Genomic DNA, 62773 nt, shown 5'->3' with positions numbered 1-62773 from the left:
GTGTCCAGGTCAGTAAGTATATTCTAGGTATAGAGAACACTTTAGTAGTGCAGTTATTAAACAGTTGTCAGTCATTTTAATGTATCTTCCCTCACCTACAGATTTTCTGTTTGTGTGACAGAATGAAGTGAAAAATAGACAATGTCTGCCACAAAAGACCATGCACTTTAAAATGTTTTTTCATATCCGGTACAGTTACTTTTATTCATGTAAACTGTCTACATTTTAAAAGGGAATTTATTTTGATTTAAATAGTGCCTGATGTGCTTTCTTTCATACAAGTATGGACTAATGAAGGGAGTCTCTTCAAAAGGTTTATAGACCTCACCCACAGAAAGCAGAAAGCCATTGCCAAAAGGGACTTGTGACTTGACTTAGACTTAGCCCTAAAAGACTTGAGACTTGACTTGGACTCTACCCCAAAGACTTGTGAGCATCTCTGGCAATAACCGATAGACATGTTAAACCAAGTATATATGTTAACCGCTGCTTAACTTGTTAAGAGAAAGAGCAGCCTGATCTTTCATCTTAGTAGTTTAAGTAGTATGACATGATGCATGGAGGAGAGCTGAACCTCCAGAAGGCAGCTGCTCCTTCCTTTCACATCGTGTTGTCTGGCCCACTAATGACTGCCACAGCAGAGGAGAAATCAGACCCAGCAGCGGCTCACAGAGGAACTCAACTGTCAGACACCATCACTTCACCCATTTAGCACTGTGTTGTAATTCATCCTTCCCAACAATCCGGCGACTCAGTTTGGATTTGTTTGGTCTGCCTGGTCAGGTCCTGTCTGAACAATACAAGTGGGATACGTTCCGTTTTGTTACGTTTGTGTTTGTTAAGGTCTTTCTCTCTCTCTACTCGTGTGTGTGTGTTTGTGTTTCATAAGCGAGATAAAGAGATGTCGTAATGTTTAGGACTTTTCTGAGAAATCCATTCCACTCACTCATTCATCAATACGCTGTCCTCTAGATGAGGGGATGGGATATTTCTGTCTAAAGATTTGTCTAAGGATTCTTGTTCACCTCGCTCTTGTCTCCATAAACCCCAGAGCAGCTGGCCAGTTGGGACTTCTCTGTCCAGGCATCGTACTGTTTCTGGCAGGTGCCAGGTTCTGGGACAGCACAGATAGAAGAGCTAGCTTCCTGTGCAGACTGCTTTTACAGAAACAGAGTTTTATAAGGCATCAAAGCCAGTACATGGAGGTCTGTAAAGAACATTGAGAATGTGATACTGGAGGATATCTGTGGCTATATTGGAGTGTAATTTAGGTGTTCAAGCTTGTAGTTTGTTTACTGTATAAGTAAACAGTGATTACTCTTACAGCTGGAATCCTTAATGGTGAAACAGCCAGCTCCGTGTGCGATATTACAACAACAAACACAGTTTTTTCCCCTCAGACATTGCAGGTGCAAAAGAAGAGCACAATATGTACTGTAATTTAAAAAAATTTACCATGATGCACCTCAGCTGGGCATCTAAAACAATAATGGTGATGGGGCGGCCAGTGGCTCTGTTTCCCCCGTACTGTGGATTCCATCTTTAAGGTTCAGTGAATTTACTTTCTACCAGTCGTGACACAAGACTGTGGTAGCCTGCTAAGCTAAAGCCTAGACATCAGCTCAGGGAGCTACCACAAGTCTTCAGGTCTCAGGCAAGATCACGCGATAGTCAAAAGCTCACCAAACTGCCTCCGCTACACGGACTCATCATTACTCATCAGAATAACCCTACATTTTTCAGAAGTGGATAAATTCCATAGATAGATATATATATGTATATTTTGTGATCAGCTGCTCCTCATTCTGTGTCACTGGTTTTGGTCAGCACAGCAGTTGATGTTGAAGCTGTGCCTCAGGCCACAGTACATGTGTTAGCAACAACTGCCTGTGTGCAAACAGCAAGGCTGATGTGTCAGAGCAGTCACCCCATGTCAACTCCAACACATGGGAGAGATCACTATAAAACCCTGTTGGAGGAGAGAAGTGTTTATGTCTGGAGAATTGCTGCAAAACCAAAAAGGTAACAGTGACATGTTCTGTCAACATATTTTTCTTCCGTTGTTGAATCACTGCCATATTATCTTTTATGCAAAGTTACCAAATGTTGTTTGTAATGGGCCAAGTTGGCAGTTGATGATTGGGTGAAGTTGAAATGTAGAACATATTTTGTGTAGAATGGTCATGTAATCCAAACAGTTTTGTAACACTGTAAGACATTCTGCCTTCAAACAATGTATTGTCTTTCCTTACAATTGTGAATTTGGATGTATACACAGCCTTTTATTGAATTACTTCTAATTACTACAACAAACAAGGCTTTTTGAGAGACCTTTATTTAATCAGATTGATCAGATCAGATTGGAGCCAAACATCTTATTTCCATTCACCCACAACTCAACTGTACTACCAGCAGTAAGACCAGGCACAGCTGCTGTCAGAATCCCATTTACTTCAAGATCACTTGGAGTGACAAATTGGTGGTAAATATCCACAGATGTACTGACATCTCTGTCATGATTACAAGTGTGAGAGGGGCTCTCTGCGGTCTGGTAGAGTCGGTGGAGCTTGAGGGAGACGACACGCGAGTGAGAGGCAGGGAGATTTACAGGCCCTGCAGGGTAGAGCTGAGCCAACTCTACCTGGAGGAAGCCTCTGGCACTGACAGGCTCCTGGCTGGGACCCCTGGCTGGGGCTCCTGGAGGCTAACCAAGTCACTAGAACACAGAGAAGACAACATGGAGAACACTCAGTATGATTTAAACAATTTGCTTGTGAGTGGTAAGATAAGAAGTCTGAAAACAGTGGTGTGTTGTTGAATGTGTAATATGGATGTCAGTTGACCTCCGGTAGGTAACACCTCTGGTCTGTTTCTACTTAGGTCTTAGAAGCAGTGGTCATATTTGTAACAGAAATTGTTATACAAAGTATTCACTGTGGTAATTTTTCTGATTCACCACATCAATTTAAATATTTTTGCAAAACAGGAAATATTTTCAGACCGGCTAGAGAACATTTGTGGGTTTCGCAATACGAGAAAGTGATATTTTCCTCACCAAAGTGTTTCCAGCACATATTTAGGTGGGTATAAATCATCTGCTGTTTCTCTGTATCTTTCCCTTACCAGAACACACAGTCCCTCTCTGGCTTACCATCTGAACATAAATGCTCAGTGACCTCAATGTTTTTACTGGGATTGTTTTACTGTTCATGGTGTGTTTTCTCTAAACCTACCTGCTGGGTTCGTCTCAGTGCTGACATCATCTCCGATTTCTGTGGGGATAGAAAGCAATCATTCAGATATTTTTCAATAATATAGGTTCAATAGTTAAAGAATTCTGCTGTGGAACTTCTTTTTTGTAAAGCCATAGTTTGGAATCACGGTAGAATAGAAGCCAGACGAACCTCTACTGTTGGCTTCATCAGTACCATTGGGTCTACCATTGACATTCTCCACACTGTCCAAGTCCTGCTGTTCTCCGGCTGTGTACAACACTCCATTCACTACACCCCTACGACTATCCCTACGTAGGGCCTGATCCGTGGCTGTGCCTGTGACCTCTTGGCTTTGGATATCTCTATCTCTACTGTCTAGACTGGTGTTCTCATCATTTTCACCTCCATTGACTCTAGTCCCCTGCTCTCCGGGCACACAGGCAGTACCCTGGCAGCCCACCATCACCCTCTCTTCACTGTTGAGATCAATGAGCACTCTGCTGGTTCTCTCCCTCTGAGTCTCTCTATCCAGCTCCTCGCTCCCATTGGTTGGATCCTGCCTGGAGGTTGTCTGCATGCTGTCCACATGGTCTGGGTTTATGGTTTTCCTTCCTGGAGGTTGTTTGTTATTTCCCTACATCACTTGGAGGAGGACTGTCAGTCTCGTCGCTGCTACTGTCATCTGTCACTGTATTGGGGATTAAGAGCCAGTTAGAACTATCAACTGATTTCCACATTTTGAATTTACTCTTTGTATGAAAATCTATGGATATGAATAAGTGCTATTGGTTTAATAGGTTTTTATTCTAAGTATGTTAATTCTATGTTTGTTTAAATACACTGTTGGCCAAGGACTTCATCAAGTAGATTCTGACATATCTTGAATCTCAATAGAGGGTTTAAAGGCTGCTACATAATTTATTTCGTCACTGTTGCTGCCTACAACAAGACAAGCCCAGGTGTGTCATTTTAAGTGTCTTACATAGTGTTAGTTACATGCCTATGGGATGCAATTATACTAGGGTGGAATTCTTACCAGCAGAATTATAGTCCTGTGCTACCTTACGCATTTCTGTTTGTGACGCTACATCAATTATCTAGCTACAATTTCTTTACATTACATTGATGTAAAACATGACATATCAGTTTGTGTAACCTTTGTCTTTGATCCCGGATAGTCATCATCCTCTGAAGAGAGATGAGAGAGAGAGAGAGAGAGAGAGAGAGAGAGAGAGAGAGAGAGAGAGAGAGAGAGAGAGAGAGAGAGAGCGAGAGAGATACAGACAGAGAGAGAGAGGTACAGACAGAGAGAGAGAGAGAGAGAGAGAGAGAGAGAGAGAGAGAGAGAGAGAGAGAGAGAGAGTCTATGACATCCACATTACCAGATTAATTTCCCCCTACGGATATTTCAGTCATAGATTATTTAGATATTTTGCTATACCTCTGCTTTCTGCTGAGTTACTTTCAGATCGTCCTGCATCTGTGGGACATTGAATAAAACAACTCTGAAAATGATATCGAAACTTCCTATACAACATTATTTTCAAACCATATTCCACACACCTGTAAGATCATCGGAGTTGCAATTCTCTTTGGATCTGGCATCTGAGTCTACAATATCGTATACATGATCAGATAATGATCAATAACACAAAAAGACATGATCAACCACATATCAATAACACTAACTACTGACTATTGATAACTTCCCAGCTCAACCTTCCCCACACTAACCTGTTAAATCAGCCGAGTTTGCAGCCTGCGTAACATTTGAGATTTCTGGAAGACAAATGATTGCGGAGTAATGATACACGTAATGTAACACATTGATTTCATTATAACAAAGTTTGACCGTTTGATTACAAACTAAACGTAATCAAAAACCTACCTGCAGAGTTCTCTGTTGGTCTTAAAGGACTTGGGCGTGCTGTTGAACACAATATTAAATTAGGTCAACATGGCAATAACAGATGCTAATTCGAAACATTTCCCTATTTTCACTAACCTGGGGTTGTAGCTGGTTTACCAAAGGTATTCTCAGGACCTGGGGGAAGTAGAAAAGGAAAATGGCAGATTGAGTTAATGAGTTTAAAAGCAACAAAATGAGGACAGATACAAAAATATATAAAGTGTGAAATATATATAAAGAACAGACCTTTGATTTCTCCCGAGGTGCTTTGAGTTTGGGGAGCGACGTCAAGGGCACCTGTAACAACATCTGAAAATGAGGTACCTTACAAACATCTTATTAGAATCTCACCACCTGTGATCATTCTTTGAAAACATGATTTCTCCATCAAGACTAACAACTGTTTGGGTCTCATCAGCACAATTCAATAAACACGTGCATTAGGATTTAGCCAACCTTCTCACCATTCAAAAAGCTTAACACATCCTCACTTCTGTCTGAAAAGGAAACAGTACCATTATTAATTTATTGAATCTCCATAACCTCAATAATATAATGTCATATACTGTATCAGACGTTTTCACCTCAGCAATAAAAGCAAGGTCATTGTTTTTGGCCAGTGTATGACACACTGAACAATTAACTGGAAAAGCTTACTCGAGCAAATTGCTACAGTATATGCTGATATATGATCCTTGTTTAGTGTAAATGAGGCTTACCTTTCATTGGTACCATGAACACAACAGCAACTAGTGCCAGAACTGACAGAGAACACAGGGAGCTACGAGAACAATAAAGAACATTTTCAGTTGAATGCATTCAGTTGTACAATTGACTAGTTCTCCCCCTTTACCTTCCCTTTTATTACGAAGATAGTTGTACGGTGTTAAATCTAATGCTTTGCAAGACTAATTCAAGACAATGCACAAAAATGTGAATTAAATGTAACATTATCTAAATGTTACGTTTTTATGAAGAATATATCAATCAAAGACGCCATGATGTAATAAAAAAAGTGACTTACAGCTTCATTGTGGGTCGAAGTCATCACATGAGTTCTCTATCTCTTTGCTAAAAGACCCATCAGAGGATTTATACCTGTCCTTCTAGCTGATTGGCCGGAACCACAGAGACAATAGACACAGACCCACTTCTATGAGATAGAATGGGGGCTGTGTCAGGTGTCTCTGCAGGAAACAGTGCATGACTGCGGGAACGTTTTTAAGATTGAGGAATCAGATGAGCATTTAAACAAAAAGGTTTACAGTTTACAAAGGACTAATTATAGTATCAGTCGACAAACAACTGACTGACTTAGAAGACAAAGACACCCAAGATGTGACTGTTCATTCAAGAGATGTACTAAACAAAGACCTTCTCTTTCTAGTCTATGTTGATTATAGGTGACTGGTTCCTGTGGTCAGTGATGCAAACAAAACATGCCTCTGGCATTTCCTTGTCATTGTTACAGCAATTTAGAAGAGGGTATGCCTACGCAATGAGTGGATTGATTGATACCGCACTCTGAAAGTGTAGCATAAGCATATACACTGTGTGTACAAACCTTGAGACAATTGAGAAATGGATTTGTGTATGTGTGCCATTCAGATGGTGAATGGTCAAGACAAAATATTGAACTGGGTATGGTAGTAGGTGTTAGGTGCACCGGTTTGAGTGTGTCAAGAACTGCACCGCTGCTGGGTTTTTTCACACTCAACAGTTTCCCTTGTGTATCAAGAACGGTCCACCACCCAAAGGACATCCAGACAACTAGACACAACTGTGGGAAGCATTGGAGTCAACATTGGCCAGCATCCCTGTTGAACACTTTCGACACCTTGTAGAGTCCATTCCCCTGACGAATTGAGGCTGTTCTGAGGGCATAAGTGGGTGCAACTCAATATTAGGAAGGTGTTCCTAATGTTTTGTACACTCAGTGTATGTTGTCCCTTAGCCATACTGACGAAAGATAATGTGTTTTCATTCTGTATTCAATATTTCTCTCTTTTCAAAGGCATTCTTCTTTGGTCGTTCAGAACAGCACCGTTTAATTGAAGGTTGAAAAACCCTCTGATACTGCCAATTACTTTAATGACTTTTTCATTGGCAAGATTAGAAAACGTAGGCATGACACGCCAACAACAAACTCTGAACCTTCATATCCATGCATATCTGCATTTGAATTCTGTAAAGTGAGTGTGGAAGAGGTGAAAAAAGTATTGCTGGGAAGCAAAAGTCATTCTGATACCCAAGAATAGCAAAGCACCCTTTACTGGTTCAAACAGCCGACCAATCAGCCTGCTACCCTTAGTAAACTTTTGAATAAAAAAAAATGTTTTTGACCAGGTACAATGCTATTTCACAGTAAACAAATTAACAACAGACTTTCAGCACACTTATAGGGAAGGACACTCAACATGTACGGCCCTGACACAAATGACTGATGATTGGCTGAAAGAAACTGATAATAAGAAGATTGTGGGAGCTGTTTTGTTAGACTTCCGTGCAGCTTTTGACATTATTGATCATAATATACTGCTGAAAAACATACGTGTTATGGCTTTACATCCCCTGCTATATCGTGGATTGAGAGCTACCTATCGAACAGAACACAGAGGGTTTTCTTTAATGGAAGCCTCTGTAGCATAAACAGGTAGAGTGTGGTATACCTCAAGGCAGCTGTCTTGGTCCTTTACTGTTTTTGATTTTTACTAACGATCTACCACTAGCCTTGAGTAAAGCCTGTGTGTCTATGTATGATGATGACTCAATGTTATACATGTCAGCTACCACAGCAAGTGAAATCACCGCAACACTTAACAAAGAGCTGCAGTCAGTTTTAAAATGGGTGGCTAGTAATAAGATAGTCCTAAATATATCAAAAACTAAAAGCATTGTATTTGGGACAAATAATTTACTAAACCCTAAACCGCAACTAAGTCTTGTAATTAATAATATGGCAATTGAGCAAGTTGAGGAGACTAAACTGCTTGTTGTAACCCTAGATTGTAAACTGACATGGTCAAAACATATTGATGCAACAGTTTCTAAGATGGGGAGAGGTACTGTATGTCCGTGATACAGTGTTGCTATGCTTTCTTGACATCACAATCAACCAAACAAGTCCGACAGGCCCTACAGATGTAGGGTCTTAATTTGATCACCTTGTTGCAGGATAACTTTTCTGCAATGCAGGACATTTAAATATTGTAGTGTATTTGAGGTTTAAAAGGCTTCTGTAGTTTGTAATTTCCACTTTGAAATTCCAAACTTGATTTTCCCTTAAGAAAAATGTATCAACCCCTACAAAAATGTCCATCAATTATTATTATAATAATAATTTACATTTTCTGTTGCTGCAGGATTACTTTTCTGCTGTAGCAAACAGGCTCAAATTAAGATCCTACATCTGTGGTTTTATCACACTTGGACTGCTGCCCAGTTACAGTATATGGTCAAGTGCTGCAAAGACGGACATAGGCAAAGTTTTTAAACTTTGTTTCCATTGAACATGCCATACAAATAAAGGCATTTAAATTAATTATATCAAGAGTGCCTTGGTCCTCCTTTCTCCTTAAATGGCTGAGGGCTAATATCAAGAACATGCATGCCAATTTCTCCTGACTCAAAGTAGAGGAGAGATTGACTGCATCACTACTTGTTTAGTGAGAGGTATTGAAGTGCTGAAAGCACTAAACTGTCTGTTCAAACAGCTAACACAGCTCAGACACCCATATATACCCCACAAGAAATGCCACCAGTGGTCTCTTCACAGTCCCTAAGTCCAGAACAGAGGCTGGGAAACACACAGTACTACGTAGAGCCATGACTACATGGAACTCTATTCCACATCAGGTAATTCAAGCTAGCAGTAAAATCAGATTTTTAAAAACCTGATAAAACAACACCTCATGACACAATGCGGACTGTGAAGAGACACACACTCACACACACACACACACACACACACACACACACATACATACACACTCTACACACACCCACACATTGTAATATTGTATTGTTGTAATATTGTACATTTTATATTATACATTTGTAAAGGTGGAGCAGTGCAAATGTGTACAGTGTACAATGTATTGGGTGATGTGTTGTTTTATTTATGATGAGACTATTGTTTTGTTGTGATGTGTTGTTTTGTTACTGTTTGGACCCCAGGAAGAGTAGCGGCTGCCTTGGCAGCAGCTAATGGGGATCCTAATCAAATACTAAATACTCATATTTTGGAGTTATGCATCATAGTTAGATGTCCATGGGTCCGGAACATCATACATACCTGGGGTGCATTCAGTTCCATTCAACCGTTGCTAGGTAGCGTGTCTGTTTGTACTGAACAAACCGTTTCCTCAAAACATTCTTCAACATTCTTGAACAGACTTTGAGGTACGCTTGCTCCGTTTGGAGGGTGTGGTGGGGTGTGGCTTGAAGCAATGAGGGACGAAAGGGCAGTGGAGCGTTCCCCAACCCACAACCCAACCCCTCCCTGTTTTTCAATTGGTCGTTCAGAGCAGCACCGTTTCCGTTGTGTGTTGTCCCTGTCTGGAACATCATTGGTCTTGTCCCAGTGAGAACACAGATTTATATTGGGTAAAAGAACTAAGGAGGAAGTACGACCATAGTCAATCAATCAACAATAATAATTTTAGTACAAATGTTTTTCTTTAACTTACAATCTGTAGAGAGCGATTAGATAGGTTCAGAATTTATGTGAAACATCACAGCACAGTTGAAAAATATATGGTACATGGAAATCATAAGAGGGCGGTTTATGGAGATAGGTGTGATGGACTGAGAGTAGCTGAGCGGTGGGTTTAAAAGCTCATGTTCTATAATAGTTATGACTGAAAACACGATTTATAACGTATAAGTACTATCTATATAGATGTAATGTATATCAAAATATCAAATGCCATGTAAAATGTGTGTAGGATGTACATGTAACAACAAAAGAAAAAGATGTAAAAACAAAGTTTGTTTGTCTTCCGAAGAGGGTGTGGAGGGGGTGGATGGGCCCAAAAAATGAAATAAAAAAGTAAGATGTGAAAGTGTAAGTATATACACCACCCCCTATCTAGTGTCAAAACTTCTGGCATGAGGTGCACAGTGAAAAAAATATATTAAATATGTTTAATATAATTAGGATTTGACAGAATTTGTCCAAGTGCATAGCGCCGCAAATCTGTCAGAGGAGGGGCAGATGGGGAGAGAGAACACGAGAAAGGAGCATTCTAGAGTGCTGGGTTAACTTCACCTGGGAAAGATGAGGTGTGCTATGTTATGTTGTCCCATCTTAGTGATGAGGCACTGGATAAGGTATTGGTGTTGTACAACAGAGTGTGGGAGGAGGGGAAACTACCATGCAGTTGGAAGGAGGCAGTAGTGGTACCAATCCGGAAGCCTGGGAAGGATCCAACGAAGCCAACAAGCTATCAGCCAATAGCTTTAACATCACATGTATGTAAGGTTATGGAACGTATTATTACGGAGAGGCTAACTTACTTCCTGGAGAGCAGAGGGCTAGTAACGCCACATCAGAGTGGGTTCAGGAAGGGTAGGGAAACTATGGATCCAGTGCTCTGCTTAGAAGCAGAGGTCAGGAAGGCTCAGGTGAACAAGGAGACTGTTGTAGCTGTCTTTATTGATGCGGAGAAGGCATATGATATGATGTGCATCAAGCTTGATATTATGGGGGTAGGAGGAAGAACGTACAACTGGATAAAGGATTTCCTGTTTGAAGGTCTATCCAGGTGAGGGTGGGGAAGTCTTTATCAGGCAGTTACTTGGTGGATAACGGTACACCACAGGGGAGCGGGATTAGTCCTCTGTTGTTCTCAATCATGATCAATTATATTTACTCTCAGGTACAGACGGATATAGGGAGGTCGTTATTTGCAGATGATGGGGCCCTATGGAAGAGGGGAAGAAATGTGCCATACATAGTCAGGAAGGTACAGGAAGCAATTGATGAGGTAGAGCGGTGGGCATTAATGTGGGGATTCAGGTTCTCTGTAGAGAAAACTCAAACAGTGTTCTTTACCAGGAGGAAGGTGGGAGATTAGGTATACTTGAGATTATCGGGGAGAAACTTGGAGAGGGTGGGGGCCTTCAGGTTCCTTGGGGTATACATTGACACTAGACTGACCTGGGCATAACACATTGAGAGAGTGGTGGGAAAGTGTAAGAAGGTGCTAAATGTGATGCGCTGTCTGACAGGGAAGGAGTGGGGGGCTGGGCGTTCCTCATTGAAGATCATGTACGTTGCATTGATCCGATCTGTAATAGACTATGGCAGTATAGCATATGGTTCGGCAGCCCGGACCTCACTGGAAAGGCTAGATGTCATACAGGGGCAAGGACTCAGAATATGTAGTGGGGCTGTTTCGGACGTCCCCAGTGGCTGCATTACAGGTGGAGATGGGGGATATGCCATTGCAGATTAGGAGACAGCAGCTGGCAATGAATTATTGGGTCATCCTACAAGGACATGGGGTGTCTCATCCTGCGAAAGGGATTTTACAGGCATGCTGGGAACATGAGCGAAGACAGAACACGAGCTTTGGGTGGGTGGGTAATACCCAGGCGAAGGAGATGGGACTGTATGGAAGGGAGTTTAGTCCAACGGTAGTTATTCCTGTAAATCAACAATGGCTACTCCCACCTCCAGTAGTCGATCTAGAAGTGTTGGAGAGACTACAAAAAGATAGGGAGGGTGTTGATCCATCTGATTTCTTTAAGAGACGTCTGGAAACTGTGTATCAGGATTTTGTGGCCATTTACACAGATGGTTCAAAAGATCCAAGGACAGGACGTACTGGGTCAGCATTTGTAGTGCAGGAATGTGGGGTAGAAGTCAGGAAACGTATTACAGATAATCTAGCTGTATATACGGCGGAGCTGATGGCCATACTGTTGGCCTTGCAGTGGGTGGAGGAAGTCAAACAAGACAGAGTAGTTATTTGCTCTGATTCATGTGCAGTGTTAATGAGTATGCTTTATGAGGTGCTACAAACCCATGGCAGGATTAAACAGATGGGTATTCAGATAAGATTTACTTGGGTCCCAGCCAATGTGGGGATGGAGGGGAACGAGGCACTAGATGAACAGGCTAAACAAGCACTTAATAGTGGGGATGTTGATGTTGAAGTTTCAATGAGCAACGCAGAGGCAAAAAGACTGATATATACAGTGATGGTGCAGAGATGGCAGGAGCAGTGGAATAGAGATAATAAGGGAAGGCATTTATTTCAAGTACAGAGGAAAGTCGGGGAGCGGAGGACGGCAGGAAGGGACAGAAGAGAAGAGGCTATTTTTACTAGATTAAGGGCGGGACACAGCCAGTTGAATAAGATATTAAATGTGATAGGAAAGCATCCAACAGGAAAGTGTGATTATTTTCAGGAAACAGAGACCATGGAGCATGTATTGCTACAGTGTGGGCAGTATCAGAGGGAAAGAGAGAGGATGAGATCTAGTATGAGGGAGAAGGGGATACAGGAAATTAGTTTAAAGAGTATATTGAGTAGAACGTCATTAGATATAGTCTCAAATATTTTGTTATCTTTTTTAAGAGCAACGGGGCTGGCAGGTAGGATTTAGTTTCTCCCTGTCTCTGGCCCATACTCCAGTACAGTAGGTGGCGGTAATGCACCATAACGTTGGATGCCAACCGCCAATAAACCCCACTGAAGAAGAAGAAGAAGAAGAAGAAGAAGAAGAAGAAGAAGAAGAAGAAGAAGAAGAAGAAGAAGAAGAAGAAGAAGAAGAAGAAGAAGAAGAAGAAGAAGAAGAAGAAGAAGAAGAAGAAGAAGAAGAAGAAGAAGAGACACAGAGTTTCTCACATTTAACCACTAGGTGTCAGTAAAGGTTTTCAGAGAAGTACAGCCTCATGTTTTCGCTCTCCCATTTTCCACACAAAGAAAGCACAGCGCCCCTCACAGGAATGGAGGTGCACATTGTCGCTAAACCAAGCATCGCCATATTGATATCCCAACAACGTTGAGAGGTAATTCACATTAGCTTATTTAGCTACGTAAAAGGGGCATTGTTTTGAGTCAACTTTGTATGTTATTGCATATAAGACTAATACTCTTAAAGCATACATAAGTCTGTTTAGCTTTACTACCATTAGCTAACAAGGTAGCCCACAGAATGTTAGCTAAGGCGTTGTCAGCCAGTTGCCTCGCTAACTCTATGCAATCCCATGTCACTTTTTTTGCTTCTGAAAACAAATACTATTTTGTAGCTTGCGGTAGCTAGCAATCTTCAACATATGTACGTCAGCTAATACTATTTACTGATTTACTAACATTTATAGATGAATACCTGCCCAGCAATGAATGTTTCGTGTATATAACTATAGCTAACATTTGCTTGTTAGTTAGCTAGCCGAGTAGTCCATCCGGTTTTGATGTGGTGGAGTTAAACATGGAAGCAGCTAGCGCGAGCTAGTTGGCTACCTGTGCAGGCCATGGCTCGTGCGTGTGTGACTGTCGCAAGGGAGTTTCACCAAAGATAATAAAACCGCGTTGGTCCCAGCCGGACAGTGTTTATCATAATGTAACTGCTTTGTGCACCGCAGATGTTGACACTTGACAGACCGCTACATAATACCATAGAAATAAAGAAAGATCGTAAGTAGCGACAGGTTTTTGAGTCAAGGCAGAGAGGTTGAGTTGAGACTCTTTGGCCAGGTATTGTACTAAATGAATCACATGTATGTCTTCCAACAGGGCATATGACAGTGGGAATCCTAGTGATGACTCTACTGTGCCCAGTGCCCCCTGATTAGACTGGTTGGATGTCCTCCTTAACAACTACAACAATTAGGTTTGTTGATTTTAGCTAGCTATTGTCTTAGAACACTTGAACCAGTAAAACTTTGACCAGTATAGCTCCGGTTTCCCGAACACAGATTAATTCAGTGGATAATTTCCATAGAGCATGCTTTTTAGTCCAGGACTGGTCTTAATCTGTGTCTGGGAAACCTGTCCATATCGTGATGGCTACCTGACCAAAATATGTAGCTATCCAACTAACATCTTCTTGTGTGTTTTATCCTGCAGCCTCTCTACCAAACCAACGTAGCATCAGCTCTGCAGCGACCCCACCTGTCACCTGCAGCTTGGAGGAAACCTCCAAGGTACCATTCACACGGTGATCAATCATTCACACGGTGATCAATCACACTGTCATATAGGCTTTCTGTACCAAGTCAAGCGAGACAGCAGTCAAATACCTGATGCCAAACAGAATGATTCATTAGTCTACATTACTTTGAATCAGTCACATAATTCTCCATCTATGGTTATAGATATTTCTTATATATGGATCTGCCTTGATATCATGTTTATGTTTTTATTATAATAGATGTATCTATTTTCTATGTCCCAGGTGATCCAGAGAACATCCTGTGTATAATATGTCCGGCTCTGTCCCAAGCCGCTCTCGAGTTTACCCTGATGTAAACACACAGAGGCCTCGGGAGTACTGGGACTACGAGTCCCATGTGGTGGAATGGGGGTACGTAGTGTGTGTGTGTGGTTCAAAAGCTGAACACATTATTTTCTGTTGCATGTTCTGGTATGTGTATTAGATTGTAGTTGGTGTTACCTAGCTGAAATTGTCAAGCCATCACATTGCTTGCCACTTCTCTGACTATGTAGGAACCAAGATGACTACCAGCTGGTGCGCAAACTAGGACGAGGCAAATACAGTGAGGTGTTTGAAGCCATAAATATCACCAACAATGAGAAGGTTGTTGTCAAAATACTCAAGGTTGGTACCATATTCATTGAATTGAATTTAGTATTGGCATTTTGTCCCCTAACTCAAATTTCTCTCATCTACAAAGAGACGTGCTGTATGAAGTCCTGATGGTATTTTGTTATGTTTGTCCATAGCCTGTCAAAAAGAAGAAAATCAAGAGAGAAATCAAGATTCTGGAGAACTTGCGAGGCGGTCCCAACATCATCTCACTGTTAGACATTGTCAAGGATCCTGTGGTGAGTAGAGCTCATGATCCTCTTTTCTGTAAGTCTGTCATTGATCACATCCTAGTGAAGTGTAAATCATGACACAACCACATGCCCATTTTTTTTGGTGCCTTTTTTACAATGGCTGTTGCTCAATCACTAAGCAGAAACAATGTGGTTCATATTCAGCTACCCCATCCAGAGTTTCCCCTAGGATTTTATCCAGCAGCGGTGGCAAAGTTAGCAGGGGTGAGGGGGCGTGGCCAATGGCGCTGTTTTAGAAGCCCTCCTCTTGGCCGCTTAGACAAAATGTTGCTGTTTTAAAGCTAATTTCCTGCAATTCTACATATATTTCTATGGGGCATAGAGAACATTTTACAGTTTTAAAGCTAGTTTCCTGAAATGATACACATTTTGTCATTGGGCTGAGAGAACAATTGCAGTTTCAATGCTAATTTCCTGCAATTCTACACATTTTGCTTATTCCTTGTTCTTATGCTAAATGAGTTGACTCAAACATTATAACAAAATCAATGCCATGACATTTTTTTAATTTTTTATTGTCCCTGACTGTCTAGTTTTTATTTTGGTGATTGTTAGTTCTCAAAGATGATCTTATTTAAAAAATATATTGCTCCATTATCTTTTCTACTTTACATCTGGTTTTAGTCATTTGAGTTTACACTGAAAACGTTTTACTATCCCACATTTTTATTTTTTTGTGGCCGGCCACGATTTAGCAGTGGCGGTGCACCTCTGCCAAATGCATATAGGGGAAACACTGCCATCCTTGTGTGTACTCTGGTTGAGGGTGAGTTATTGTAGTTCTGCCTTTTTATGTCTTCTCAGTCTCGAACTCCCGCGCTGGTTTTTGAGCATGTAAACAACACCGATTTCAAGGTGAGGAGAGAAACAAGGTTCATCTGTCTGTACAGAATTGTAATTAACGTTACATTCTGAACCAATGTCCAGCCATCTCATTTTGATATATTTTTTTTCTCTGTATTTCAGCAACTGTATCAAACTTTATCGGACTTCGACATACGGTTCTACATGTTTGAAATCTTGAAGGTAAGGGATGGTTTCAAAAAACGAATAAAGCAACACATCACAACGCCTCTCCCCGATGTGACCTACTTGTTGTGTGTATGTACTGACATGTATGTGTAACTAATAGATGCACACACATTACATGTTAATGTTTTTAAATGTATGTAAAGTATTTTGTCTGTAATGCCTTTTTCATTATGTGTTAGACCCCAGTAAGACTAGCTGTCGCCATTGGCTTCGGCTAATGGGGGTCTTAATAAATCAAATCAAATCTCAGATGCCAATGATACATCTCGCATTTAGACTACTGTTAGTTTAAACCATTACCTAATTGTTTATTCTCAGGCCCTTGACTACTGTCACAGTATGGGGATCATGCACAGAGATGTCAAGCCACACAATGTGATGATTGATCATGAACACAGAAAGGTATGGATTCCCTCTCCCACTTTCATTCATTGTTACTATAGATGCTATCACTACCATAACTCTGGCACCCCAATGGTGGAACAAGCTCCCTCACGACGCCAGAACAGCGGAGTCACTCACCACCTTCCGGAGACACTTGAAACCCCACCTCTTTAAGGAATACCTGGGATAGGATAAAGTAATCCTTCTACCCCACCTTACCCCACCCCAAAGAAAAAAAAAAGAAGAAAAAAAACATATTGTAAAGTGGTTATCCCACTGGCTATAAGGTGAATGCACCAATTTGTAAGTCACTCTGGATAAGAGCGTCTGCTAAATGACATAAATGTATAACTAACCAGCTGACTTTGTTAGCTGTTTTTGTTTCCTTATGGTTGCTTATTGTAAAGCGTCTTTGGGATTTAGAAAAGCCCTATATAAGACCTGTGTATTAATATTGTTATCATCATAGAATTAGGAATTAGAACTCAGAATTAGGAATTAGAACTTATTATGAACTCCAAACACAAGCAATAATGGGTGTTCTCTTGTAGCTCCGCCTGATCGACTGGGGCTTGGCAGAGTTCTACCACCCTAACCAGGAATACAATGTGAGAGTGGCCTCGCGCTACTTCAAAGGACCTGAGCTGCTGGTAGACTACCAGGTGAGACCACTCAATACAGTCTGAGAAGACTAGTTATAAACATGAAACTAACTAGGCTAGGTCTAGTTGGCCACAAATCTATAGTAGCATGTTGTTAATGCAGTTATAATAATGTAGTTATAAGCTGGTATAGTAATGTAGTCATTGTTGTTTTAAGCACGACTCTCTCTCTCTCTCCCTCTCTCTCTCTTCCTCTCTCTCCTTCCCTCTCTCTTTATTTCAGATGTATGATTACAGTTTAGACATGTGGAGTTTGGGCTGTATGTTGGCCAGCATGATCTTCAGGAAGGAGCCTTTCTTCCACGGACACGACAACTACGACCAGGTAGAATTGTCTCTCATGGTGCTAATCACAACGTCTTGATATTGAATCCCGATGCTACAGCCTCTACTACAACAGCACTGATTGTAACTATCAAGTGGATGTCTTGTTGCTCTCTTAGTTGCAACTTTCTGTAGGATTACAAGGAAGTCTTTTGGTTTGTCTCCAATCAGGAGAGAATAATTGAGTCTCTCGTAGTGTTGATGAACAACCATCAAACAATGTCTTGATCATGATGATGCTACGGTCTTTACAACAAGGCTGATGTTTGCTGTTTAGTGCATATCTCTAGCTCTCTTACTTGACTGCCAGTTGAATTCCAGATTTCTGTATATGCTTACAAGTAGGCCCTAGGCTTTTGTTTAGTTTGTCTTCTCTCTAAAATGTTATATTTCTGTTTTACAGCTCGTACGGATTGCTAAAGTCCTTGGCACAGAGGACTTGTATGACTACATCGACAAGTACAACATTGAACTAGACCCACGGTTTAATGACATTCTGGGCAGGTGAGAATAACCAACATTTCATTGTCAGATTACTTCAACAGAACTGGACTGCAGAATGTATTACTGAATGGTCCAAATACACAATGTGAATGTCAATTTATACCTGACCCCTGCCTTGAGTAATTCAGGTTATTAATGCCCAGATTATTGACCCATAGAAACAGAAAGAGTTGAACGGCAAAAGCCCCTCAGACCATGATAATTTGACAGTGCACTCATGGGTACAGTCAGTATGGCTACCAGTCCACACACAATGGAACGTTGACTTGAAGGAGCTTGTCTCTTTCTATCTATTGATTTGACTTTTTCCTTGTTTTGTCTCCTTTTCCTCCATACTTCTTTGTAAAGTGTCTTGAGAGAACTTTGTGAATCTACACTCTGAATAAATGTTGACTTGATTTTATGTATTGACATCTCTCTCCTGGTCCATTCTCCAGACACTCCCGTAAGAGGTGGGAGAGGTTTGTGCACAGTGAGAACCAGCACCTGGTGAGCACCGAGGCACTGGACTTCCTGGACAAGCTGCTGCGTTACGACCACAACGCCCGCCTCACCGCCCGGGAGGCCATGGAACACCCATACTTCTGTGAGTTTCCCCTCAACCTCCACTCAGATTTCTAGATATAAGCCTGCTGCATAAGACACCAAACTGAATGTTTAAGTGCTATAACCCTCAGATTGATCTTAATATTATTATGGTGCTCAATACAATAAACTGTTCGGAAATCACTTCTGTAGTTAGAAACCGATATTAGCATTCCTGCAACATTATTTTGTTGAAATTTGGTTTCTCGGTTGTGTCTCAGTTGAGTGAGTCGCCTTGAAGCTTGACTGGTTAGGGTCAAGAAGATCATTCTGAGAGAGATAACGAGAGAGTTGATCAGAGACGGCATGCTCAAGTGTTCTGGAAAGGAAAGAAAAGAAAGAAGGGATCTGGTCTGTTGTTCTTGACGTCAGAGAGGTTAAGTGTTATCATAGATGTCTGTGGATTGTGTTAATGAGTGTTGATTTAGAAGACGTCTGATTGTCTGTCTCGCTCTCGCTCTTTTCTCTCCTCTCTCTCTCTTTTCTCTCCTCTCACTCTCTCTGGTGCCAGACCCCATTGTTAAAGATCAGGGAAGGGGCAGCACTCCTGGCGGAATGGTTGCCAGCTCCACTCCAGTCAGCTCTTCCAGCATGATGGCAGGTAAGTCATCCAGCACTGCATTCTGAGGCCCGTAGGGCTATGGTCAAAAGTAGTGCACTATTTAGAGTATAGGGTGCCATTCAGGACGTAACCTCTGTGTCTCAACTCCCGGGAAAGATGTGCTGTTATTGTTACTCTTTGAACATTTTACATTGATTGAATGGTTTCCCAACACCACAGTTTTATTTGTGGAAATGACAATTTCTTACATTTCTCTCTCCCTCAGTACTCCTCCTGACCATAGATCACACTGCCCTCTTCTTTGACTTCCTGTCAGTAAGTGTTCTGACTGTAGGAGTCACTGGTGAGAATGTGTCCATTATCTCTTCTAGGCATCACCTCCACAAAGCCACTGGCTAACATCGCTGGATCACCGGTTATCTCTGCCCCCAACACTCTGGCCCCACAAGTCCCAGCAGCCGCCGGGGTACAGCCCTGAAACAACCACCTCCTCCCAGCGGCCGCCGGGGCACAGCCCTGAAACAACCACCTCCTCCCAGCGGCCGCCGGGGCACATCCCCCCTGAAACAACCACCTCCTCCCAGCGGCCGCCGGGGCACATCCCCCCCTGAAACCACCTACTCCCAGCGGGCGCCGGGGCACATCCCCCCCGAAACCACCACCACCTCCTCCCAGCAGCCGCCAGGGCACAGCCCTGAAACCACCTCCTCCTCCTCCCAGCAGCCGCTGGGGCACGGCCCTGAAACCACTTCCTCCTCCTCCCAGCTGCTGCCAGGGCAGAGCCCTGAAACCACCACCACCTCCTCCCAGCGGCTGCCGGGGCACAGCCCTGAAACCACCACCTCCTCCCAGCGGCCGCCAGGGCACAGCCCTGAAACAACCACCTCCTCATGGGACCTCCTCACCTGTGTTTGTTTGGTCCCGTGGTTCGGTTCAGCCCACCCCACCCTCTACTATGTGTTGGCCTGGCCCATGGGTTTCCTTTTTATTACATTGAGAAGAATGACAGAGAAAATATGTTGAAATTGCTTTTCCCTGTTCAGTTATATTTTGAGATCTGGACTTATTGTCGCACATGTCTGGATGATTGAAAGTAGTAAATAACTTTCATGGGGTTGGGTTATTTCACAAAATGCCAGTGGTCTAGGAATTCTAACACAATGTAGACATGATGAAGAACAGAATGGATAATAACATTAATTTTTTATGTCCCAAATATACAGTCTAGCTTGAAACAGTTTGTTTGGGGATTCCTGCTGTTGCAATACACTGAACCTGTAGACAACTTCCCAAAACGAGACAGGATTCTCTGATGTAGCCCCCACTTGGCAGTGCTGGATAGTTGCGCACACACTACTGTTAAGTGCAGAAGCTACCGGTGTTTTTGAAGTTGTTAGAAGCTATCATACTTGTATCTGTAGATTCTCTACAGTGACTTGTCAGGTTGCACGCACCAAATGCTGACTATCACAGGGTCAATAGTTTGCCAATTTGGTGTTACTTTTACTTCTGAATACATGTTTTGTTTTTTAATGCAGTCTCTTACGCATGATTTTGATTACATAGACAATTTTGTAACTTTTTGTTTTTATGTTGGGAGGAGTCTTATCACTTGCAAAAAAAATAATCTACTTCATAAATAAACAATTTTAAACAGGCAGATATGAATATTCCTTTAGCATTGTATGTTGTCCATTCTTTCTGTGAAGTGTACAGACAAATTGATGCTGTAGAAAACCCTGGCAAATATATGTACAGTTAGATTGGTGTAAAATGCATTTCTATAGCTTCCTAAATATATTTTACGTTGAAGGAGTACCAAGATGGCTGCGCGGTGGCTTCAATACAGCGCCCCGTTAGTCATCCAGAGTTTATACACATCATTGGTATGCACATTGCACACATTCAGTGGCAACATTTTACGTCAGCTAGTGCTCATGTTAACATTTTACATCAACTACAGTTACATTGTTGCCACTCAGTGAGGATGTCTGTGCGAGATGGGGTCGCCTCCCGGGGCGGGGCGTCACTGGCTGAGACTTGCAGATCTTCAACAGAAAATGTGAAGTTATCTCGAAAGTTGCTCAATTTACTACTCTCTAATTATTTCACAATGGGGAAGCTGGTTTTCGTATCACTTTTTGTTGCTGCTTTATCAGCATTTCTTGGAGAGAGAGTTATTAACTTGAGGTAGGCTGTGTTTAGGTATTTGCATCTATTTTTTAGCTGTAACGAAATTGCATGCTAGCTGTTAGCTAGCTAGCCAACTTGGTATTTTTGCTAACAACCTCAAAAGGTTGATTTGTTGACAGCAAGCAAGATAAGAAAGCTAACCTGTTTTTCTATTTAGCTTGCCTTTATTAGCCAGTGCTTTATTACCGAGTAATAATGGTTTGGGTTATTTTCACTTTTCTGAACTTAAAGGTTGAGAGCTGGAGGGTCACTTCATGTTGTTGACAAACAGCGATGCTGTGTGCCAAGCATGGCCTTTTTTTGTCTGCCAATGAAGGCATACATCTGATCTCAACGCTGAAGTTACAGTAGCATGAGGCTATGATTGGAGTTGGAGGCTATACAAGACTTTATATCTGACTAGTCTATATTCATGATTGTTTGTACATAGATGCATATAAATGCCCTAAGTCATACTACTATGTTGAAATTGCAGTGTTATTCTGTAGTTTTAACCATTTGAAGGGATGTAATTTATTTTACATGTTGCAGGAAAAGGACTCTTGCTTCCAGAAAGCTTGTCCAAACCCACCTCCCGAACTGCCATCTAATCAAAAGCCTTGGTACGTACAGTACACATGAATGTACAGGACATTGGGAACTTTAACAGTGCTGGCATGGATATAAAAGGCATGCGTTTCTATAAGCTCTGTGCCACATGTTCATTGGTATTATATGAAGTACCTACAACGTTATTTGCCTGTAAAGCCATATCTGAACACCCCATGTGATGTGATTTCTGACAGAGTACGGATCAGAGGACCTCATAATACTTCCCAATGGACTTGCTATTATTAGCACCGTGAGTTACAACATTGTTTTGGCCCCATATGAAACACGCAACTTAAAAAATGTATCTATTAACATATCCTAATCTTAATCTTAATATTATTGGAATTACTAGGGCTTGAAGGATCCTGTATTGCCATCCTATTGAGATGCCCCTGGAAAGATGTACACCCTTGATCTGAGTGAAGATTCTAGGATGAAACCAGTGGAGCTCCGCATGGGGAGAGGCTTTGACCTGGACTCCTTCAATCCACATGGAATCAGTGTATACACAGATGAGACAGGTAAATCACCTGATTCCCTATAGGGCTCTGGCCAACAGTAGTGCACTACATAGGGAATAGGGTGCCATTTTGGACATAAACAGGTTTTGAAATGCATCTGCTGCTCTTCCACTCTTGTCTTGTGTTAAAAAGAGAACTGTCAAGAACACAAGACTCATCAATTGATTGAGCTGAATCCTTTCATCACTTTCCAGATAACTCAGTATACCTGTTTGTGGTCAATCACCCTCAACAAAAAACCCAAGTTGAGATCTTTCAGTTTGTTGAGGAGGACCACTCCCTTGTCTATGTGAAAACCATAAAGCATGAACTCCTTCACAGGTATGAAAGAGCTAAATGTCATGTCATTGCTTCAAACCAATTTGGTTTATTAACTAGATTGTCGGTAGCGTTTCACATTACAGCACGGCTAAAAGTGTTAATAACATGGTAATAACATGGAAATATAGCCTATCCTCTTAAACTTGGCTACTCTCAAGACAGAGTTTGGAGAAATTAGTGACATTTGAACTGAGCACAAACTAGTGTGTGGGATACTCATATTGTTTTGTAAGGTTGTTATGCATCAAACAGTTATTTAATATGCCATTTAGAGTAAATCGGTCTTACGATTATCTGTGGTTTTCTCTTAGTGTGAATGACATTGTGGCTGTGGGAGTGGAGAGCTTCTATGCCACCAACGATCAGTATTTTGGTGGAGGCACTCTGAATACCCTGGAGGCACTTCTGGCTCAGCCCTGGTCTAACGCTGTGTATTACAGCCCTGAAGAGGTCAAAGTAGTGGCTGAGGGATTCTACATGGCCAATGGCATCAACATCTCACCTGACAAAAGGTACAATCATTAGAAAAATAATGTATTCAACTTCTATAGCGCTATTCAAGTATTCAGTCCCGTGTAGCTCAGTTGGTAGAGTATGGCGCCAGGGTTGTGGGTTCGATTCCCACGGGTGACCAGTATGAAAAATAAATAAAAAATAAAGTATTCAAATGTATGCACTCACTACTGTAAGTCGTTCTGGATAAGAGCGTCTGCTAAAATGACATTAAAAAGTAAAATACATAAAGAATCTCAAAGCGCTTTGAGTACAGTCATGTGTACACACAGTTCAATAATGCTGTCAAACCTGTTAAGTATTTGATTATAGAGTGGATATCATATGTTGACATGATAAGACCTGTTGGTCTAACTAATGTGATGTTATGTGACATATAACTGTGTTTTCATGTAGGCACATATATGTGGCAGACTTACTTGACCACAACATACATGTTTTGGAGCGACTGGAAAGCAACGGTTTGGCCCCCGTGAAGGTAAAACATAAGAAATGGCAGATTTGTATATTTGTTTTGCACCTGGTAAGTAGTCAAAAGGACTATTTAAACATGCTGCTCTGTTGAAAGCCTTATAAATACTATGCTTATTCTCTCCCATTGCTCGTTTACCTGAACCCAGAATAGGCCCTTTAAAACTCATTTCATGATATTATTATTTTAAAAAGCATGAGCTGGCGCACACCCAGAGAAAATTATTTAGTGTAGAGGTGCTGACTAACGGCGAATAAACTGTAAGCTATAAAAAATAAATAAAGAGAGTCGCACACTCTATATATAAACTCCCAGTAATGTATTGGGTAAAACACCAATGTTTCGGCATCACTGTGCCCTGATGAAGGCACCCTCTGCTCTCAGACACCCTGAAGAAGGCACAGTGATGCCGAAACGTTGCTGTTTTACCCAATAAATTACTGGAAATGTATATATAGAGAGTGTGCGACTCTCATTATTTTTATAGCTTACATGATGTTATTCTTTGTCACCAGGTCGTGGAAGTGGGCTCTCTTGTTGACAACATTTATGTTGACCCTGAGACTGGCGACTTGTGGATAGGTTGTCACCCTAATGGCTGGAAACTATTCCAGAATGACCCTGAGGATCTACCTGGATCTGAGGTTTGTACACCTGCCGTGTGGTATTGTAACTTCATGAGTGAACTGCTTTCTGTATCATATACCAGCAGTGTATCTCTGTACTATATACCAACATTGTTTTCACATATTCACCCCTCTACTATGCTATAGGTAAATGGTGCTGGACTACAGTACATTCCAGCTACTGTAAGAGAGGAAACACACCAGAGCAAGGGACTTAGAGTGGACTTAGAGTGGACTTAGAGTGGTCTTAGAGTGGACTTAGAGTGGACTTAGAGAGGACTTAGAGTGGACTTAGAGTGGACTTAGAGATGGCTTAGAGTGGTCTTAGAGAGGACTTGGAGTGGACTTGGAGTGGACTTAGAGTGGACTCAGAGTGGTCTTAGAGTGGACTTAGAGTGGTCTTAGAGAGGACTTGGAGTGGACTTAGAGTGGACCTAAAAGCAGCGGGGTGGGTGTCTTTCTATTGTGTTCCCTCTGTAATGCTCATTTCTGGTATACATCTACATTTCATGATATTGTTTTCACAGGTGATTCAGATTAAAGACATCCACTCTGAGAAGCCAGTGGTGACCCAGGTGTATGCTGATGACGGCAGTGTGCTCATAGGATCCTCTGTAGCAGCTCCCTACGGAGCAAAGCTTCTCATAGGAACAGTCTACCACAAAGCCCTGGTCTGTGATCTAGCCACAGTAGACCAGTAGCCAATGCTCTATGTAGAAAACAGCCATCCGACATGGGTTGTGGTCGGAAGAGTGCAAGTGTTCAACGTACTGAACGTTGCAGATAGAAATGCAATGAATATAGTTAACAGTCAATGTTGTACCCTACTGAATGCTACAGTGGCCTGTGGGGTTCAACTTGCCAGGTAAAAAAAAATATGTTAAAGTTAATTCATTGCACACTGTCTAATCACTGGGAGTTAGCTGGCAGAATGATAGGTCAAAGATACCGCTGGTGCACTGAACGAGACCTGTAATAATAAATAGTAGTGTTACAAGTGCCACATTGTATAAAAGTTGATAAATGACTGGGTAAATTACATTTGAAATGCATGACATTGGTTTCTTGATAAGAATAAGCTGACAGTTAGTTATGTTTAAATTACAGGTACGTCTCACTGATTTAACATGGAAAACGTGTTTTATAAGCTGTTTTTACCCTCTTTGTAATGTGAACTAGATTCAGTTGTGATGTACCTGAATATTGTTTTCTTCGCAAAGTGTGTTAAATCTTTACATTAAATGTGTGCTGCTAATTTGGCATGCAAGTCTTATCTGTTGTTTAGTTGTCAACTCATTTGCCTTAAAAGCAGCAAACAAGTGATGTGGACAATATCATCATCATGAACCATGGGATCACAGTTTTGGGACTGCAGATTTGACCTCCCTCTAGGAATTGCTAAACTACAGCTCGCCCCATGGTTCAACTGTGCAACTGCACTCTGCCTGTACACAACACACCCACATTTTGCACACTGCTTTCATAACCTTTGACCAAGGGAAAGAGTTTGTCTGCCATGAAGTGGGTGCTTGTGACCATCTGCATTGCTGCCTTGGCAGCTCTTTTTGGGCAAAGACTTCTTAAATTGAGGTAGGCTGCATAGTTGCTTAACATGTTAACATTATAGGGCATGTGTATCTTCTATGGAATGTCTTCTTCGGAATCATGCTACACATTGTTACATTTCCCTGATCAGAGTTTAGAATATTGACCTGATTGAAGCTGTCAACGGAGGCCTCAGACATTAAAAGTGAGATTTGAAAAACAGGCTTTTAGCGACTTTGAAGTTAACTGCTTTAGGTGAATTGAGCAGTTGTGTGAGAGTGTCAAACACTTAATTAAGAGTGATCTGTGTTGCTTTTACTTCAAAGTAATATTTACCGGCTTCAATTTGCAGTGAAATAGCCCTTGCCAACAGAGAAGTGCCTGTTAAACGCCTCCCCAACTGTCACCTGTTAAAGAATATAGGTATGTCTGAACCAGTCCATTAAATTGTAATAATACATTGACATTATAACAGTTAATTCTTTAATTAATACATATAGTATAGTTCTTCTGTGTTGCACAGTGGTCTAAGGCACTGCATCGCAGTGCTAGCTGTGCCACTAGTTCGAATCCAGGCTCTGTCGTAGCCGGCCGCGACCGGGAGACCCAGCGTCATCCAGGATAGGGGAGGGAATGGCCGGCAGGGATGTAGCTCAGTTGGTAGAGCATGGCGTTTGCAACGCCAGGGTTGTGGGTTCGATTCCCACGGGGGGCCAGTATGAAAAAAATAAAAAATAATGTATGCACTCACTAACTGTAAGTTGCTCTGGATAAGAGCGTCTGCTAAATGACTAAAATGTAAATGTAGATAGATACCAATGTGATGTTGAAGTAGCCTGTTCTACTTTGAGCCTCTTCCAGTTATTCAAGTAGGCTCAAAATAATAAGTCATCTCAGTCTGTATATCCGCTACTTGGTCAAATGTCAGGGTTGAAGTCCATTAGACTAATAGGCCAAGTATCAACGTGTCACAGCATGCTTTGTTTGGTGTCATGATTATGTTATATTAGCATGTGGCCTATGGGATTTTTTAAAAAATACATTGATATAGGCTATTGCTAATGGTATGTGGACAATCCTATTTGTACAGACTATGGAGCAGAGGACTTCACCATACTTAGAGATGGACTGGCCATCATAAGCACCGTAAGTAATATCCATTATCATGATGAGACTTATTTGACTAAATCAGTGCGATCCTTCATGGCAAGCGTATTCTGGTAATGCACATTGAATAATGAAAACATAGTCCTCAATCCATAATATTACATTTTTAACATACCTCCCTCACACCTAGGATAAAATAACTATTTTTACAGAATAAAACGGCTGTTTTTAACAATACAATAAATACACCCTGAGTGTTTCCTAAATGGCACCCTATTCCCTTCATAGTGCACTACTCTGGTCAAAAGTAGTTCACTATATAGGGAATAGGGTGCCATTTAGGACTTAGCCCTGTCACTCATGTCAAATCATTACCGCCCACACAGGGCTTGAAGTATCCTGGACTGCCCTCCTTCTCTGATGACCCAGGGAAGATCTATACCCTGGACCTGCTGGACCCCAGACTGACCCCTGTGGAGCTGACAATCAAAGGAGACCTGGACCGGGACTCTTTCAACCCCCATGGAATCAGTATCTACATTGACGAGACAGGTAAAGTATGGGAGATTTAGCTCTCACACATGAAATGAGTTTGTTTCAAAAACGTGGCACAGGGTGTAGTACAGTACAGTATATAGCAAAACATGTGCCAGCAATTATTCTAGTTACTCAAGTCAGAAGTCGCAGCAAATCCCTCCATTCCATACCAGATTATCCCAAATTAGGAACACCCCATCAGACCACTGCCTATGGAATTATGAACAATACTGTGTGAGTGTGTCCCTTCCCTGTCAAGCAATAGAGAGCCTTAGACACAACAGGGGAGAGTAGAGAGCATATTTCTCACTGCTGGACTCCCATCTCCTTCCAGATAAAACCATCCATCTGTTTGTTGTCAATCACCCTCAACATTACACGAGCCAGGTAGAGATCTTTCTATTTGTCGAAGAGGACAACACCATTGTGCACCTGAAAACTATAAAGCATGATCTCCTTCATAGGTAGGTGTGAGAGTTTTTACATTTACATGATGTGGATTAACCACATTGGCTATGTACTGTACAGTATGACCAGTGAGAGTTCCACAGTGGTTTGTTTCTGCTTGGCTAACTCTGTATGTTTTTGCCTTTCCTTTCTCAGTGTGAATGACATTGTGGCTGTGGGAGTGGAGAGCTTCTATGCCACCAACGATCACTCCTATCCCAGTGAAGTGCTCCACATGCTGGCTGTCTTCCTGGGTCTACCCTGGGCCGATGTAGTTTACTACAGCCCTGAAGGAGTGAAGGCAGTGGGCGATGGCTTCCTATCTGCAAACGGCATCAACATGTCGCCCGACAAAAGGTTCCTTCTTTGTTTCCACAATGGAAAATGTAACCGTTTAAAATGTACAAATCTGTTGTCCTCTTTGGAAGTGTGTTATGCAGTAAAACAATAAATGTGGGTTTTTTTCAGGTATTTATACGTGTCCGCTATTATGGACCATGAGATTGCTGTTTTTGAGATAACCAAAAGCAAAGACTTGGTACATGTCAAGGTGAAACTTTTTCAATACATAAAATATCAATGCATAATTCTTTACAGGCACAACATTATATTTTGTATTGTTTATAGAGATAGTCCAACCACTGTATTACAATCAGTTATCACATTCCTAATGATATCTGTCTCCAACCAGTCTGTAGCCGTTGGGTCTCTTTGTGACAACATCGAGGTGGACCATGTGACAGGTGACATATGGCTGGGTTGTCACCCTAATGGAGCAAAGGCAGCAGCATGTGACCCTAAGGATCCACCTGGATCGGAGGTTAGTACGTCATTTTCCAAGTGTCTAGTTCTACTATTTTATAGGTGTAAATTCACTCTGATCTCACTCAGTCCCAAATGGCACCATATTCCCTATATAGTACACTGTCTATGGGCCTTGGTCATTTGGGACACAGACCATGTATCATTACGAAAAGCTTTAATTGGTATTCTTTATCATATTATTTTTTTATATAGGTCATTAGGATTCAGGACATCCACTCTGAGAAGCCAGTGGTGACCCAGGTGTATGCTGATGACGGGAGTGTGCTCATAGGATCCTCTGTAGCAGCTCCCTATGAAGGAAAGCTTCTCATAGGAACAGTCTACCACAAAGCCCTGGTCTGTGATCTGAAGTAGCCAATGATTCCTTTTAGACATCTCATTTCAAAATCTTTGTGTGTATATAGATGCAGTAATGACACTCAAACCGTATTGTACTCCAAATCTGTGCTGTTTCTGTATAGTACATCGTGTCTGGTGTAATATGATTGAAAAGTATAAATATTCCACACGGTTGCCCCAATATAACACTGCAATTGCTATGATGCAATGGCATGTGTCATTATGTCACTCTTTTAAAGTCCTTACCACTCCATAGTGTCTGATGCAGGTGCGTAGGAGTCAAAATAACAATACTGGAAGAGATGGAGACCCTGCACACTGTCCAAAAAATTAATAAATCCAAATCTGAGTGCTTGTGTGTTATTGTTTACATGTATCTTGATGGACTATTTGTATTGATTTAACAGTTATATTCCATTCTCTGACATTGACAAATTGTTGATAATCGATCTTTGGGAGCTTTTTTGTTAATGACAAAACAAAACAAAATTCTATATCTTACATCTCCTTTTTCAAGTCCACACAACCACTACATCTGCTCATATAACAACATGGAAATTGCATAGAAACTCATGTAAACTGCATTTCTGAAGGCAGTTTGTAACAACAGACAAACTACGTTGCTTTCAGTTTTCTCAAAGTGGGAGGTAAATCACACCGGCAAACTCTAAGGAGTCCATTGTTTGATATACTTTTCCTTTCTTTACTTTTCCCACAGACCAAAATGTGTTTTTAACATCAAGATAAACTTTACAGAGAAGACAGGAAGTTGTCTCGACAGTATATTCATGATCTTAGGCATTGATAATCCTGGGTCATACATTTCGCTGATCACTATGTTAAGGAAAACCGTAGAAAATTTGGACCCACTCCTCACCACAGGGGAATATGACCAATCCTAACCCTGCCATTGTCTCTAGTTGTCTCAGGACCTTGTTATGACACTTCTACATATAAAAAGGTGTGATGGGTCCAATAAATAAAAAGGTGTGATGGGTCCAATAAATAAAAAGGTGTGATGATCCGCGGACCCATCACAGACCCATCACACTTTTTTATTTATCTGAATTCACGGGTTTTACACACCAACCAAACTTCTAGTAGAGCGCGATGGTCCCCTTTTGATTACATCATTCAGTTCTCCATGAAGAGGGTGGATCCAAGGCTTCAGACTTTCTCATCCTCTCCCGAATCCCCCTCCACTACCTTTGATACAGTAAACCTATTCTCTCCACCATCTTGGTTCTGATCATTCTCCTCTTTGTTGATGTTAGGACCTAGATCGGCGGGGTTGAGGTTCTCTTTTGAGTTGGACACATTAACAGCCTCCTCCTCTTTAGTCTCTCTATCCAGACAGTTCTCCTCAAACACAGGGTCTCCCATAAACACAGGGTCTCCCATAAACACAGGGTCATCCTCGATAAGCCTCTGCCCCTCCTCTCCCATCCCAAAGCTGCTTAGTAACATATTGTGACTGATGCTGAGGTGGCGCCTCAGGCGGCGTGGGGAATGCTCCAGGGTTTGGATATTCGTCCCCAGGATGTCGCTACAGCTCTTCGAGCGACTCATCTCCTTGAATTCCTTCCCTGTCTTCGGCTTTGCGGCAGCACCGATCTGCCTGATGGCGGTGCTGTAGTCCTCCTGCTTCTCAGAGAGGAAGTTGAAGATGTCGACGGCGGTGGGGAGGCGGCGAGGGCTGCGGATGTCGTCCTTCTCGGGCTGCCATCGATGGTCCAGGTGGTCCATCCTGTGTCTCTGCCTCCTCTTCTTCAGGACCTTGTGGGCCGACACAACCATGTGGACGTTCCAGCTGAAGAACAGAGACAGCCAGGCCAGACCCATGTAAATCCACACCTCTACTAACACCCGGTACAGCCTTGGGTAGTCTATGTTCGGATTGATACCTGTGGAGTCAAAAAGAGAACATAGTTTAATTAACTTTATACAACGGGTGGGTCTAATCCTGAATGCTGATTGGTTAAAACCGCATTCCTGCCGGTGTCTATTCCACAAGTTACCACCGGCTAAATCTATGACGTTAAAATGCCTATTTACTCTGTTCCACATAGTTCAATGAAGTATATATGACCCTATCTTCGGCTTGGACCAAGCAGGACGCACCAGGCAATGAATCCACCTCCAAAGAACTTCATGGTCCTCTAACGTGAATTAGGTGATATCATTCTTCACATATCTCTTTAACATAAACGTATATTTTTCCAAGGAATGCCATCTACTCCATGAAAAGTCTATGTAACTACCTGCGACGTAGTCCCCGAAGCCGACAGTGGTGAGAGTGATGAAGGAGAAGTAGAAGCCCTCCAGGTAGGACCATCCCTCCAGGGACATGAACACAAACGGGGGGATCACCAGGTGTACCAGCAGACCCCACAGGAGGAAGATGGCCGTACAGATCAACTGGACCTTTTTCTGCAGACGTCACGCAGGGAGAATCAATCAATCATTCAAATTTATTTTATAAACCCCAGAGAGCAACCAAAGCAGAAACTAAAGCATGGTGAGAGCAATGGCATGTGACACAAGTGACAATGTTAGACCAATCCCCTTGATTTGACCATGTCAATTGTCATTTTTGAGTGTTCCACCAGATCTGGTAAAAAGCTAACATCTCTTGTAGGCTAATTCTTCTACATTAGTTGGACCATACAGGATTCAGTAATTAGTACCTACGCAGCTACAGTGGCTAAACGTGGCTTGTTAATGGCTAATCCTCTGTTAATATATGATTCAGTCATGTATTGCACCTCCCCCAAAGTCATTGATAGAAATCCAAATCACCACATTGAACGTGCTGAGAGACTCCCAGTGAATCTTACCACACTAAAGCGTTTGCGTATCAGGACCTGTCCCAGGCGCTTGGCTCTGTCTCCGAAGAATGAGCCCAGCTCACTAATCCAGGTGAGGCAGAGAGGGATCCCACACAGGCCATACAGGATGCAGAATATACGGCCACCAACCGTTTTTGGGGCAACATTACCATAACCTGCAAATCACAAACGTATAGGCTTTCAGACAGGGGTGGCAGCTTCATTTCTGCTATGGTTAGACATTGGGTAACTGAGTTGGCAGCAGTTATCGGAGAGAGATGTACATGATTCAATGTTTCCAGTGTTGTATTCAAGATATTGCCCACCTATGGTAGTGACAATAGTGGCAGCAAAGACAACCGAATTGGTCCAATCCCAGTTGTTGTAGGTATTCTCTCCAGTAACGGTCACACCTTGTCCAGCAGCGTCTGACACCACCTAGGGAACAGAGTGGGTTATCACACTGTACAAAACTGAGCTGATTGGGGTTATCTTAAATGTTGACGGGTTTCAGTGTGATGAAGTTTAGGAGTCTTCACACTCTGGGTAAACACAGCTCTAGAGTTACTTTGGGAATCTAAGTTCACTGCGACTGAGCAAATAAAAATATAAAAATGTTCCCACTTTGATTTGTTTGAAAACTTATATTTTAATCATTGCACACAGACAATAGACCCCTCTTATATATTTCCAGAACCTTCAAATTGAATCACACAACCATAATATATGGACTGAAAACGCCCTCTGTAGTCTCGTAAACCTGACAACAGCAGTGGCATTGAAACATTGGAGGCAACCCGGATGTCTGGAGAGACTACGCCCTCTGAAAATATGCTGCCCCTTGGCTATTCCACGGTAGCAGAGTGACACTGAGACTCAGCTTTTTCACTTTAAAAAAACAATGATTGCAAGGTTAAACAAAAATTTCCACTGAAAACATATTGACTTGAAGAACAGTGCAGACGCAAAGTTTGGAAACAGAATGACGGTTTGTGCTGTTTTCTGCCGTCATTCTGTTACCAAACTTTGCATCTGCACTGTTATCCAAGCAATGAAAATGCCAAACCAGTTCTTCTGAACTGTCCCAACATGCTGGCTTGGCTCCGTTGGTTAAAGAGCAGAGAGAAAATTAATGAAAATGCTTATAGGCTCATCAGAGTGTTGTGTTCTGTTGCTATAATTGAAACTTGATTAATAAGCGTAGTAGTACCTCAAAATTTTACTGCAACAGTGAAAATAATATATTCAATGCATAATAACATATCTATTTAAAAATATACACATATATTCTCAATAACACAGCCATATCAGTACTGACAAGGGACTTTAGATTAAATCATTTCAGATTATCTACATTGTTATTTATTCATGTAGAATTACCCATTAAGCATTTGACTTCAGGCGACGTCTTTTGGACGTCTTTATCTGGTCCTCCGTATTTTGGGGGTATTATTTTGGTGCCCTGATTTCAGGACCAATCTGAACCAATCATAGCCGTCCGGACCGGCCTATATTTGGCCCAAACATAGATGTTCAGATTTGGTCCGGTCCGGACTGGCCTTGATTTAGCCCAAACATAGACGTGGATCTGGTCCGCACCAACCAAATGTGTACTTATTTGGGGGCGTAGTTCATTAGAATAATACCCAACATGCTTTGCAAGTGTTTGTTTTTACATTTATAGTTTGGCCATTCAGCAGACGCTCTTATCCAGAGTGACTTACAGTCAAATCAAATCAAATCAAATTGTATTTGTCACATGCGCCGAATACAACAGGTGTAGACCTTACAGTGAAATGCTTATTTACAAGCCCTTAACCAACAATGCAGTTTTAAGAAAGAATACCAAAAAAATCCCCAAAAAATCCTATATAAAATAATACTAAATAAAAGTAACAAATAATTAAAGAGCAGCAGTAAAAATCACAATAGCGAGGCTATATACAGGGGGTACCGGGACCGAGTCAATGTGCGGGGGCACCGGTTAGTCGTGGTAATTAAGGTAACATGTACGTGTAGGTAGAGTTATTAAAGTGACTATGCATAGATAATAAACAGAGAGTAGCAGCAGTGTAAAAGAGGGGGGGTAGCCATTTGATTAGATGTTCAGGAGTCTTATGGCTTGGGGGTAGAAGCTGTTTAAAAGCCTCTTGGACCTAGACTTGGCGCCCCGGTACCGCTTGCCGTGCGGTAGCAGAGAGAATAATCTATGACTAGGGTGGCTTTGACCATTTTTAGGGCCTTCCTCTGACACCGCCTGGTATAGAGGTCCTGGATGACAGGAAGCTTGGCCCCAGTGATGTACTGGGCCGTACGCACTACCCTCTGTAGTGCCTTGCGGTCGGAGGCCGAGCAGTTGCCATACCAGGCAGTGATGCAACCAGTCAGGATGCTCTCGATGGTGCAGCTGTAGAACCTTTTGAGGATCTGAGGACCCATGCCAAATCTTTTCAGTCTCCTTAGGGGGAATAGGTTTTGTCGTGCCCTCTTCACGACTGTCTTGGTGTGCTTGGACCATGTTAGTTTGTTGGTGATGTGGAAACCAAGGAACTTGAAGCTCTCAACCTGCTCCACTACAGCCCCGTAAATGAGAATGGGGGCGCGCTCGGTCCTCTTCTTTTTCCTGTAGTCCACAATCATCTCCTTTGTCTTGATCACGTTGAGGGAGAGGTTGTTGTCCTGGCACCAAACGGCCAGGTCTCTGTCCTCCTCCCTATAGGCTGTCTCGTCGTTGATCAGGCCTACCACTGTTGTGTCATCGGCAAACTGAATGATGGTGTTGGAGTCGTGCCTGGGAGTACAGGAGGGGACTGAGCATGCACCCCAGAGGGGCCCCCGTGTTGAGGATCAGCGTGGCGGATGTGCTGTTACCTACCCTTACCACATGGGGGTGGCCTGTCAGGAAGTCCAGGATCCAGTTGCAGAGGGAGGTGTTTAGTCCCAGGGTCCTTAGCTTAGTGATGAGCTTTGAGGGCACTATGGTGTTGAACGCTGAGCTGTAGTCATTTAGGCAGGTTACCTTAGTGTTCTTGGGCACAGGGACTATGGTGGTCTGCTTGAAACATGTTGGTATTACAGACTCAGACAGGGCGAGGTTGAAAAAGTCCGTGAAGACATTTGCCAGTTGGTCAGCGCATGCTCGGAGTACACGTCCTGGTAATCCGTCTGGCCCTGCGGCCTTGTGAATGTTGACCTGTTTAAAGGTCTTACTCACATCGGCTACGGACAGCGTGATCACACAGTCGTCCGGAACAGCTGATGCTCTCATTCATGTTTCAGTGTTACTTGCTTCGAAGCGAGCATAGAAGTAATTTAGCTCGTCTGGTAGGCTTGTGTCACTGGGCAGCTTGCGGCTGTGCTTCCCTTTGTAGTCTGTAATAGTTTGCAAGCCCTGCCACATCCGACGAGCGTCGGAGCCGGTGTAGTACGATTCGATCTTAGTCCTGTATTGACGCTTTGCCTGTTTGATGGTTCGTCGGAGGGCATAGCGGGATTTCTTATAAGCTTCCGGGTTAGAGTCCCGTTCCTTGAAAGCGGCAGCTCTACCCTTTAGCTCAGTGCGGATGTTGCCTGTAATCCATGGCTTCTGGTTGGGGTATGTACGTACAGTCACTGTGTGGACGACGTCATCGATGCACTTATTGATGAAGCCAGTGACTGATGTGGTGTACAGCTCAAAGCCATCGGAAGAATCCCGGAACATATTCTAGTCTGCGCTAGCAAAACAGTCCTGTAGCTTAGCATCTGCTTCATCTGACCACTTTTTTTATTGACCGAGTCACTGGTGCTTCCTGCTTTAGTTTTTGCTTGTAAGCAGGAATCAGGAGGATAGAATTATGGTCAGATTTGCCAAATGGAGGGTGAGGGAGAGCTTTATACGCGTCTCTGTGTGTGGAGTAAAGGTGGTCTAGAGTATTTTTTCCCCTTGGTTGCACATTTAACATGCTGGTAGAAATGAGGTAAAACGGATTTAAGTTTCCCTGCAATAAAGTCCATGGCCACTAGGAGCGCCGCCTCTTGTCTTACCAGAGGCTGTTGTTCTATCCTGCCGATACAGTGTATAACCCACCAGCTGTGGGTTATTCATGTCTTCATATCTTTGTTCATCCACGACTCGGTGAAACATAAGATATTACTGTTTTTAATGTCCTGTTGGTAGGATATTTGTGCCTGTAGTTCGGCCACTTTATTATCAATCGATTGTAAGTTGGCCAATAGTATCAGTGCATTCAACTAAGGTAGATAAACAACAACATATCACAGTCATAGCAATAAATAAATAATCTGTAACCGTTACTGAGAATGTTATTGTAGTTAAAGTGGTCTGTTGGTTTATTCTGTATGTCGGACTACTTTGAACATCATTGCTGCCAGTTTTAAAACATTTGAAAAAGCTAACATAACTGCATGTGATAGATGGGAGCAATAATTAATATTTTGTTTCTTACTTAATTGAAAATGTGTAACAGTTTACATTTCAATGACTGAAAAATACATATTTTCAACGTCTGGAAAATACCTATTTTTACCTTTCATTCAGCACCTAAAATGCACCTGATTTCAACGTCCGGAAAATACGTATTTACAACGTCTGGAAAATACATATTTTTGACGTCCATATAACACTTATTTTCGAGGTCCCGGAAAAGAAGTCTTCTAACCTTTCATTCAGCACCTGAAATGCACGAGATGTCAACCTCTGGAAAATACGTTTTTTCAACATCTTTTCGTTTACTGGGTATGTTTATTTTCCAGGGACAACATCCATGGTCCTAAATAGTTGTAGAACAGAAATAATGTAGGCCTAAAACATAGTGGCAATTCTACGGTAACAGAGGGATTCTGAGACTCGGATTTTTTCACTTTAAAATAAACAAAAAACAATGATTGCAAAAAAGTTAAACAAACCATACAACTCTATGCACAAGGACTACTTTTCACCATTTCCACTGAATTTTTTACAACAATACATTTACTTGAAGAACAGTGCAGATGCAAAGTGCAAAGAGTTGTATGGTTTGTTTAACTTTGCAATTATAGGTTTTTGTTAGACATACATTTTAAAGTGAAAAATCCGAGTCTCAGCATCACTGTAACACCTTGGAATTGACCATAGTGTAAAATACCATTTTAAAGATCTAATAAAGTTCCAATGCAGACCAAGCTGACAACACAATAATGATCATCATTAAAACAACGATTGGGAATATAATATATGTATTCTAAATTGAATCCCTACATACCCGCAAAATATAGTTCAGATCTTCTTTAGTCAAGCACGGATATGTTTTAAGAATGATTTCCTTTTGACGGTAATATTCGGACCTGGCCAGTTTCCATTTGGGTTCTTCAAGTATTTGAAATATCGCTGCCCCGATCGATAGGTAAAAAATTATACCTGACGTTAATAAAGGACCCTTATCAGACATGGCCGATCACTTTAAAATAATCCGCATTATAAGACTCGCATCGAAGTTGTTGCCCGAAAGATAGGACGCGTGTTGCATTCAAACTTCTCTTCCTGGTTCTTGTGCTAGGTAATTACAAACGTGGGATACTGGGATTGTGATGACACAATGGAGGAGGACGCATTCAATCCGTCCACATAAAACATAGTTACTGGTGTGCGCAATTGTTTAGCCTGTATACTTTTCAAAGAGACAGGAAAACTTTTTAAGTGACTTTCTGATTTCCACAACCTAGCTATATGGTTTTAAAGCTGGAATCCGAAACCGTGAAACTGCCACGTTAGCCTAGCTACTTCAAACAACGAACACAGTTTTTTTCCGCGTCGGGCATCATTGTACATCATTGCAGCGCTATAGAACAGCAGAGTATGTACTTCTCCGTTTCATAAACAATAACACATGCGCCTAGATCGACCAGTGGCGGTGTTCTCTTTATGCGGATCTCAGATTGAATGCTGTGTGGATTAAAGGTCTCAAATTAAATATCTTTATTGACTTTTGACTGATAGAAAGTCTCTGGCTGGGGATGTGTTTATGAAAAGCAGCCACATAGACGTCTACCCTTAACGAAAAAGATTGCAGTCAGAGTGCAGTATAACAGCAGTACACTGTTGTATAACTGCAGTTAGAGTGCAGTATGCTGCAGTACACTGCAGTTATACTGCAATTACTGCATCCAAAATACCACAGTTGACTGCAGTTACTGCACTTTTACTGCAGTTTCAAAACTGCAATCTTTTTTTTGTAAGTGTATAATTGGTTCAGATTTGGTCTGGTCCATACCGGTCTTGATTTGGCCCTAACATAGATGTCTATGTTTGTTTGGACATCACATTACAGTAGAGAACAGTACAGTAGCCTACTACATTACATTAAAGAAAAGTACAGTATAGTTCAGTACAATAGAGTATAATACAGTATAATGTACTGAATTGTATCCTACTTTACTCTAATGTACTCTACTGAATGCAACTCTACTGTACTCTACTGAATTCAACTCTACTGTATTCTACTGAATTCAACTCTACTGTACTCTACTGAATCAACTCATGATTCTACTGAATTCAACTCTACTGAATAAAACTCTACTGTACTCTACTGAATTCAACTCTACTGTACTCTACTGAATAAAACTCTACTGTACTCTACTGAATTCAACTCTACTGTACTCTACTGAATTCAACTCTACTGTACTCTACTGAATTCAACTCTACTGTACTCTACTGAATAAAACTCTACTGTACTCTACTGAATACAACTCTACTGTACTCTACTGAATTCAACTCTACTGTACTCTACTGAATTCAACTCTACTGTCCTCCACTGAATAAAACGCTACTGTCCTGTACCGTACTGTAATGTATTCTGCTGTGCTCTACTGTACTGAACTGTGCTGTGCTGTTCAAACTTGTGAAACATAGCCTAGACGTCTATGATTCGTTCAGATTTGGTCTGGTCTGGAGCAACCAAATTTGTACAGAAAACACTGCTACTCCTACTGCTCTCTCCTCGTCTGACCATGTGTTCTCGCAGGAATCCTCATCTCTCCCAAGTGGACGTTCTCTCTTTCTCCCCTGACCCATCTGTCTATCTCCTCATTTGAATTCCATGCTGTCACAATCACTAGCCCATTCAAGCTTAACATCCTTATCATTTATCGCCCTCCAGGTTCCCTTGGAGAGTTCATCAATGAGCTTGACGCCTTGCTAAGTTCCTTTCCTGAGGATGGCTCACCCCTCACAGTTCTGGGTGACTTTAACCTCCCTACGTCTACCTTTGACTCATTTCTCTCTGCCTCCTTCTTTCCACTCCTCTCCTCTTTTGACCTCACCCTCTCACCGTCCCCCCCTACTCACAAGGCAGGCAGTACGCTTGACCTCATCTTTACTAGATTCTGTTCTTCTACTAATCTCACTGCAACTCCCCTCCAAGTCTCCGACCACTACTTTGTATCCCTTTCTCTCTCGCTCTCCTCCAACACAACTCACTCTGCCCCTACTCAGATGGTAATGCGCCGTCGCAACCTTCGCTCTCTCTCTCCCGCTACTCTCTCCTCTTCCATCCTATCATCTCTTCCCTCTGCTCAATCCTTCTTCCTCCAATCTCCTGATTCTGCCTCCCCAACCCTCCTCTCCTCCCTTTCTGCATCCTTTGACTCTCTATGTCCCCTATCCTCCCGGCCGGCTCGGTCCTCCCCTCCTGCTCCGTGGCTTGACGACTCATTGCGAGCTCACAGAACAGGGCTCCGGGCAGCTGAGCGGAAATGGAGGAAAACTAGACTCCCTGCGGACCTGGCATCTTTTCACTCCCTCCTCTCTACATTTTCTTCCTCTGTTTCTGCTGCTAAAGCCACTTTCTACCACTCCAAATTCCAAGCAGCTGCCTCTAACCCTAGGAAGCTCTTTGCCACCTTCTCCTCCCTGCTGAATCCTCCTCCACCCCCCTCTCTGTGGATGACTTCGTCAACCATTTTGAAAAGAAGGTTGATGACATCCGATCCTCGTTTGTTAAGTCAAATGACACCGCTGGTCCTGCTCACACTGCCCTACCCTATGCTTTGACTTCTTTCTCCCCTCTCTCTCCAGATGAAATCTTGCGACTTGTGACGGCCGGCTGCCCAACAACCTGCCCGCTTGACCCTATCCCCTCCTCTCTTCTCCAGACCATTTCCGGAGACCTTCTCCCTTACCTCACCTCGCTCATCAACTCATCCTTGACCGCTGGCGATGTCCCTTCCGTCTTCAAGAGAGCGAGAGTTGCACCCTTTCTCAAAAAACCTACACTCGATCCCTCCGATGTCAACAACTACAGACCAGTATCCCTTCTTTCTTTTCTCTCCAAAACTCTTGAGCGTGCCATCTTTAGCCAATTCTCTTGCTATCTCTCTCAGAATGACCTTCTTGATCCAAACCAGACAGGTTTCAAGAATGGTCATTCAACTGAGACTGCTCTTATCTGTGTCACGGAGGTTCTCCGCACTGCTAAAGATAACTCTCTCTCCTCGGCCTTCTAGACCTATCTGCTGCCTTTGATACTGTGAACCATCAGATCCTCCTCTCCACCCTCTCCGAGTTGGGCATCTCCAGCACGGCTCACTCTTGGATTGCGTCCTACCTGACAGGTTGCTCCTACCAGGTGGCGTGGCGAGAATCTGTCTCCGCACCACGTGCTCTCACCACTGGTGTCCCCCAGGGCTCAGTTCTAGGCCCTCTCCTATTCTCGCTATACACCAAGTCACTTGGCTCTGTCATATCCTCACATAGCCTCTCCTATCATTGCTACGCAGACGACACACAATTAATCTTCTCCTTTCCCCCTTCTGATAACCAGGTGGCGAATCACATCTCTGCATGGCTGGCAGACATATCAGTGTGGATGACGGATCACCACCTCAAGCTGAACCTCGGCAAGACGGAGCTGCTCTTCTTCCCGGGGAAGGACTGCCCGTTCCATGATCTCGCCATCATGGTTGACAACTCCGTTGTGTCCTCCTCCCAGAGTGCAAAGAGCCTTGGCGTGACCCTGGACAACACCCTGTCGTTCTCCGCTATCATCAAGGCGGTGACCCGATCCTGTAGGTTCATGCACTACAACATTCGCAGAGTACGACCCTGCCTTACACAGGAAGTGGCACAAGTCCTAATCCAGGCACTTGTCATCTCCCGTCTGGATTACTGCAACTCGCTGTTGGCTGGGCTCCCTGCCTGTGCCATTAAACCCCTACTACTCATCCAGAACGCTGCAGCCCGTCTGGTGTTCAACCTTCCCAAGTTCTCTCACGTCACCCCGCTCCTCCACACACTCCACTGGCTTCCAGTTGAAGCTCGCATCTGCTTCAAGACCATGGTTTTGCCTATGGAGCTGTGAGGGGAACGGCACCTCCGTACCTTCAGGCTCTGATCAGTCCCTACACCCAAACGAGGGCATTGCGTTCATCCACCTTTGGCCTGCTGGCCCCCCTACCTCTGCGGAAGCACAGTTCCCGCTCAGCCCAGTCAAAACTGTTCGCTGCTCTGGCACCCCAATGGTGGAACAAGCTCCCTCACGACGCCAGGACAGCGGAGTCATTCACCACCTTCCGGAGACACTTGAAACCCCACCTCTTGAAGGAATACCTGGGATAGGATAAAGTAATCCTTCTACCCCCCCTTACCCCACCCCCCCAAAAAATTAAAATAAATATTGTAAAGTGGTTGTTCCACTGGCTATCATAAGGTGAATGCACCAATTTGTAAGTCGCTCTGGATAAGAGCGTCTGCTAAATGACGAAAATGTAAATGTAAATGTACATGTTTGGGGGCCGAAGTCCATTAGTATAATCCCCAGCATGCTTTGCAAGTGTTTGTTTTTACGTTTACATTTTTTTCATTCAGCAGACGCTCTTATTCAGAGCGACGTGCAGTCAGTGCATTCAGCTAAGGTAGATAAACAACAACATTTCAAAGTCATAGCAAGACAAAAAATATTACTGAGAATATTACTGAGAATGTTATTGTAGTTGAAATGGTCTGTTGGTTTATCCTGCAGGTTGGACTACTTTGAACATCATTGCTGTCAGTTTTAAAGCTTTTGAAAAGCTAACATACAGTGGGGAGAACAAGTATTTGATACACTGCCGATTTTGCAGGTTTTCCTACTTACAAAGCATGTAGAGGTCTGTAATTTTTATCATAGGTACACTTCAACTGTGAGAGACGGAATCTAAAACAAAAATCCAGTAAATCACATTGTATGATTTTTAAGTAATTCATTTGCATTTTATTGCATGACATAAGTATTTGATCACCTACCAACCAGTAAGAATTCCGGCTCTCACAGACCTGTTAGTTTTTATTTAAGAAGCCCTCCTGTTCTCCACTCATTACCTGTATTAACTGCACCTGTTTGAACTCGTTACCTGTATAAAAGACACCTGTCCACACAATAAATCAAACAGTCTCCAACCTCTCCACAATGGCCAAGACCAGAGAGCTGTGTAAGGACATCAGGGTTAAATTGTAGACCTGCACAAGGCTGGGATGGGCTACAGGACAATCGGCAAGCAGCTTGGTGAGAAGGCAACAACTGTTGGCGCAATTATTAGAAAATGGAAGAAGTTCAAGATGACGGTCAATCAACCTCGGTCTGGGGCTCCATGCAAGATCTCACCTCGTGGGGCATCAATGATCATGAGGAAGGTGAGGGATCAGCCCAGAACTACACGGCAGGACCTGGTCAATGACCTGAAGAGAGCTGGAACCAGGGCAACTAAGGAGTGGCTCCGTAAGAAGCATCTCAAGGTCCTGGAGTGCCCTAGCCAGTCTCCAGACCTGAACCCAATAGAAAATCTTTGGAGGGAGCTGAAAGTCCGTATTGCCCAGCGACAGCCCCGAAACCTGAAGGATCTGGAGAAGGTCTGTATTGAGGAGTGGGCCAAAATCCCTGCTGCAGTGTGTGCAAACCTGGTCAAGACCTACAGGAAACGTATGATCTCTGTAATTGCAAACAAAGGTTTCTGTACCAAATATTAAGTTCTGCTTTTCTGATGTATCAAATACTTATGTCATGCAATAAAATGCAAATTAATTACTTAAAAATCATACAATGTGATTTTCTGGATTTTTGTTTTAGATTCCGTCTCTCACAGTTGAAGTGTACCTATGATAAAAATTACAGACCTCTACATGCTTTGTAAGTAGGAAAACCTGCAAAATCGGCAGTGTATCAAATACTTGTTCTCCCCACTGTATGTGCATGTGACAGATGGGAGCAATAATACATATTCTATGTTGCAATCTTCACTTGGCTCCTCTTTCCTATATTAAATGGATTTAAAATGTATTATTGTGAAATTATGTTTACTTCATTGAGAATGTATGTACAGTTGAAATTTGGGCATAGAATCAATTACCAAAAAATACGTAGAAAATACATATTTTCAACTTTGATTAAGAACTGAAAATGAATCTGATTTCAATGTCCGGAAAATATGTATTCTCAACGTCCGGAAAATATGTATTTTCAACTTTCATTCAGAACCTAAAATGGACCTGATTTCAACGTCCGGAAGATATGTATTTTCAATGTTCGGAAAATATGTTTTTTCAATGTCCGGAAATACGAATTTTCAACGTCTGGAAAATACATATTTTCAACTTTGATTAAGAACTGAAAATGAATCTGATTTCAATGTCCGGAAAATATGTATTCTCAACGTCAGGAAAATACATATTTTCAACGTAATTTTGCTTACTGTGCATGTGTAATGTTATTAGCCTACATGTAGGCTACATTATTGACATATAATAACATTATATGTAGGCTATAATAACATTATAGCCTACATTACTGCCTTTCATAAAATACATGCACACACACACACATATTTACTTGCAGGTATTGCCTACACACAAGTGCACAATAGAGGGTCTAAGAGAGCTCGCCAGCTTGTAGTCCTAAAAACCGGAAATGAGTTACCTCTGGTTCGTTCAGCCATTCCTATGGGGGGAAATTAATGGGGAAAGAATGGGGTTTTGGGATAAATGCTGAAAATAAGGTCTGAGGTTAACACAAGCTCAGGAGATCTTATACGTTTTGTTTTATGAAATATCAGTCAGTTAACGTGACCTTTATGAATTATGAAGCATTTATGTGCCTGTTTTGATTACATAAACGCTTCAAAATTCACAAAAAGTTATGTTAACTGAGATTATCTCATAGAACAAAACGTATAAAAATCAAATCAAATTGTATTTGCCACATGCGCCGAATACAACAGGTGTAGACATTACAGTGAAATGCTTACTTACAAGCCCTTGTATTTTTTAAAGATATATATTTTTTAAAGCGTTAAGTAAAAAAAAATGAAAGCAAATAACTAAAGAACAGCAGTAAAATAAAATAACAGTAGGGAGGCTATATACAGGGGGGTACCGGTGCAGGGTCAATGTGCGGGGGCACCGGCTAGTCGAGGTAATGTACATGTGGGTAGAGTCAAAGTGATTATGCATAAATAATAAACAGAGTAACAGCAGCGTAAAAGAGGGGGGTGGGGGTGGGGGGGGCAGTGCAAATAGTCAGGGTAGCAATGATTAGCTGTTCAGGAGTCTTATGGCTTAGGGGTAGAAGCTGTTGAGAAGCCTTTTGGAACTAGACTTGGCGCTCCGGTACCGCTTGCCGTGCGGTAGCAGAGAGAACAGTCTATGACTAGGGTGGCTGGAGTCTTTGACAATTTTGAGGGCCTTCCTCTGACACTGCCTGGTATAGAGGTCCTTAATGGCAGGAAGCTTGGTCCCACTGATGTACTGGGCTGTACGCACTACCCTCTGTAGTGCCTTGCGGTCGGAGGCCGAGCAGTTGCCATACCAGGCGGTGATGCAACCAGTTAGGATGCTCTCGATGGTGCAGCTGTATAACTTTTTGAGGATCTGAGGACCCATGCCAAATCTTTTCAGTCTCCTGAGGGGGAATAGGCTTTGTCGTGCCCTCTTCACGACTGTCTTGGTGTGTTTGAACCATGATAGTTAGTTGGTGATAAACTTGTGTTTACCACAGACGTTATCCAAAAACCCTCCAAAAATCCCCCATTAATTTCCCCATAGGCTTTAGCCAACGAGCCATTGTGGAGGTAGTGCCTACAAAAAGACGCCATTACTATTGCTCTCTATAGAGTACCACAGTATGAGTCATAATACCCATAATACCTAGAGGTCAAACAGGGAAATGGTTCCCATAGGAGATTTTAGAAACACTTAAAATAAGGCCTGTGTTTTGTGTAGGCTTACCCTGGTGTGACGTTTTGATAACAGTGTAAATCTCTCTAGGACAAGGTGACTTTTATCAATATATTTGCCTGTATTTACCCCCCAAAAATTAAATGCTAATTAACTGCTAATGTGGCTATCATAAAGACCTACAAATGCCATGATGATCTGGACGAGACTGCCGAATTGAGGCAAAATATAAAAATCTCTGGATTAACTAATGTTAGCTAAATGTAGTAATTAATAAATGGTCTAAATCTCTTTAAATCCGGTGTACTGTCTTGTGCAAGTTTGAAATTGACACAATACCTGTTAGCAAAAGTGTCAGCTAGAGATGACTTGCAGGACCTTGCAGATATTTGTAGTCTTGCATGATGTCTACGTTGATGCTAATTAGCATTTTAGAATCTGAGAGTAAATAGAGCTGAATATATTGTAAAAGTCACCTTGTCCGAGAGAGATTTACATGGTTACCAAAACGTCACGCCAGGGTAAGCCTACACGAAAACTCAGCCCTTATTTTAAGTGTTTCTAAAATCCCCTATGGGAAAAATGAATGGTGGAAAAACGATTGGAACCATTTTGACCTCTAGGTTTTATGGGTATTATGACACCTCCACTGTGCGGCTCAATAGACAGGCTGTAGAATCAGCATTCACAATTTTACATTCCCAACATTATAATATTACTCACGCTGGAGTCAATGGGAGGAACCGCCCCTTTCACCATTATCGTGTTGAGCAGGGGAGAATCGCCCTTGTGTTGGGTAGATTAGCTTCTAAACTGACCAGCCCTCTTGGAGCACACACACACACACACGCACACACACGCACACAGCATACACATGCAGATAAGAGCAACCGTCGTGACACACACACTCTCTCACTGTGCTGAAAAACAAGTGAGAGAGGTTTATCTTCTCTAATGAGGGCTTTTGAAAAGGTCACTCACTGTATGACATCTTTCCTGTTAGTATAAGAAAAAACAACTAATGTCGCCTATACTGGACACCTCTGAAAACTCATATTAGAAAATGTTAATCTTATTTTATGAAATGTATAAGAGTTATCAACAGTTGATAATATATGTGCATACATGTATATGCTATGCATATTACTAGTAGTATATTTCTCATTTATGGCATTCTCAACGAGTTGTGGAAAATAAGAATCTTACTCAGATAATTCATAGAGAAAGCGAGAAAGTTTAGGACAAAAGCAGATGGAGGGGAAAGAAAGCATTTATGTTGTCAGATGGGGAAAAGATAGCGTTTATGTGGTCAGACGGGGAAAATATAGCATTTAAGGGGTCACTCAGGTCAGATTAAATACCATATACTATGGTGCCCAAACCACGCAGATAGGCTATGTCATTGTGTTATTTTTGTACCAAGAGAATGCGCCAGGAATGGCCACTGGGTTTAGTAGTAAAATTGGGACAGATGCTCAGACAGCACAGCTGTTTAAATTAAATGTCCCTAAAGCTGCTTCATGCTCAGTCAGGGGTGAATGAACTGTGCTTAGTGCTCACTGCTTTACCCACAGAGACAGGGCTTTCAAATGCAGCCATCTGGAGTGCGTCTGACAAGTCTGACTGTCATACATTTATCATCATATTTATTGTGAATTAAAAAAGTTAAACGTTTTATTTTTAGATTAATAAACTAGCCTTATTACGAAGGTTAAAAGATACGAGGGTAACAGCATCCAGGCTAATTCAGTTTCAAGTCAAAAAGTATTGTCTCCCCCTTGACATGCAGATTCGTGCAAGTGTGTTATATCCCCTTATACCCAGTGAGATTAAAAGTGCAGATCCCACAACAGAGAGAGAAGTCACGCTGGCACAAGGCCCAGCTGAACAAAGCGTTCTTTGACCACACATTCCAAACATGTTATGCACTTCACTGCATACACCTGATGGCACGGAGGTCAGGCAAATATTAGCCCAGCATTGACAAGAAGAGCTACCTGCTCCAATGCTACCATCCAGCAACATTAGGGTACCATCTCTTTTATTTCCCCTCAAGTAGAGCGCATATCATCTACTATCACTCAAAATGTGGTTTCTATTGGAGTGAGCACCTGACCTAGTCCGGAGGGGTATCCCCACCCACCCCACACTGCCTGCGCGCAGCAGAGACGTACTTCGTCATTGAAAGACGCGTCACTAGAATACTCGGATCAATATGCTGTAACTTCTGAAGGCGTCGGGAAACACTTGAATTATGTTGGCGGAATAATACCAGGAAGAAAACAGGAAGAAACATCTCACCTCTCAGGTAATAAAAAACGAATAGTGCTTTGTTAGGGATACATCGAAAGTCTAATATAATCTAATATAATCTAATATAGAATGCAAACGTCAGTTTCTTTTTTTGCGCAGCAGTCAGTTCAGTTCGTTTGAAATTCAAGTTGCGCCGTGTTTCTGGGAATAGGGGGGATTAGACTATGTCAAACGACAGTGATATTGCAGTTTATTTTCTAACTGAAAGTAATGAAAATGACAAATATATGGGTATTAAACGTATAAATGATCGAATGCAAACGAATGCTATTCCCATCCTACGAATGGTGGACTGCTGTTCTGGGATTTTTATTCGTTTGGACTAATCTTGTTTGACATCTAGCCTATAGACCCCTACATAGACATCAACAATGTTAAAAATTGGTGTAATAATCGGTGTTCAAACGTGTCATCGGTGGGCTACAATTGGAATGGTGTCAGGGCTCTCGAGTGGCGCAGTGGTTCGAATCCAGGCTCTGTCGTAGCCGGCCGTGACCGGGAGACCCATGGGGCGGCGCACAATTGGCCCAGCGTCGTCCAGGGTAGGGGAGGGTATGGCCGGCAGGGATGTTGGTAGAGCAGGGTTGTGGGTTTGTTTCCCACGGGGGGCCAGTATGAAAAAAAATAAAATAATGTATGCACTCACTAACTGTAAGTCGCTCTGGATAAGAGCGTCTGCTAAATGACTAAAATGTAAAATGTAAAAATGACTACTCAGCCGTTTAGTCAATAACTCGTTTTGCTTCACAACCAGCGGTGCAATTGATCCAAATATAGGCCTAGACTTTATGTTTATATTCAACTATGTATTATTTCAATAATAGCTATTCCAAATAAGACTTGCCTCTTTGAGATCCGAATTTTGCTTTACAAGCCTATTTCAGTATCGATGTTGAACAGGTGTTTCTGAGCCTGCCTATAGCCTACCACAGAAAGCCAGCCTTTGCTCATGGCCTTGTCAAGACAGTCCACTTGCTTATATTTGGAATACCTCAGTTTAATAAAATAATAACTGTTATTTTTGTTATTTAATATTTTTGCTGAATTATATTAGGCTATTTGATTTTTTTTAAATGATAGTATGGGCCTCTTTGATGTGTCTGTATTTTTTAGTACCCAGAGTCCAGTACCCATCCGTCAGTGTCTCCTGATTACCTCCGGCTCACTGAGCCAGACTTTATTTCTCGAAATTTTTACAATTTAATTAAAAATGAAAACCTGAAATGGCTTGAGTCAATAGCTATTCAACCACTTTGTTATGGTAAGCCTAAATAAGTTCAGGAGTAAAAATTAGCTTAGCATGGACTCAATAATTGTGCAATAATAGTGTTTAACATTATTTTTGAATGACTATCTCTCTGTACCCCACACATACAATTATCTGTAAGGTCCCTCAGTCGAGCAGTGAATTTCAAACACAGATTCAACCACAAAGACCAGGGAGGTTTTCCAACGCCTCGCAAAGAAGGTCACCTATTGGTAGATGAATAAAAAAAAAACGGACATTGAATATCCCTTTGGGCATGGTGAAGTTATTAATTACACTTTGGATGGTGTAGCAATACACCCAGTCACTACAAAGATACAGGCGTCCTTCCTAACTCAGTTGCCGCAGAGGAAGGAAACCGCTCAGGGATTTCACCATGTGGCCAATGGTGACTTTAAAACAGTTAGAGTTTAATGGCTATGATAGGAGAAAACTGAGGATGGATCTACAACATTGTAGTTACTCCACAATACTAACCTAATTTACAGAGTGATAAGAAAGAAGCATGTACAGAATATAAAAATTCCAAAATGTGCATCCTGTTTGCAACAAGGCACTAAGGTAATACTGCAAAAAAAATGTGGCAAAGGAATTAACTTTTCTCTCCTGAATACAAAGTGTTATGTTTGGGGCAAATCCAATACATCACATTACTGAGTACCACTCTCCATATTTTCAAGCATAGTGGTGGCTGCATCATGTTATGGGTAAGCTTGTAATCGTTAAGGACTGGGTAGTTTTTCAGGATAAAAAATAAACGAAATGTAGCTAAGCACAGGAAAAATCCTAGAGGAAAACCTGGTTGTCTGTTTTCCACCAGACACTGGGAGATTTTACACTGGAGTGGCTTACCAAGAAGACAGTGAATGTTCCGAGTTACAGTTTTGACTTAAATCTGCGTGAAAATCTATGGCAAGACCTGGAAATGGTTGTCTAGCAATGATCAACAACCAATTTGACAGAGCTTGAAGAATTTTGAAAAGAATAATGGGCAAATGTTGCACAATTCCAGTGTGGAAAGCTCTTAGAGACTTACCCAGAAAGACTCACAGCTGTAATTGCTGGCAAAGGTGACTCTAACATGTATTGACTCAGGGGGTTGAATACTTATCAATCAAGATATATTAGTGTTTTCTTTTTCATGATTTGTTTTTACAAATGTCCGAATTTTTCTTCCACTTTGACATTACAGAGCATTTCTGTCTAGATCATTGACAAAAAAATGACAATTATATACATTTTAATCCCGCTTTGTAACACAACAAAATGTGAAAAAAATCAAGGGGTGTGAGTACTTTCTGAAGGCACTGTAGTTTCACAGAGAAAGATGACCAATACAACTATGCAAAGCAATATGGTCAGTTTTGTAACATTATATGTATTTCATACATAAAATTGTAAACGTTTGTGAAATAGAATTTGTGGGGAAGGAGTGAAATACAGCCGAATATATCCCAAATGGTACCTTATGCCCTATATAGTCACTACTTTGGACCAGGGCCCATAGCTCTGGTCAGAATTAGTGTACAGGGAATAGGGAGTCATAATCTATATATTTCAACCCATTCCTGATCTATTTCACTGATGTGATTCCTTTCTCTCTCTCGTCTGGATTGGATCCCTGCACCTCGTCCTGTCTGGGATGTCTCCTGTGTTTCCCTGCTGATGTTTGGTGAGTATCCAATTCTATTTCAGTGCTGCTAAAAGCTGCTCTTTAGAATAATTGAAGTAGGCTGTTTCATGTGATTCTTTGACATCATGTGCTAAATGTTTTACTTGTAGGCAGACAGGAACATGACTGAAGGGCCTGCATTTTGGTCTATGGGAGTCAGAATACAGTATCCCCTTGTTTGAATATTTGAGCTCTAATATTTGCATTCTCATTGTCTCATAATGATAATTCTACTCCAAAATCACATCTAATCACACCAAGCATAGAGCTACAGATGTAGATCTTAATTTGAGCCAGTTTGCTACAACTGGAAAAGAGTCCTACAGCAACAAGACATTTTAGAGGTTGATACATTTTTCGTAAGAGAAAATCAAGTCTGAAATTTCAAAGTGGAAATTACAAAACTTCAGAAGCCTTTTTAAACCTCAAATACACTACAAGTTTGAAATGTCCTGTTCTACTGCAACAGGGCTGATCAAATTAAGATCCTACATCTGTACTAGAACTACTATCCATATGACCAAAACCATCTAAACTAGTTTTTTGGGGGGTTAGGAAATGAGTCAGCTGATGTGATGTGTGAGTATGTCTTCTGGCCTGCCTGCGCTTTGGTGCTGCTCACCCAGGCTGTAGTAGGGAGTGGTGGCATCACGTCTGGCTGAGACCCTTCTGGCGTCTTTATCTCTCCCAAACACTTGCCGTCCCAACATGCATTGCGGCATCGTGGCGTAATGGAAAAAGTGTTCCCCTCTATGGGTTTCCCCTATGACTCTCAAGTGGTGCTGTTGGCACGCAATGTGCTAGCATTTTGGCCTTTATCTAGCTTGAATTTCATCTAAATAACTGTGTGTTGTAGAGTAGTAATAACTATCACACATAACTGACCAGTACATAACCCTGCAACGGAGCATTTCTGCTGAAGAAGGCCAACACCACTTTTCAAAGACAATCCTGTCAGGAATACTTTATATGGGGAAACTTTCTGTATGCGGAGGCTGAGCCAAGAACTGTAGTTGTCTCTTCAGCCACCAGGTGGAAGCACACACTCAGGGGTGATTCTACTGCCACAGACATTTTACATTTACATTTTAGTCATTTAGCAGACGCTCTTATCCAGAGCGACTTACAGTTAGTGAGTGCATACATTATAAAAAAATTTAAAAAATCATACTGGCCCCCCGTGGGAATCGAACGCCATGCTCTACCAACTGCGCCATCCCTGCCGGCCATTCCCTCCCCTACCCTGGACGACGCTGGGCCAATTGTGCGCCGCCCCATGGGTCTCCCCGTCGCGGCCGGCTACGACAGAGCCTGGATTCGAACTAGTGGCACAGCTACCTTAGACCACTGTGCAACACAGAATAACTATACTATATGTATTAATTAAAGAATGAACTGTTATAATGTCTGGATTCAAACCAGGATCTCTAGTGGCACTGCAATGCAGTGCCTTAGACCACTGCGCCACTCGGGAGACTGAACACTGGATACTGTAAGAACATGAACAGATACTTTAAAAAAGAAAGGCTGTGGTGCACAATGCCTATAAAGTGGAACAAGCTGTTTCATAATAGATGGAGCAATGCCTTGACACAGGCCCGTGTCTTTGACTGCTGAATCTGAGAGCGTGCATCATCACCAAGGTTTTAGAAACCCTCTGATCTCAGTGATGCAGACAGGGCAGGCGTTCTCATTGGCGTAGCTATTTTCACAGTCATCTCACTCGTCAGTATTAAATGTTTAGCTCTGTAAGGAAACCTCGGGTGCGTTCAGTGGGTGTGAAACGGGAGAAAACGTACTGAAACAGAACAATTTATTTTTATTTTCCCCTTCAAAACGTTTTCTCTCATTGGTTCCTACTGAACATGATGACCCTGATGTTGTGCAACTAGACTAGCACGTCTCCCTGGAGCATCCAAACTGGGCATGAGCGGGGATGGGCAACACGGCTACTGCTCCTACAGTATGCTATCTACTCGGGAGAATACTGCAGAAAATGGAAAATTCCTGCTTCATAAATACTTGATACCATAATGGTGCACTATGAATATTAATGCGTGGTTAGCCTACGATCCATCCATGCCCTTAGTGCTTTCTAGAGCTTAGATCTCCAACCACAAACTAGGTCCCCTAAACCATGCTACAGACAGTACTATATTTGCCGACTGGCATTATTTTATTAATACCAGATGTTCACAGCTGCAAATATTGTTGTACGTAGTATACATATATTGTGTGATGCAGAACAAGGTGTTAGATGTCTCTACCCATGATGCAGTAGCTAACAGAACAGAGGAAGGAAGGCAGGAAGAAAGCAACGGGAGAGGGGGGAGAGGGGAGAGAGAGAGAGAGAGAGAGAGAGAGAGAGAGAGAGAGAGATGGAGACAGAGAGGATGAAGATGAGAGAGAAATAAACACACTCCATGTGTCCAACTAAAGTGCTGTGCGTGTGGGAGAGTGTGTTGCTGACTTTCTTAGAGTGAGAGGTTTTGTGTCTTGTCTGTCTGTGTGGATACAGTCTGTCAGAGTCTCTGGGGAGGGTGCATCTGTGAGTGGTGCCTCCCCTCTCCCCCTCTCCTCATCTCTCTGGGGTCCAGCCCAGCACCTGCTCCCTGCATTAGTGAGAGAGGAGGAGGGGAAGGGAGGGGTTTCTAGGCAACTGGAGGGTGGAGGGAGGGGTTTAGTCCCCTGCTTCCTCTGCCTTCTCGTGGGTCTTCTGTCATGTTGTGACCATGTAAATTATTTTGATTATAATAACCATCAGAGTCAAAAAGAACAATATTCTTGTATACTGTAACCGTATATAAATCAGAGGATTGCCAATGCAATTTCAACATTCCCCCTTGTTTTTCGAGCTCTACTCTTGAGGTCAGTAACGATGTTATAATGATAGATACATCAATATTTCTAAAGATTTGCCTCGTATTTGGTAAATCTCAATACTGTAAAAACAGGACAGACCTGTAGTATTTCCAGATGCCATGGCCCAGTTTGACACTCGTCTGTGATCTCATGCCACATGAAGTTGGTCTGGAGAGACAAAGGTGACAGTGACTAACCCTGTACACTAACCCTGTACCCCAACCCTGTACCCTAACCCTGTACCCTGTACTCTTTCCCTCTCTGGGTTGTTTGGAGAATAATGAACCCCACTACCCCCTCCCACTCCCCTTGCCCCCCAGCCCCGGCCTCCCCCTGCCTCCCCTGCCTCCCCAACCCCCGGCCTCTCCATGAGCCGTATGGCACTAATGGGGTCAGGCAGATGGGTGGGGACCATGTCATCCCCAATAAAGAGAGCCTGTGTGTGTGTAGCAGGGGGCACTATATAAAATGAGCAGTGCTGGCCCATTACACTTTCAAATGGGGAGCCCCTTCTGAGGATTGGTTGGAGGCAGATCCTACATGTCTCTATCTCACACAGCATGGTAGCCTACAGCAGAGGCAGTTCTAGGGGGCGACTCCCTCACACTCTGCCCTACAAAAGCAAAGTGCTGGGGTGCTGCCTGAAAAGAGCTTGGATGGAGGGTTGTGTAGTGTAGACCAGTTCTCCTGATGCTTCTCTATCTGCCTCCCTCCTGTGCCTAATGACACAGCATTAAGCTAGGACGACTCATTCATTGGCCAGCCCTGCCTGGTGGGTGGATGGTGGATACATGTGCTGCTGTGGATTAATTTGGTAGTGTAATTGATTGACACAAATTAAATGAGGTGTTAGGTGATTAATTGAGAAGTGATGGACTGGGAGGACAGGGAGGAAACTGCTGATGAATTACTGCTATAGGCCTGTAGGCTATTCATTATATGGTGTTACAATTAATTGTTGTACATGAATGGTAAATAACTGTATGAGTGATGTAGACCAGCTCTCGAATTTGCATTTTTTTAATTATTTTTTTTAGGCAATACCATGAAAAATATTTTTTTTATGTTTAGGCTCTAAGGCTATATTTCAATCGTCTATAGTTCCAAAGTTTATTTGTCACGTGCACAGGAGACAGCAGGTGTAAAACAGTAAATGCTTAATTGCGAGCTCTTTACCAACAATGCAGTAATAAAATAGATAAGAAAAACCCGAGAAATAGAATAGCTGTGTAGGCTTATTGTTTCAGCGCTTCACCCTGTAATAGGTGTTGGACCAAGCTCTCGGGATCATTTCACAGAATTTGGTGATGAATTATGAAGCGCACAATTCAAACATCGCTTATCGAAATGGACCATAGGGTACGTTCAACATCTCCCCCACTTCCCATTGGTTAATCTAGAATTTAGCCGTGTTCAATTGCTGCATAGGGTTAACAAAATCCTATACTTCAGTATGGTGACTCCACCCCTTTACTAGCGCGGATAAGCATCTACAACACAACAAAGCATGCGTCCGGCTTCTGCAACATTGTAACTTCACTGGATGTACGGAATATACGGTTGCGTTGGATTGAACTAGTTATAGTTCTTCATTGATGGTATTTCTATTTTAGGTAAGCGCACGTTTGAATGTATTTCTGGCGGCTGATAGGATTTAGAGTTGGTGTTTATTTGTTTTCTACATTCGGCGCCATTTTCATACTAAGATGATTTAAATGCCTATGCTATATGTATCGCGGTGTAGCTGACGCGCACAGTGGTAAAAATCAAACCTTTAAATAAATCAATGATTTGGAAAAGTTGAAGGAGATCTGTGTTTGGACTACCTCCAAATTCCAATCTCTTCAGTGAAAAACAAGTGCATGAAGTGAATGAATGACCATGATGATTAGAATGGGCACGCCAGGGTATTTAATTTGCCTGAACGCTTCACTGCTCGAGGATCTTTTATCCGAATCGTGTGGCATTTGTTTGTGGCCCAATGAATGTGAAATAAATAATTCGACCTAATTCAGCATTTTTCTTACAATAATTGAATACAATTTCCCAACATTTTAGATGGCTATTTGTAGTGCAGTGTTTTTGATTAAAATCAGGACAATGAGGACATTATTAATTTATTCGATTATTACAATGTTACAAACACTTCTGGGTCCTTTTTTCTTTTAGTTTTCTTTAGCAAGATGGAGTGATCTACGACTGTATGTTAACTGTGTTCAATAGTCATTCATCCCATTGGCCATCACTAGCCTACTATCAATCTCTTGATGAGAAGTTAAATGGCTTTTGTGTGTGCAGATATTCAACACAAAAACATGGGCAGGAATACATATATGCGTCCTTGCCATGCTATTCATGCCCCTTACCATTGCACTGATCTTTACAATCTCAGACTAAAGACTTTGAAACTTTCCTCCTTTTCCGGCCGGCCTTGTTGCTAAAATTACAAGAAAAGACTAGTAGGCTTATTCTGTGTCTAGGAAAATGTCCCATATCCTTAGTGTCTTTTGTTTTAACACAGTAGCCAATGGACCACCATCCATCTTGTTCTTCTATGTGTGCTCTGCCAGCAATCGTCTTTAAGAACACAACTATTTCTAAGAAGACCTCCGCTCTGCTCTGTTATCCTTCACGCTGTCAGTTATTTGAGCTGCTTTTGGTTTAAATGTGATTGACATGATTCACTCTTTTGCGTGTTACGTATAAATCCATCTCTGCAGGAGCCAGGAGGCTAGCCTGAGTACAGTAGTGTGTCTGCTGCTGCTGCTGCCTGTAACACACTTAAGGGGGACTCATCCAGTAAGCCCCTCCTCCATTGATACTGCTGGGATATATATAGCAAGATGATCTGTTATGAAGGGATGAAAACATCATGTGGGAGGGGCAAGAGAGCACTGAGAGAGAGACCTGAAAAAGAGAGAGAGAGAGAGAGAGAGAGAGAGAGAGAGTGTGTATTAGTGAGCGTGGGCTGGTGAAGGAGAAAGAGTGATGTTGCATTAGTTTAATGTTGTTGTTTGCCAAGTAGGGTTGGGCGGTATCCAGATTTTCATATCGTCATACCGTCCTTCTCTCATCCCAGGATTTAGGGTATTACCGGCTTAGTACACAAGGGGGCGCCAGAAAAAGCCAATTGGGCGTCCATTACCAGAATGCTAACAAAATTAGCACAAGTAATAGAGAATTTCCATGGAGGCTGCTAGCTAAATATGCTAACGAGCGCAAACGAAAATAAACAAATTGCAAAGGCAGGCAATCCAGCTCATAAAGTTATACATATATAGGATGGCGCTACCGAATGGCATTTTTGGTGAGTTTGGACATTTACAAGATAATAATAATAATAATAATAATAATAATAATAATAATAATAATAATAATATGCCATTTAGCAGACGCTTTTATCCAAAGCGACTTACAGTCATGCGTGCATACATTTTTGTGTATGGGTGGTCCCGGGGATCGAACCCACTACCTTGGCGTTACAAGCGCCGTGCTCTACCAGCTGAGCTACAGAGAACCACGATAATGTGAACGAGAAACATTGTGCAAATGAACACAGTTTTGATGCATGCTTGTCTGTAGGAAGAACAGTACTGGCTCTGGAGCAGCATGTGTAGGCTACACGCTCTGTCTGTGTGGAGTCTGGAGTCACTAGGGCAACGGGCCTGCCTGCTCTGCTCAGAGAAGAGGGGAGAGGGGCTGACTTGGCCAAGAACGGAAAAGGAGAAAAACACAAGGAAATCAAAAGATAGCAGTGGCAGCTGTACAGAACTCATCCAAACGGCTTTGACTTCTCAAACACGACAGAAAACGAACACAATATGATGCCCCGTGACATTATTAATTCAGCCACTTACTTAGATAATTAGCAAGTTAAACTTACGGGTCGCGTTAACGCAGAATTCTTCGTTTTCACACAGGAAAAATAGATAAAACGCATAAGAAATAACTTTCAGTTTTGTAGACACATATCTAAAATGCTTCTAATTGTAATTTCTACTCGGCATCAGACTAATGTTGTGCTTCAGTTGCACTTCTCCACTCGGATGAGAATTCACCAACGGGCATTGTATCAGCAGACAGCGCTCTGACTGATGTCTAGCTACGTTTCTCAGGTACTTTTTTCGGTGTAGCCAGCCTACTTTTCTCTGGTAAAATGCAAGATGAACTTTAAGTAAAACATTAGGAAATGTAGCTGGCTACATTCTATGACAAACATTAGAAATATGATGGCCATGCATTGTTTTTGCAAAAAAAGACCTTGCTTTTTCATTGTAAGCTCATTTACTTGTGTGGCTGCCAGCCAAATAGCATTGCACTTCTGTTGTCATCTGATGAAAATGATGCTATTTTCTGCCGAATGTGTTGCACTAATGTATTTTCTGTGAAGGGAAACTATAGTTGCACATCCCTGATCACTCTAGTGAAGCAAAATAACACTTAACTTTCAATATAAAACACGACCCCTGTCAATACACAGCTGGACTCACCTGCTCCCGCTTTCCCCCATTGTACTATTTACAAACAAACACGTGACTGGCTCAACTGTTCTGGGGAACTACGTTAACCTTCATAATGTGACAGGTGAAATGAAGAACGCAATCTTTGTTTGTCTCCTAACGTATTGCACAAGTGGACTGCAGGTATTTACTTAAAAAGTAGCTGCAAATATTAAAACTTCAACTAAATAGTTTTGACGGTATTGTAAAACCATCCCATGGCTATTTTCCAAATACCCCGGTATCCGGTGTATACAGTATAATGCAAAAGCCTAGTGCCAAGGGCCAATACTCTGCATACAGTACAAGATAAGAAGTCAATTGCTCTTTTTTTTGAAGAGTGAGTTTTTTAAATTCTCTGATAAGATCCAGAGTTTAAAATGTTATGTCTTTATTCCAAATGTGAGTGGACTGTGGACTTGTATATTGTATATCCACAGCATGTCTAGATACTGTAGTTACAGGCACAATCATTGACAAACATGTCATCGATATTATCCATTGACAATTACAGTATGTAAAAATAAATAAATAAAATGTTGTATTGTCACATACACCTCGGAAAGGTGCAGTGAAATGTGTTGTTTTACAGGGTCAGCCATAGTAGTACGGCGCCTCTGGAGCAAATTAGGGTTAAGTGCCTTGCTCAAGGGCACATCGACAGATTTTTCACCTTGTCCGCTCAGGTATTCAAACCAGCAACCTTTTGCTTACTGGCTCAACACTTTAACCGCCTGCTACCTGCCGCCCTATTGACAGACATGTCATCGATACTATTAATTTACAAATATGGATTATCTCCAGTACCACAAGACACACAGATATGAACACTTCTGCAGTAATGTACCACTAATGTACAGATATCACCTTCAATCAATTGGCTTTGGCAGAAGTCCGGTTTAAACTGGATTGAACCTAATTGTAGGCTTGGCCTGCTCCTTCAGCCCAACCACAGTCGATCAATGGGATGACTCCATTCAGCCTGGTCCCAAGCGGTTCAGGTTACAGCATCAGAGCCATCTGTGGGGTATTGATTAGGTTGAAACGTAGAGCTGAAGATAAGCTTACACACTAGAAGACTAAAATACCTACGTGGGCAATACCCATTATAGCTTAGAGTTTAATTCAGTTTAAGAACTAGCCAGTGTAAAGCCCTTTGCACTGCTTTTTTTAAAATCAATGGGTTAGTGTTAGGGGTTTGTATATCAACGTTGCTGAGAGCATTGTGAATGTTCTTTTGAAACGATTTGCATATTCCATTTGGGTGTGTGTGTCTATGTGAATGACTGCAGCCATGAATCTGTGAGTATCTGTGAGAGGATTCATGTTTGTTTGTAAATGTGTTTGTGCGTGGGCATGTGTGAGCCTGCCTGTATATCGCTGTGCAAGCGTGTATGTGTGTGTGTGTGTTTACTGATATCTTTGCCATTCATTTCCTTTAATTTTGACTTTGGGCCAGGTGGGAGGGGTTAATAGGTGGGAGGGGCTTAACACAAACCATGATTCAGCACAGCAGATCACCACGTCCTGCCAGATCTCCTCTGAGAGAGAGCGAGTGCGAGAACTAGAGCGAGCGAGAGAAAGAAGGAGGGAGATGGGAGATAGGAGAGGAGAGGAAGAGAGATAATCTCACTTGGAGCCTGATTAACACTAAACTCCAGGCTAAATCCCACTCACTAAACTCACTCTCAGCACCTACAAAGCATGTTTCTGTTTCTCAGTTCCCCTATAGGGCAAATATGATCCAATGTGCTTAAGGGCCAGTGTTGGTGCTGGGGGATGTGGTTTAGGATGGTGATGGCTGCTACTCAGATTCACACCAACTATGAATGAATGAAGAAATGTCCTCAGCCTGATACCACAGATCGATTACACTGCTTAGTGTTGTGTGTGTGTGTGTGTGTAGGTCTGAGTGAGAGTGAAAGTGTGTGTGTGCGCACTGCAGTCAGTGACATGAGATATCCTAATGAGTCTACATCATCCTGAGAACCTGCGGCATTATACCCCTTCTCCACAAGCTCTGCTCCACACACACACACCCACACAGATAGTTGCACACACCCATGTTGACTCCAATGCTTCCCACAGTTGTGTCAACTTGGCTGGATGTCCTTTGGGTGGTGGACCATTCTTGATACACACAGGAAACTGTTGAGCGTGAAAAACCCAGCAGCGTTGCAGTTCTTTACACAAACCGGTGCGCCTGACACCTACTACCATACCCCGTTCAAAGGCACTTACATTTTTTGTCTTGCCAATTCACCCTCTGAATGGCACACACACCCAATCCATGTCTTAATTGTCTCAAGGCTTAAAAATATTTCTTTAACCTGTCTCCTCCCCTTCATCTACACTGATTTGAAGTGGATCTAACAAGTGACATCAATAAGGGATCATAGCATTCACCTGGATTCCCCTGGTCAGTCTATGTCATGGAAATAGCAGGTGTTCATAATGTTTTGTACACTCTGTATATATGGCTCTGGTAGTAACAACATGGCTACAACGTAACATAACACAGCTAGCATAGCACAGCTGTCCTATAGCATCTTATCCACCCCCCTTTCCTGTCCTATAGCATCTTATCCACCCCCCCTTTCCTGTCCTATAGCATCTTATCCACCCCCCTTTCCTGTCTTATAGCATCTTATCCACCCCCCTTTCCTGTCCTATAGCATCTTATCCACCCCCCTTTCCTGTCCTATAGCATCTTATCCACCCCCCCTGTCCTGTCCTATAGCATCTTATCCACCCCCCCTTTCCTGTCCTGTACTATAGCATCTTATCCACCCCCCCTTTCCTTTCCTGTCCTATAGCATCTTATCCACCCCCCTTTCCTGTCTTATAGCATCTTATCCACCCCCCTTTCCTGTCCTATAGCATCTTATCCACCCCCCCCTTCCCTTTCCTGTCCTATAGCATCTTATCCACCCCCCTCCCTTTCCTGTCCTATAGCATCTTATCCACCCCCCCTCCCTTTCCTGTCCTATAGCATCTTATCCAACCCCCCCCTTCCCTTTCCTGTCCTATAGCATCTTATCCACCCCCCTCCCTTTCCTGTCCTATAGCATCTTATCCACCCCCCTCCCTTTCCTGTCCTATAGCATCTTATCCACCCCCCCTCCCTTTCCTGTCCTATAGCATCTTATCCAACCCCCCCCTTCCCTTTCCTGTCCTATAGCATCTTATCCACCCCCCCTCCCTTTCCTGTCCTATAGCATCTTATCCAACCCCCCCCTTCCCTTTCCTGTCCTATAGCATCTTATCCACCCCCCCTTTCCTGTCCTATAGCATCTTATCCACCCCCCTCCCTTTCCTGTCCTATAGCATCTTATCCACCCCCTCCCTTTCCTGTCCTATAGCATCTTATCCACCCCCCTCCCTTTCCTGTCCTATAGCATCTTATCCAACCCCCCCTTCCCTTTCCTGTCCTATAGCATCTTATACAACCGCCCCCCCTCCCTTTCTTTAGTCATAAGTGCATCCCAAATGGCACCCTATTCCCTACAAACTGCACTACTTGTGACCAGGGCCCACAGTCCCGTAGGGGACTATAAAGGAATAGGGTGCCATTTGGAACGCAGCCTCTGAGATGGTCGGAGCATCTGACGTGCACCTGACCCAACAGCTGAACACATTGCTCACCCATATCTGCAGGGCGATCTTTATCTCTGGCAGCTAGTTAGCCTAATGATGGTTGATTTATACAGTAGTAATGATGGTTGATTTATACAGTAGTAATGATGGTGGTGATGACAGCTGGCCTACTGGAGGTAGAACATGATAGAAATGTAAGACATTATAGGGCCTCTATGCACTATGGAAAAGGGATTTCACAGTCTAAACAGTGTTGACTGACGGTGTTTGACAATTAATACAGTAGTAATTATGGTTGAGTTATACAGTAGTAATCATGGTTGAGCTATACAGTAGTAATCATGGTTGAGTTATACAGTAGTAATCATGGTTGAGCTATACAGTAGTAATCATGGTTGAGTTATACAGTAGTAATCATGGTTGATGGATGGGACAGTTGGTATGCGTCCCAAATGGCACCCTATTCCCATAGGGTTCTGGTCAAAGGTAATGCCCTATATAGGGAATAAGGTGCCATTCAGGACACACATTTGACCTATTGGATTCTATAGGCTAAATTTAAATTATAGAACTATAGTAGGCCTGACCTCATTTAGTCGACTTGTCGATTGTTTGATGGATATACTGTTGGTCGCCCGAGATTTCTCTAGTCCAGCAGTAGCAAAACAAATCTATAATTCAGGTTGTTAAAGACACCTGTCTGATTCACGCCTGTCTGAGTGGACTAATCCATTGTGGAGGCCGTGGGGAAGGCACAGTCCATCACTCTAAGACATGCTACTGAAATTGTATATGGTTAAGGACAATGGTGCAACACTAATAAAAATAATATTATCTTATTACAGATGCGCTTTCTCTGTCGCTGTCCCCAGTTCTGAAACACCAGTGCGCTGTTGAATTGGCGCCTTTTCCTAGACCATTTTGCTAAGTGCATAATAGCTAAGTTAACCAGCATATTTGTGTTGAGAACAATGCGGCGGAGGCAGCAGCGGAGTTAGGAGATGAGAAAACAGCCCTTGCCTTAATTGTCCAAGAAAAGTGAGGAGAGCGGAAACCCCAACTTAATTAGGTCTATAATCTATAGCCTAACTGTTAAATGTGCCTGGCTTTATAAGTCATCCATATATATTTACAGAAATAAGACAGATCCTGCTTCTGTTGCCTGTTTGAGTGTTTGTTTAATAGCCTACTGATTCCTTGAGCAACAAGCCTCACGCAACCACAACATGTCGGATAAACAATACTTATAATAATAAGTAATATCATTATCATTAGTAGGCTTAGTATAGCAGCCTGGTAAAACCAAC

The 62773-nt window shown here is 42.3% G+C and overlaps 5 protein-coding genes and 1 long non-coding RNA gene across 6 annotated transcripts; 3 read left to right on the top strand and 3 right to left on the bottom strand.

The window, feature by feature from the left end:
* Positions 1 to 2395: 2395 nt before the first annotated feature.
* LOC121585711 lies at positions 2396 to 3889 on the bottom strand. Its single transcript, XM_041902033.2, has 3 exons — positions 3405 to 3889; positions 3234 to 3272; positions 2396 to 2716 (listed from the first exon to the last, which is right to left on the bottom strand). Exons 1-3 carry the CDS (start codon positions 3790 to 3792, stop codon positions 2520 to 2522), a joined length of 624 nt encoding a protein of 207 aa, XP_041757967.2. The 5' UTR covers positions 3793 to 3889; the 3' UTR covers positions 2396 to 2519.
* Positions 3890 to 5220: 1331 nt separating this feature from the next.
* LOC121586056 lies at positions 5221 to 5623 on the bottom strand. Its single transcript, XR_006003907.1, has 3 exons — positions 5589 to 5623; positions 5371 to 5421; positions 5221 to 5259 (listed from the first exon to the last, which is right to left on the bottom strand). It is a non-coding gene; the product is annotated as an uncharacterized LOC121586056 (long non-coding RNA).
* Positions 5624 to 13037: 7414 nt separating this feature from the next.
* On the top strand, positions 13038 to 20869 carry LOC121562986 (casein kinase II subunit alpha-like). Its single transcript, XM_041875081.2, has 15 exons — positions 13038 to 13144; positions 13872 to 13968; positions 14205 to 14281; positions 14533 to 14661; positions 14805 to 14916; positions 15042 to 15143; positions 15963 to 16013; positions 16125 to 16184; positions 16509 to 16592; positions 17126 to 17236; positions 17460 to 17561; positions 17964 to 18064; positions 18502 to 18650; positions 19161 to 19250; positions 19583 to 20869. The coding sequence occupies exons 4-15, from the start codon at positions 14561 to 14563 to the stop codon at positions 19687 to 19689; spliced, it is 1170 nt and encodes a 389-aa protein (XP_041731015.1). The 5' UTR covers positions 13038 to 13144; positions 13872 to 13968; positions 14205 to 14281; positions 14533 to 14560; the 3' UTR covers positions 19690 to 20869.
* Positions 20870 to 21167: 298 nt separating this feature from the next.
* LOC121562988 (serum paraoxonase/arylesterase 2) lies at positions 21168 to 25721 on the top strand. The gene is given in 9 exon segments (XM_041875083.2): positions 21168 to 21401; positions 21936 to 22006; positions 22190 to 22245; positions 22348 to 22516; positions 22711 to 22837; positions 23149 to 23349; positions 23747 to 23828; positions 24338 to 24466; positions 24976 to 25721. Coding segments are annotated over 9 exon segments (1212 nt in total). The 5' UTR covers positions 21168 to 21198; the 3' UTR covers positions 25150 to 25721.
* A 99-nt stretch (positions 25722 to 25820) lies between these two features.
* On the top strand, positions 25821 to 29604 carry LOC121586925 (serum paraoxonase/arylesterase 2). The gene is made up of 9 exons (XM_041903979.2): positions 25821 to 26038; positions 26346 to 26416; positions 27084 to 27139; positions 27487 to 27652; positions 27972 to 28101; positions 28241 to 28441; positions 28553 to 28634; positions 28776 to 28904; positions 29102 to 29604. Exons 1-9 carry the CDS (start codon positions 25965 to 25967, stop codon positions 29261 to 29263), a joined length of 1071 nt encoding a protein of 356 aa, XP_041759913.2. The 5' UTR covers positions 25821 to 25964; the 3' UTR covers positions 29264 to 29604.
* A 92-nt stretch (positions 29605 to 29696) lies between these two features.
* Positions 29697 to 38108, bottom strand: LOC121562987 (potassium channel subfamily K member 5-like). Its single transcript, XM_041875082.2, has 5 exons — positions 37320 to 38108; positions 32403 to 32514; positions 32086 to 32252; positions 31510 to 31678; positions 29697 to 31152 (listed from the first exon to the last, which is right to left on the bottom strand). The coding sequence occupies exons 1-5, from the start codon at positions 37503 to 37505 to the stop codon at positions 30416 to 30418; spliced, it is 1371 nt and encodes a 456-aa protein (XP_041731016.2). The 5' UTR covers positions 37506 to 38108; the 3' UTR covers positions 29697 to 30415.
* Between the last annotated feature and the right edge of the window lie 24665 nt (positions 38109 to 62773).

Source organism: Coregonus clupeaformis, unplaced genomic scaffold, assembly GCF_020615455.1.
Source record: "Coregonus clupeaformis isolate EN_2021a unplaced genomic scaffold, ASM2061545v1 scaf1819, whole genome shotgun sequence".
NCBI classification, from domain to species: domain Eukaryota; kingdom Metazoa; phylum Chordata; class Actinopteri; order Salmoniformes; family Salmonidae; genus Coregonus; species Coregonus clupeaformis.
Note: the sequence above shows the minus strand (reverse complement) of the source record. Positions and strands in the feature narration are given on the sequence as shown.

Coding starts and splice junctions, on each gene's coding strand:
- LOC121562987 (XM_041875082.2), bottom strand. CDS start 37,505: ATGTCTGATAAGGGTCCTTTATTAACGTCAGGTATAATTTTTTACCTA. Junction 32,253..32,402: donor CACTATTGTCACTACCATAG/GTGGGCAATATC, acceptor TGTGATTTGCAG/GTTATGGTAATGTTGCCCCA. Junction 31,153..31,509: donor CTTCGGGGACTACGTCGCAG/GTAGTTACATAG, acceptor TTGACTCCACAG/GTATCAATCCGAACATAGAC.
- LOC121585711 (XM_041902033.2), bottom strand. CDS start 3,792: ATGCAGACAACCTCCAGGCAGGATCCAACCAATGGGAGCGAGGAGCTG. Junction 3,273..3,404: donor TGATGAAGCCAACAGTAGAG/GTTCGTCTGGCT, acceptor CTATCCCCACAG/AAATCGGAGATGATGTCAGC. Junction 2,717..3,233: donor CACTGAGACGAACCCAGCAG/GTAGGTTTAGAG, acceptor TCTGTGTTCTAG/TGACTTGGTTAGCCTCCAGG.
- LOC121586925 (XM_041903979.2), top strand. CDS start 25,965: ATGAAGTGGGTGCTTGTGACCATCTGCATTGCTGCCTTGGCAGCTCTT. Junction 26,039..26,345: donor CAAAGACTTCTTAAATTGAG/GTAGGCTGCATA, acceptor TTCAATTTGCAG/TGAAATAGCCCTTGCCAACA. Junction 27,140..27,486: donor GACTGGCCATCATAAGCACC/GTAAGTAATATC, acceptor CCGCCCACACAG/GGCTTGAAGTATCCTGGACT.
- LOC121562986 (XM_041875081.2), top strand. CDS start 14,561: ATGTCCGGCTCTGTCCCAAGCCGCTCTCGAGTTTACCCTGATGTAAAC. Junction 16,014..16,124: donor TAAACAACACCGATTTCAAG/GTGAGGAGAGAA, acceptor TCTGTATTTCAG/CAACTGTATCAAACTTTATC. Junction 18,065..18,501: donor TTTAATGACATTCTGGGCAG/GTGAGAATAACC, acceptor TCCATTCTCCAG/ACACTCCCGTAAGAGGTGGG.